This window comes from Ruditapes philippinarum, unplaced genomic scaffold (genome assembly GCF_026571515.1).
Source record: "Ruditapes philippinarum isolate M1 unplaced genomic scaffold, ASM2657151v2 ctg7351_1_1_1_1, whole genome shotgun sequence".
Taxonomy (NCBI): Eukaryota; Metazoa; Mollusca; class Bivalvia; order Venerida; family Veneridae; genus Ruditapes; species Ruditapes philippinarum.
This window is the reverse complement of record NW_026862055.1, coordinates 5,705-67,686: the sequence shown is the minus strand read 5'-3', so window position 1 is coordinate 67,686 and position 61,982 is coordinate 5,705. Positions and strand designations below refer to the sequence as shown.

Below are 61,982 nucleotides of genomic sequence, written 5' to 3'. Positions count from 1 at the left end.
TTTTCTTGTTTATTGTTAAATTGACTATTTACCACATATTTGATATGCTGTATAGGGAAATAACCATAAATTTTTTAATAAACCACAAAAATTAATGAAAATTCTTTTAATTAGACCTTTAATGGTGTTAGTTAATTATTATTAATTAATAGTATGGATATTTCAATTGTATTTGGGTTTTATTTTTGGTTTTACTGGGCCATATTATGTCAATAAATAGAAATTTCACTAATTTTCATAAGTATCTATATTATGATTTGTATACTATCATAAATTTGGACAATTGTTTACTATATTGGTATTGTCAAAACTATAAATCTATAAAGTGGAATCGGTATCAGGGGACTGAGTATGCAAACTGGGTCCCATTAACACCTTTTGATAAATTAAAGTGAAGTATACAAATAATGCAGTCTTTATATTATTGTCAGAGGGGGGGAAAAGTAGGATTTTACATTAAAGGCCAATCATGACTTCATATGTTAATATGACTGCTGGGATCAAGGTCACAGTTGTATTTGGACAAAAAAATTAATATTAAAGCCCCATCACTCAATTAATTAGTGATATGGGTTATTATTTGTTTAAATTTTATCTGTTAGACAACAGTTTAGAATAAATAACTCTAAAGCTTTAAAAATGTGTACTGAGTATTTCTTTGGTGGACTCAGTATATTTTGTGTGTTATATCCCAAACCTACAGCACCAAGTGCCGACCGCAGTTCATTTCTATGGTCCCTGAACTGGTCACACTCATGCAATAGGTGGGATATATTGTATCTCACTCCACATTGGGCACAATTGGGGCTCATTTTCTTGATATATTGGCCAGAATCCCCTGGTAATAGGGTTGTGCCCAACTTCAGTCTTGTTATGGCCCTATCTATTTTTATTTTTTTTTAATATTGAGCTGGGCGAAATGTGTCCAAACCACTGTGCTAGTTTTATACTCAACTATGGGCTGTTATGAAATGTGAAGGCTGTTTTGATTGGCTAAAATATGTACGAAAAACAAAAATGAAATATGTGTGAAAAACTAAAATAAAATATGTATACAAAACTAAAAAACAATATGTATACAAAACTGAAAAAAAAATGTATGCAAAACTACAATGAAATATGTATGCAAAACTAAAAACAAACAAAAAATGCAAATATCTTTATTATGCCAACGAAATTTTGTTATATTTTGGTATAGGCACGTGATTTCGTATTCATAAGCAAGACAGTATATATGTAATCATTTTATTTTAAGAAAACGCTGATTATTGGATAGGGATAAATGATAACGTCATTGAAGGTGTGTGGAAATTTACCGATGATGGTACAAATGCACCATATCTTGGTTGGGGTGGAACCGAGCCACAGGACGCAGGTACAAATGGCGAGGATTGTGCTGCGTTTGGCCACCTTCTGAAATACAAGTGGATAGATGTGCCTTGCACGTCCCCCAGAAGGCCGTTGTGCGAGAAAAAGTAGGCATTATGATCACTTTTTTGCTGCCAATGTGTGTTGAATTAGTAATACATTTCAAAACTAGAAATGTGTCATCATGCCACGGATGCCCCCGCATGCAGCCAAAATTTCAAATGTTATAATATTTAGTTCCAAATTTGTTTGCATAAATTATTTTTTCATTCTAAGTTCAAAGCCCTTAAAACTTTTCAATGTTAACACAAACCATTTTTATACAATGTTCAAGGCACTGAAATTATTCAGTCTTAACCATTTTTATACAATGTTCAAGGCACTGAAATTATTCAGTCTTAACCTTTTAAAAATAGCATATTGCATATTTGTAGCCAACATAATGGCTATATACATTTCCACAAAAGTATGAGTGCTGAAACTGAAAGTTCAAATTTTTTCCAACATTCAGGAAAGATAAGTTTGTCTAAAATCATTGAACCACGACCGAATTCAAACTTAAACTGCTTATTCCTAAGATGTATCTATATTATTTTCAAAGTGAAAGGGACATAACTCTGCCAAAAAATCATCGAACCATGACCAAATTCCAACTTGACCTGCGCATTCCTTTGACATATCCATATGTCAATTTTGAGTTGAATATGTAACACTGTTGGGTTGATAATGAACAGAAACTGTAAATTTCATATCATTTTCAAAGTGAAAGGGGCATAACTCTGCCAAAAATCATTGAACCATGACCAGATTCGAACTTGGTCTGCGCATTCCAAAAACATATCCATATGTCAAATTTGAGTTGAATGTGTAATATTGTTGGGGAGATAATAAACGGAAACTGAAAATTTCATATTATTTTTAAAGTGAAAGGGGCATAACTCTGCCAAAAATCATCGAACCATGACCAAATTTGAAATTGACCTGCGCATTCCTTTGACGTATCAATATGTCAAATTTGAGTTGAATGTTTAATACTGTTGGGGAGATAATAAACAGAAACTGAAAATTTCATATTATTTTCAAAGTAAAAGGGGCATAACTCTGCCAAAAATCATCGAACCATGACCAAATTTGAACTTGACCTGCGCATTCCTTTGCATATCGATATGTCAAGTTTGAGCTAAATGTGTTGTACGATTGGGGAGATAATGAACGGAAACTGAAAATTTCATATTATTTTCAAAGTAAAAGGGGCATAACTCTGCCAAAAATCATTGAACCATAACCAAATTTGAACTTGACCTGCGCATTCCTTTGACGTATCCATATGTCAAGTTTGAGTTGAATGTGTTGTACCATTGGGGAGTTAATGAACGGAAACTGAAAATTTCATATTATTTTCAAAGTAAAAGGGGCATAACTCTGCCAAAAATCATCGAACCATGACCAAATTTGAACTTGACCTGTATTTTCTCATGACATATCAATATGTCAAGTTTGAGTTGAATGTGTTGTACCGTTGGGGAGATAATGAACGGAAACTGAAAATTTCTGTTATTTTCAAAGTAAAAGGGGCATAACTCTGCCAAAAATCATCGAACCATGACCAATTTCGAACTTGACCTGTATTTTCTCATGACATATCCATATGTCAATTTTGAATTGAATGTTTTGAACCGTTTGGGAGATAATGAACGGAAACTGAAAATTTCATATTATTTTCAATGTAAAAGGGGCATAACTCTGCCAAAAATCATCGAACCATGACCAATTTCGAACTTGACCTGTATTTTCTCATGACATATCCATATGTCAAATTTGAGTTCAATATGTGCAAGAGTTATTAAGATAATGAACGGAAACTGATGATGACGGAAGGACGGAAGGACGGAATGACGGAATGACGGAACAGGGTAACACTATATGCCCCTGCCATTATATGGCGGGGGCATAAAAATGCCTATTATAATTTTAATTGTTGTTTATCTACTCGCTATTTAATGTGTGCACGTTCAATCAGGGATCATCACATGCAATCACAGTGAAATGAGTGGGAAATACCAAAGAATAATCATTATATATCTGCATTTGTATATAAATTTAATAGAACATGTGTTTTTACATTTTCTTACTTTAATTCAATCGGTATACTAAATATCATAATTTATTATGCAGTTTAATATTGTCATCAAAACCCGTGCATTTCGTGTGAAATCCTACAGTGAGTTGACAATGTCATTTGCGTACAAAATTAATCGAATTAAATATACCGTTATTAATAAATATGAGCCGCGTCACGACAAAACCAACATATATAATGGGTTTGCGACCAGCATGGATCCAGACCAGCCTGCACATCCGCGCAGTCTGGTCAGGATCCATGCTGTTCGCTTACAAACCCTATAGCAAGTAGAGAAATTGATAGTTTTGATGGTTTTGTCATGGCGTGGCTCATATGTACACTTAAAAATGGGTATGTTACATCAATACATATGTACACTTTAAAATTAAAACATATGTAAAGTTTTATAATGAATATGATGTACATGTATTAATAATGTATTAATAATGTATAAATGATGCATCATTGCCGCTAAATATCGCAACCGCCGCTAAATATCACAAAATCGTCTGCCGTTTAATGTCGCAATGGTAACTTTATATGTCGCACGATTTCCTTCCGCCGTTAAATGTCGCAACACTACCGTTTGTTTTAGAGTTCAGACTGCGCCGCATGCGCATTACTATTTATGAGTGTTAAATTGTTGTGATTCTTGTTTCCTTGAAAAGAGGATATATGACTCATAAAATAATGTTTGTTATAAGAACATTTGATATATATTATTCAATTTATGACTTATTTCCCGGTATTTCTGTGTCATACATTTGGTTGAATCATACATTTTTATATATTATGTAACTCTAGCATATGCCTTTAAACTTTAATTCAAGATGGAAAGGTTATCAATGCGATAGATACTTTTTAAGGGCATACAGTCAGCGGTTAGTGAAAATGGTGCGACATTTAACGTCATCATTGCGACATTTAACGGCAACATATTTTGAGACATATAGCGGCGGTTGCGACATCTAGCAGCAATAGTGCGACATCTAGCGGCAAGTGCGACATTTAAGAAGGTTATACATTAAGAACATACAATAGCAATCATATATTTCTTATTTCCAATGTGGCCTTCTGAAATAGAAAAAACAACAACAAAAAAAAAAAAAAAAAAAAAAAAAAACAAAAAAAAAAAAAAACAGGACATGCATAGGTGTTATATGTAATTTTTAGAATAAGACATCTCGTATACTTTCGACAGACACTCAACAATTTGTTTAAACATATACGTATATTGCATCATTCGTTCATTTATTCATTCATTCACTCTTTCATTCATTCATTTATTCATATTAACATCAATATATGTTTTGTATTTTTCTTTAAAACATTTAAGGTTACATAAAGGTCGTTGCGACATAATTAGGCGTTATTCATATGTACACTATAAAATGTAAATAATAAAAAAAATTAAAAAATGTCTAAATATTTCTTATTTGTAGGCCAATGAAGCCGACGGCTATTTCATTCCAAAGACATGATAGCGACTAGTAATATGCCATGAAATCGAAGAAGAGATTAATTGCTGAAACAAGTGAACCGGAGTGATTTCACACACACACACGCACGCACGCACGCACACACGCGCGCACACACACTAATGCACACACATATTCTTACATACATAAATACATACGTACATACATACATGCTTGCATGCATGTATCCACCCATCCATACACGCACACGCACACACACACATGTGCACACATGCGCACGCGCGCACGCACACACGCACACATACACACATACACACACATACATACATACATACATACATACATACATACATACATACATACATACATACATACATACATACATACTGCTTGTTTTCAGATTTACACATTGACTGCATCAATTTTTATATTAATTGTCAGACATTAATATTCTTAGAAAGTAATTAAATTTATTTCTATGATAAATATACTGAAAAGCTATTAAAATTGACTTAATTTCTTTATTTCTATAGAGTGAACATGTACGTGATACCATGTTAGAATAGGGCATTGCAGATAAGCAACGTGTTTCACGATGTTATTTCGAATATTTGTTTACATGATAATGCACCTTTTTTTGATGGTCCCTGGTCATATAGATTGTCTTGAGGTAAACCAGAAAAAAACTCACAGATTGTCTTAGAGTTATAGACCCGGAAAAAACCATGAAAGTATAAAACTTATTTATATTCGGCAGCATTTTGTATGTGTATGTTATAATCCTGAAATGTTTTGGTTTTAAACTCCCAGAGTTATACTTAGTATATATGTATAGGTAAAGGCCGGAATATTTTTTTTTAAAATTCACATACTTTATAATACAGTACGGAAATTATTCACACCAAATAAGGTATGATATCTCTTCCGGTATTTCATAATAATGATTTTCATCTCTTCTGTACATATGAGGGAAATAGATATTAATAATATTTACAAAATATACAAAAAATGCGAATTTTAACTATAGCGATCCGAAGTTTGACAGAAAGTAACGAAAATCTATGATTGCATTTACCATAACGTGAGATTAAAACATGGCGAAAACGTTATCACCTTAATATTTGTAATATCATGTTTATTTTTGTATAACGTTATTTCGCAATCATGTTAAGATAAATTAAGATTTTAGATTTATCATCAGAAGAACAAAATTATTACCAAATTTGGTATTATTTACTGCAAGATAATATCTAAAAATACAATACATGTATATTATGATAATTTTAAGTGCAAGTAGCGCAACTACCTAATTATATCTATGGTGGCGTATTTTTGCCACCAGATTAAACATTTAAATTTAAATTATCTCATATAATTACATGTACATTTATGTGGTTAAGGCAATAATTTTGTAATTAACTAGTTACCTAAAGGCGTATCTTACAGTGACATTTAACAGAATGAAAGCTTTGTTATAGTGTTTAAACTTTGTATACACTATGGTAACATCAAAATTTAAAGCAAAGTCATCGGCCTAGTTTTCGTTATTTGAAGTCATTTTCGGGATAACTTAGACCAGGCCTGATTTAGACATAGGTCTAAGAAAAATCAAGTTTACTCCTGAGTTATGAGTTTCATTTTATCCTTGGTTTCATAGAATTCTGTAAATAAAAACAACAGCAACATATTTGTTCTCTATATTCAGTGCAAATACAGCGAGTGAATTATTTTACAAATAGGCCTTCTAAAAAAAGAAAAGAAAATGAAAGAAGAAAAAATAAACAAATAATTTATGACCAAAACTGAAATTTTGCTCAGTCACTCGAAAGTAAGTCAGCTACAGGAAAAGCAAAATAAATAGGCACTTGCTTACCTTGATATTGAATAATATGACATTAAAAATAAGCACACTATGTCAAATTCAAGGACGAGTTATAAAACTCGAAGACGAGGTCTTTGAGAAGCTTGTCATTTTAAATGTGTTTTTTTTCTCTGAAATGTGGCACTTGATTATTAATACCCATGTCAAATGATTTTTTTTGTAAATATTCGTGCTTATTAAATACGATCCTTAAATATTTTTAAACAGCTTTAAACTTCAATTTTCCTTGAGGCACGCGACTGTTTGTAAAGGCTTATGACTGTGACAGTACTGCAGTTAAAATGATATCTTTATTACTTGAAGGTAAGACTGGAGACTTAATTTTATATGTGGCCTTCGTAACACAAAAACATCATCTTGACAAAACATGTTCGCCAAGCGAAGTTGGCAGGCTAATAACCTGAAGTTGACAGCCTAGTGGCCTAAAGAAAACGAAGAATATTACAAACTCCAAAATGGCCGAAAATGCATTATAAGCACTTTTTTAGATTATTACAAGCTTATTTTCAATATCATGATCTTAATATTTCAAGGTGTTGAACTTTAAAGTTTTCATTCTGATCATATCCATTTAGTTATTGTCCGCGCCGGCATGTGTCCGAGACCTATGACGTCATTGCCGGTGCGCATCAGTTACGTCATCGGAGACGTCTTTGTCATGTTGGTCTTTCCTTTGTACACGACATATTCATCCACGACGTGTTCTTATATAAAATGGTTTCTTTGAGGTCCACATTCCCAAATTTATCCTGACCTGTCAATTAATTATCTCTGGTACTTAAAATGACTTGTCCTTGAACTGTCGTGCAATGCACGCCTCAAGAGGTATTTGTAGAAGATTGATGACAAGGACGAAAGGTTGCGATTTTAAAGATGTGTGGCCCGTAGTATAAACGTATGTAAACATAGGTCAAATACTGTCTTGTTCAGCGGTGTCAAAAAACCTACCTAACAACGTAGTTTGCATTTATAAATATAAAAGTAAACATTCGTGTATGTTTTAAAAAGGTCATCGTGCTAAAATATAACATTTAATGTTATATTTTAGCACGTTGACCTTGTTAAAGTATACACGAATGTTTACACTTTAAACGACATATTGATTGAAAAACTAGCCTGTTTTAATTTATTTTATTTAAGATTAGCCAGGAATATGCAAGTAACGCAGGTTTTGTGCAAAAGTAAGGCATAGATGTGCCATTTAAGTAAGTGAGATCTTCTGAAAATTACAAGGTAAAGCCGAATTCGTGAATGGTGCACCAAAGCAACACTGGTACCTCGTGAAAGGTACATGAATAATGTTTTATCTACTTCTAGTATTAGATTGGCAAATGTCTAAGGTACACCGAGTAAAAAGTAAATAAAGTTTAAACTTACTAATACCGATGAAACACAAACGTCCCCTTCAAAAACAATAGTCAGATCGTCATTCTTACGAGTGATCTTAAATCCTGAAAATATTTGTAATGTTGGTTAAAATATTATGTCAGAAACATATTAATTTCTTTTACTTTAATATACGTTAAAATATTTTGATACGTGTACTTAATTATCATGTTACTCGTTTTGTAGAGAATCAGCGTTATTTTCCGTTAACGTCACTTGTCATGCACGTTAAAACGAGAAATTATTCATATGAGCTTTGTAGGAGCACATTTGTCTCGGAGCACATTTGTCTTACGTAAGACCAATGCTTTCCAAATGTTTACCCCAAAAACTCATTTGTGTGACAATTGTGCTCCGATCAAGTTTTTTAAGCACATTTGTCTCATGTGTTTTTAAGGGACAAGAAAGCACATTTGTCTCATGTCATTTTTTATGAATTATTTGTCACATTATTCCCACGGCAGAAATTCTTTTTTAGAATCGAGGTTCGCCGTTTTACCTTATGTCAAGTGTAATAATCAATAGGTTTGATTATGCTTTCTTTATGAAAACCTATAATGTGAACTATTAATCATAATATCTCTAATTCAAGTAATTGATTGGCTTAATCTGAAGGTGTACACTGAAACATACTATATCCCGTTCACGATGGTACAATGGTGACAGCGCGATGGCACGATGGTACGTTGATGAAAACGCGATGGTGCGATGGTGAAAACATAATGGTACAAACGTGAAAACAACGACTGTACGATGGTGAAACAACGATTGTTCGATAATGAAACAACGAAGGTTCGATGGTGAAAACGTGATGGTACTATGGTAAAAGACGATGTTACGATGGTGAAAATACGATGGTTCGATATGATGAAACTGCGATGGCATGATGATGAAAACGCGATATTATTTTCTCTATCGTGTCATCGTATCATCGTGATTTCACCATCGTGACATCGTGTTTATTCATCGTACCGTCGTACCATATCAGTTTCACCTTTGTACCATTGTGCATAGCTGTTCAGGGACAAAAATGTTACTTATGTGTAATCGGTTGATATTGAATGAAACAATATCGTGACTCGTTTCGCATCTCGCCGAAAACTCGCGTCTTGCTTCGCATCTCGTTCGTCGACGCGAGACATGAAATTGATTCCAGGTCATATACCGCTAAGTAGTATTCCCTTTATAGTCTACATAAAATCACTTAAAGGCCCATTATGCCTGAGAAATGCTTTTATTTGTATTCCTCAAAAGCTTTGTATTGTTTGTATACTTTTATAGCTCCAAAAAGTTACTCATAGGCTAATTACCTAAAGCATTTTTTCATCTGCTGCTTTTTTGCAGTTTGTACAGTTGAGGTGATTAAGAATTTTGTATTGAAGTCAAAATACCACTTTGTTTACATTTTGCTACTTTCATGACGCATTATTTCACATTTATCGCGAATTTCTTTAGGTTGCAAGCATCTAACTTCCTCAGAAATCATTATTTGAATATTAATAAATTCATACTTGCTCTATCTAAAGAAGTAAAAATTTATTCATTTCTGAAATCTCGTGGTACGGGATACTTCGACATTGCGTGATCATGTGTTACAATATCGTGCCTCGCTTCGTGTCTCTTCAGAATGTCGCGTCTCGCCCGATTCTGAGTGGCCCGATGTTCCATAATTATGGCATTACCCGGATTATTTTAGGAACTCATGCACGTTGTAAGTGCTTTTTCAATGCCGCAATTCTTGGAAAATAACGATTTTTACATACATACATTTCTGATGAAAATAATATACGTGTGTAATGGTATTCTTATTTTCTTCCATAGGTCATTTAAGGGCCTCCGTGGCCAAGTGATTACAAAAAACCACTTGTCCCTAACCGTTGTAGGTTCGGCATTTACACGGGGCGTCGGACTATTCATGCGAGGATCCCGGTCAGGGTCCAAATGCGGAATACATATCCGCGTGTACACGTCATAGCTATCGCGTGCGCACGTAATAGTGTCGCGAGGCCACGTAAAAGCTATCGTGTACGCACGTAATAAATAAGAAAATTCTATGCCCCCTTTATGCCACCGTAGATACTACCTTGCTTTTTCTAAGAATATTTCTAGTGCCATAAATCATTTATAAAACTTTAAGCATTGAAGATAAACGCATGATAAGAATAGACTTGCTGCATATGTGTTTAGGTTCTGGATGCTGAACTTGTAGAAATTTTCATTGTGTCATGCAGAACAGTGATATTCTTTAATTTAATATATATGACTCCTATGCAGAGGCAGGAAGTTTCTGACTGACTGGAAGTGACCTAAAAACGTTATTATAAATACAGAAAACACAGAACAATGGCTGGTAGCCTGTAAACGGACGGGCAAAATTATTACCTTTTAAGAATTTTATGGAAAAATGTGAGACAAATGTGCTTCGAGTGTCCTTTCTATTGTATGTCGAACACATCTGTCTCATTTCCAATTTGTCGCAAATATGAATTTTTACGAACACATTGGTCACACTTCGTGAGACAAATGTGCTCCGAGACAAATGTGCTCCTACAGTGCTTCTTTTCGTAGGCAGGAGAAACGCTGAAATAAATGCTTTGTTGTGAAATAAATTCTAGGGGTTCACATCGTCTGAAAAAGTATGGTAAAGACTTAATGGTTTTTAACACAAACATTTTATACACCAGAAAATTTATACAAGAAAACAACATTTACCTTTGATGGTGATTGAAAGCTTCTCTTATAATAAAAAGTTCTCTATAGGATTTGTATTACTATAAAATGAGTGAACAACACAATTTAAAACGAATCAATGAAATCAACGATAGTCGGTGAAACAAAATCAATGGGGATATCGATAAGCGATCGTTCAATATTTAAATCTTTAACACATATACCAATGTCATAAAATACATTCTTAACTGTGTGAGAATTTACATGACAGATTGATGAACAAACTGCACTATTTGCAGAAGAGCTAATATTTGTTTTCATTCTGGAAACTGTAAATCATATGTAAGGTTCTGTTGTCGAAATTTAAAAAAAATGTTATAGGGTCATTCATCGCCAAGTGGTTCCGATCGCTTTAAGCCACTTACCCTAGCTGATTTGGGTTCGAATCCCACCATGGACTTAATAATCATGTGAATTAGCTATCGAGCTAGCTTTCGGAACGTCAGTGGTTCTGCTCAGTTGCCATTCGTGCCTGAAATAAATCCTTCCCAAGTCATGCTGGAAACGTTAACATTGACAGTGTTAATGCGTTACAGAGTAATAAGCCCCTGGTACTATTATTGTAGTTTCTGTTCGAGAAGATCTTATGATAAGAATGACATAACAATTGGTTCATAGTTTTCTTTAAACACAGTCAACATGTTTGTTATTTATTTAATTCTATTTGTTTTTTTCTAATTATGAATTCGTTAACAAGCGATGGTAAAAAATGTGCGTGCATGTCACTTTAGAGGCTCCGTACATTGTATTTCTATAATCAAAATTAGCAATGACAAATTGAGGCGGCTATGACATTTTTAGAAGTTACTCACGTTTGTCTGTATGTCCTGGTCGTTATGTGCTACTTCATGAACTATTCATTACGCTGTTTATCAACATGTATTATCTATATGACGCATCAATGTGAAGGTTATTTACATACGAATATCTTGTTTGATTTGCTATTTGGTAAATTTTGTGTTAGCAAGAGCGATATAGATTTCATCAGTCAGCATAATCCGGCTATAAAACGATTTGACCGTCTTTGTGTAAGCTTGTTATATTGGAAATAACATTGAGTGAGGAAAGAACGCACTTAAAGGCAAGTTTCATAATTATGTAGCCTAATTTCATGTATTATACTAAGTCTACTTTGTAATTACTTGAAGAGAATGTACCGGTTTTTGAAATTTATTTAGATATTTTATATATTTAAGTTTGTGACTGTTGAAATTACATGCTTGTTTTTTTACATTAAAAATTATGCTGCATTTTGTCTGCTGCATTTTGACTATGATTTCTGAAGTTTTATTGTGCACTATCCCCTGCTAACAGCAGTTAAATGAATAAAAACTACGATTCATTTTAATTGCAGAATAATTAAATTGATATTATTCAGTAACATACATAACAACAAACTATGAAACATTTATATATAAATGTTGGTAAGTCTATACACAGCAGATTTATTATACTATAGAACAAACTGATATTTTTCATCTATAAATGATCATTCTAAATCACTTTCAACTCTTTCAACAATTTTATATAGCAATATCTTAAAGGAATATCCGAATGGTAAATTTTTATTTTTATCAATTAATATTTGAAATTCTTCTTGTAGACCAATGCAATTTAATTGATGAATAATGTGAGTCCTTGGCAACTATGCATTTCGGTTGAAATAGTTTCAATATCGTATGCATATAGTTTAAGAACATATCCGAAGTTTGTTTGTTTACACTCTCCACCGGTGAATTATAAGTCGAACACGATAACGTTAGAGCGGTTAGACCATCATGATAATTATAATAGGTTTTGCAAGATATTCATTTTTTGTGGTATTTCATTGCAAAGTTCATAAATACGTAATCGCGAGCAGCGAGGTGACATGAGCGTTCAGGTTATGGAGCGCTCAGGTTAATATGAACATGGGTTTTTCGAGTTCAAATCTGCAATTGTGCATATTTTTTAGTTTGTTTTATAACTTTCAGAATATATCAAGTAAGTTTTGATTTCCTCTTTTATGAACATTTAGTGAAACTTATGATTTAAAAATATAACGATTAAGCAAAATTAAAAAAAAATAATATGAAAGTATTAATTTTGCTTTTTAACAGTCATTGGACACATTGAATATTATTATTATTTCATTCTATTTGAAATTCTGAATTATATTCGCCACATTTTTAACAATTCTGGCTCATTTGTTTATATCTTTTTTTTTCTTCCAATGCTAACATAAAAATGAAACAAAAAATAATCAAGGATTCGAGCCAGGGTTTCTACGTGTACGGAGCGAACGCTCTACCACTACGCTAGTACGCTGAACGGATGAAATATGAGTTATTGTTCAGGTGTTAAAAGATTTAGACAATAAATAGTATGCTTTTATAATAATGACAATTATTGATGTAAACAGATAATGAAAGGAATAACGAATTTTAACGTTTTGTACCATATGAGTGAGCATATACCTCACTTAATTATAACGTTTATATTTAAAAGGTTGCTGATGTTGTTAATTAACTTTAAGTTAGTTATATCAGCTATATGTCACATACCAAGGTCACTGATATGAGAATTATAGGACGAGATTATGCGTTTGTTTTGGTTTTGATTCCTTTATATACCATGGATAAACTGATGATATTAAATACTGGGTCAACCATGCTTATCACTAAAGTTATAACTTTATTTAAGAACGGTAAGCTTAACCTTTAAAAATAGGAGACCGTAATTTAGTTTATCTTTTTGGATACAGACAAATATGTGTAGCATATTATCGCTTTTAGCAATTGTTAAAACATAGAAACCACCAATTTTGTGGTATCTTTGTGTTTTTCTCAAGGCGAAAGAACGACATCATGCAAGCGTAAGAATGATAAATAAAAATGTGTGGTGTTTTTGCATTACATCCGTGGTGTCTTTGCATTTCCGTGGAATACGACATTGCGAAAATTAGCCACTGAAGACACTTGAATTACGCCATTCTTAAAGAACCAAATTGCAATACATTTACATGACCTCAGTTTTAAAATTCCCCCCGACAGATTTGTTGTTATTCTTAGTAGGTATGAACTTTGGAATATGCAGTAGCATAAGGAATTTACTAGGGAACTAAAAATCAAAAGTTTTTTTTGTTAAACTGGAGATTCATATATGCCATAATACAAACTGCTGTATACCTAAACAACTATTTTGCAAACCGAATGACAATTCATTTTCTTCTAGATCGACATTGTCTACTGATAAAAGATGGAAATACTTGGAGTGGTGGAGTTGCCGGGTTGGCTCGTTGGTATTACAGTGTTCATACTGACGGTTTGCCTGTAAGATTATTTTACAACATTTCTGTATTTACTTCATAGATGATTACATTTATACAATGTAGTTAAAACTGAATGTAATTAAACAAAATATTACCCATTGTAATGATTAGTTTAACAAATAAGAAAACAGAATTTATGACGTCATATAACCACATTGTTAAATAAGCGAGCCACACAGTATAATTATATATTTCCGGTATTTTTTGTTGAAAGTTGAAAAACAATTGAAGTTAAAGATTGATAAAATATTGATAGTAAGGATAAAGTTTAGAGTCTATATACATCGTATTTACTTTGCTGTTTTACTTTTCTTAAGTTTTACGAACAATACATTTTCCGTTAATTGAATTGATATCAATTTTGAGTGTGCTGCTGTGCTCGAGATTAAATGGGCAGGAATAAAATCTCAGAGGCAGATAGGCATTTTTGATCAATTTCATTGAAGTTAAACCGCAAAAGTTTATTAACGTGTAAGTACTTCTCACACGCCCTCGGTGAGAAGGGACAGGGCGTCGGCAGATGTTTTTACAACTCAGGGTAACGTTCAAGGCGACACGACTTAGTCTCTGCATGAAGTTAACTGCCGGTGTCCTGACAAAAACCGATGAAAATGGCCCTTCAAAATAGGCACTAGCACATAGAGTGTCTTAATTACTGTACATTTAGGTTCTCGTTGTCCGCCGTACAGTGACCTATTTTTGGCTCAAAATTCATATGTTTATCTAATTCTCGGTGGACATTGCATGAAGGTAAATTATCACCAGCTTTGTGCTCCAAGAGTAACCCTTTAAAGGTATGACTGTAGAGACGTCCGTGGTCTGTACTCGGCAGCGAAAGCTTCATTTAGTGCCTTTGCTAACAGCGGGTGGACCCTCATCAAGCATAGAAAAATCATACAACTCGACTGTCCTATATGCTTCATGGGTTAATGTGACGCGTGATAGAATGTGTAGTATTGTTTTGTTTTAGACTTCAGTTTCATGACAATGTTCAGAAAAAGGCATGAAAACAACCATGTAACACAAATATTTATACATCAACAATACATTGATACATTGTTTTTATTCTTTAGGTACACATGGTACAAACAATCTTATTTTAAGCGTCTTGGAATACCAACAAAACCAACCGTCTTTTTCTTTGGGGACTTCTTTATACTTACAAAAAAGGTATTTATTAATATGCAAATTTATCTTTTTATCTTTACAAAAAATGTATTTAGAAAAAAAAGTTCTCCGTTACAACATATCATGGGAAATTTATCACTTGACACTTGTATATTATACTATCATGAGCAATGTTATCTACATCATTAAATTTATAGAAAAGCTTTATGATTATGATCAACTACAAACACTGTGGAGGTAGGAATCAGTTGTCCTGTCTTGGTTGTTAGGGTATTGCTTTCCAGGGCATGACCAAATAGAAACTGTAGGATATATCAACTTGTAACTTCATCGGCAGATATTTGTTATCAATATTATCAAGAAAGAGTGCAGTGCCTAAGAACCATAACTCTCGTTTACATGATGTAAGAGTTATTGCCCTTGGTATTTTTTATTCTTAGCTTAAATTAGTCCAGGGCATAACTCAACATGTTTTAGAGATATCATCTTAAAAATTCATAGGTGAATGGATCTCAGCAAGGAAAGAACAATTAATGATCATTTTCAGTAATTTATAATGTTTATATTGTACGGATAATAACTGATACAGTATTTGAGGTTTCAATTTAATATATAGGTAGACAAATCCAATTAAGAAAAAATGCAGTGCTTATGAATTTTAACAATTCTATGACACATTTTTGAGCTTTTGCCCTTTGTATTTTTTCATATTCTTATTTTTTTGCCAAGTAGACTTCTACATAATTTAAAATTATTTTCGATATCTTTTCAAATCTTAATTGCATGGACGCGGAGTTGTTAGTGTTTGTGTTTAAGTCCCTCGTATTTCATAGGGGCATAACATAGTTTTCAAAGCTTCTCGGCAAATGACTGACCATGTCACAATCAAAAACTTACACTCATACATGTCATACACACACACGCAAGCACGCGCACACTTGAAATAAATGCATGTGATATTCAACAAACAATCAGTTCAGTAGATAGCCCTGTGATTTCCATTTTTATTCGTGTAAATGAACGACACAATCAGTGAATCATATTTGTAAATTAATAATATATACAATGTATATTAATTATGGTGGCATAAAAGTGACATTTGCAAATTTATTTTTTGTTTAGTTTTTGATACTCATTTTTTATTTTTTTGTTTTTCGTACATATTTTATTTTAGTTTTGATTACTTGGGTTTCATGCCCGCTCCTTATCTCCTGAACCCCATGAAGGATTTTCATGCACATTGAGTCAAACGTTAACCACATCGAAACAATATGCAGACCTTTTTTTGCGTCACCGCGGACTATATATATATAAGTTTTGGTATTTGCAAATGGCGTTTGCAAATGGGGTACTGTAATTTACTGATGGCGAAGTGTTTGAAAATGGTGTTTTACAAATGGTGTAACTATCCAAACCTGTACTTTGCAAATGTTATAATAAACATTTAGAAGTTCAAATATTCACTAAAATTTCAATGCTGTCATTAATTACAGGGTTTTGGGTATATAGATTATCAAATGGTGAAGGAAAATGGAAAGATATTTGGGTAAGTCCTATTGGTTATTATACTTCAAACTGAAGCCATTTTTTTTATAATCAAAGCACAGAAGACGCTGAATTTGTTTGGGTCTCAGAGTGTCAGAAAGGTGAAGGTTGTGAGATTATTAACCAATTTGTTTTTGTATAGTGCCACTAATGCTTTTCAGCGTTTTAATTGTAGTAAATTGGCTATAAGACTAATTGCAACACTGATATTCAATTCAATGTTTATTTGGCTTAAACAATTTTTAAAAAAATGAGTTGCCTTAACTGGGATTTGAACGATTTTTATTGATTATTATTTACTTGTTTTTCTACTGACAAAACGAAATCATTCTTTCTGTCTGAGATGCACGATGCCAGTACCATGGGTAAAGTATTTGTGGCGCCGTTATATGTCGCAACGCCGCTCAATGTCGCACTTGCCGCTAAATGTCGCAACATTGACGCTAAATGTCGCAACCGCCGCTAAATGTCGCAAAATCATTTGCCGTTAAATGTCGCAATGTTAACGTTGAATGTCGCACGAATTTCCCCTACCGTTAAATGTCGCAACACTACCGTTAAATGTCTCAAGATATAAATTCATGTTAAAATCATGATTAAAAGTAGTAGTATTTTACTTTTTAACGCTCTCATACTTACTTTTACTGTACTTGCCATTTAAAGGGACTCCACCTAAAAACATAACATTAGAATTTCTTACATAAATGACTGGGGCGCTTTAAAACAGAAATATATGCAAAGATAGTTTAAGAAAAACTTAAAGATAATCAAAAATCGTAGTTTTGCTTTTCCCTACCTTTTTTGAGGAAACGTTTAAACGCTTTTTCATTTTGGTCTATTTTTACAATTTTAATAATTTTTTTTGGAAAACGAAGTCGCGAATGACTGAAAGGCACAAAGGTTCGGGTCTACACCAAAAAGGGACTTTTTTGTGGAAAAAATTTTTTTAGTCCCATCGGCCAAAAAAGCTCATCGGTCCCTTTTAAAAAAAGGTACTTTTATTTAATTTTTTTTTTAAAAACCTTTAAAATCGAGGTTTTGAGCTCTATATAATGAATAGACCCAGAAAGCGTATTTTAGAAAGGGACAATTGAAATTTTAAGTCCAAAACGTATTTTTCTTTTGCCCCTTTTTTCTTTTATAACCCTGACGAAAACATCTAAAAGGTATTATGATTTTGTCGCGATCAGAATTCGGTTTAAGTACTTTCATTGATTTAAAGACCTTCTTTTCTTGCTAGTACTAATAGTAATACAGTCATACACGGGCAGTTTAAGCCCCATTTACACAGTCCAGGTTTGGTGTCCCGGTTTGACACGATTTAGTTGATCCACCGGGATCAACCGTGGTAAACCGGCGTTGGGCCGTTGCAATTCCGTAAAGTAAAGGGACAAACCATGGTGAACCGGAACGAACTGAGAGATCGCCACGTTGTATTTAAATGTTTAATACAACCGGGGCTCACGGGCAGGAAGCCCGAAACCGTGTTCTATTGTCTTTGAAGAGAGAATTGCCGGGAAACCACCGTATCTATACCGCACCCATACCGTGACAAATCGTAGTAAACTGGGATGCGTGTTAATCAATGTCCAAACGACAAAGCCCCGGTGATGACACGATGTTGCCTTGGTAAAACAGGCAGAGCTACGGTAGAGCCAGGGTACATTTAAGTCGGAGCCGGTAATGTTCCGGATATTGCCAACGAGTACGGTTATATAACGGTGATAAACGGTGGTGTAACGACCTGATGCCGATAACAGGACATTTAAAGAACAGTAATATATAAACTTGAAGTGTTTCTTTGGATCATTTTGTTTAGAGGAGAAACACGAGCATGGACAATTTGTTAAATGAGAGTAGGAAAAATCTTCAGCTGGTACATTTTCAGCTTAAGGTACCTCAACCTATGAAGGTATTGTAGGCACAGTTTTTTTCTAACTTCCATCCCCTTTACTTCGAATAGCAGCTCTGCTGTCGTTTACCGAATGACTGATGTCAACGTGGTCAGGCAGTTTTAATCTCATAAACTTGAACCGGAAGCATCGGCGCATTACCGGGGCGTCACCGGCACAGTACCGGCATCACCAGTAGCGTTACCGTGGCGAAATCGGCGATGGTCGGGATGGACCGTGATGAAACCGTGTCTAGTCGGATCTCCACCGGAATCAAGCGGAAATACACCGATTTAGCATCGTATATTGCATCAAATTAACTCAAACGTTTATTGCAATTAAGTAAATACATACTTATATATTCGGTGCTATATCGGGTTCTGAACCGGGAATACACCTGGGCTCTGTAAAAAGTTCAAATCTTACTTGTAGCGTATCGTTAGTTAGGAGCTGATTTTATTAATCAGGTTGCTGTAAAGTCTTACCATAATTAATATTCATGCGGTTGTTATCTATCTTGCGATAATGTCAAACGCCTCGCGGGGACATAGACATGTAAATATGTTATAAGAACACCATAAAAATGATTAACTTGGGTTTTAACATTGCCTTGACGTTGTTATGAAATGGGTTTCCAAATGCAATCACTTATGACTTGTTAAAATGTTGGCACAATTTAGGGAATTACGCGGCGGAAACTGATATGTGTTTGATGTTTGATATGATTGCATATCATTTGGCATTACTTTCAGCTATTGTTAAACACAATATTTGCATTTATATCAAAAGGTATGAGGGGCCTCCATGACCAAATGATTGCTAACTTTATTTACTCCCGATTGAACGATTTTGAGAATTTTTTTTCATTAATGAAAAGCTAAACTTTTCAGCGTTGGTTAAGTTTTTCGATTATGTTTTCGCCTTGATTAACATTTTGGTTACGGCTTATTGCTCAAAAAAGTTCAAACATATTCACTTAAAACATAAAATACTTATTTCATATAAAAAGTAAAATGCATTTCTAAAGGAATTAAGATGATCTTGAAAAGCATTTTTGCTTAATTATCTCCCTTTTATATATTCATTTCAAACTTGAAATATTGATTGAATATCAAGGCAAAAATTTCATTTTAAGGTAGACCATGGGTAATGGGCACCATAAGGAACTGTAAAATTGACAACATAGGACAGTTATATGTCTTCAAGGTCACCTGTATGCAAAATTTAAATAAAATTTACCGTGTGGTTTATGAGTTATGGATATATTTCTAAACTAAGACTTTGTCATTAGAAGGGCTTATTTTCAGAAATGAGGAAACTTTAAATAATCTGTAATATCATCATTATAAATAATGTTTTTCTATTGCTCATTGTTAAGATACAAATAATTACATTCAGGTAACAAATTACACAAGCAAAATGTTTGTTTCTAAACGAAATGTTCTTAATATGTATAAAAATGTTACCCTACTCCACCCACTTTTAACACTAATTTTACCATTTCCCTATCTAAAATGCCTTATTCAAAATATTCCTAAAATTTACCATAATGAGGGGCTGTTTTCAAAGTTTGCCTAAATTTACTTAAAGGTAAATTGATTAATCATGCGAAATATAAAATACTTTTACCGTGTAGTTTTTATTTTATTTAACTTTGAAAGTATCTGGTATCATATTTACTATAAATTTTGGCATTATTTAGCAAATAAATACCTACAATAATTATATAATTTAAATCAAACCTTTTTTCTTCCATAAGGGATCAGAGAGATACATAAATAATGTTAAAAAGAAAAAAAGAAAGATAAAAAAGTTGCCCCTTCTGGGGTTTGAACCCACGCCTCTCAATTTCAATGTAGTTTGCAAGCGATTCTAGCCTATTTGAATACTCTTCAAAGTGGAGGTAATGCATTACCCGTGGTTTACCTTAACAGAAACGGCAAATACGTGAAAAACATGCACAGTATGAAATGCACGGTCAACACAAGCTGCGTTAACTTCTGTACCAATTTCTATCTAACAAATACCAGGATGCTAGGCTGCCGACGTTAGGCTTCTAGGGCGTTATACAAACTCCTTAAGCTGGCCTAGGTCGTCAGCAGTTAAGGCTTCCTCTTCGGACTGCGAGACGATTTGCCTCCTCAGCCTACTAGGACATCATTCTGCTTACTTAAGCATCCAGGCCGTTAGGCTGTCTCTTTTGCCAATTTCACAGACATGTTTGCACAGTTTCATACAAATGGTAGACAATTGTATAATTATCAATATGTACTTGTATAAGATCAGTTAAAAATCAAACGCAAAACAATATACATTTATTTATGAAATGAGTATTATCGTTGTATAATTTGCAGAGCATTTTCATATATAATAAAATCACTCGCTTTTCAAACGGATTTATTCGTCTTGAGTAGGCAGATTTAATTGATATAATACAACAATAAACTCGAGTTCAACATAGAATTACATATTGCGACATTTAACGGTAGTGTTGCGACATTTAACGGTAGGGGAAATTCGTGCGACATTTAACGTTAACATTGCGACATCAAACGGCAAATGATTTTGCGACATTTAGCGGCGGTTGCGACATTTAGCGGCAACGGTGCGACATTTAGCGGGTAGTGCGACATTTAGCGGCGTTGCGACATATAACGGCGCCACGGTATTCCTTATATACAAGCATATGGCATGATTTATCGTGGTTTTATTGCATGTGATTATTTTATGCGTATTCATTCTCCCGTCGTATTTCAACGGAGTACATTCTTTTCCCATACGTGCTACAAAAGACCATTTGGGATATTTTAACGAATTCAAGATTTCAACGAATTCACTCGAAGTTGAAATCGTGAATTCGTGAAGTTAAAATCGTTAGTTCGTGAAGTCGAAATTGTGAATTCGTGAAGTCGAAATCGTGAATTCATGAAGTTGAAATCATGAATTCATGAAGTTCCATTCGTGAATTGGTGTTTTCCGTATGTTGAAAAAGTCACGGATTAATGTAAATCCGTGAAAAAGTGAATTACGAAGATAACTTTTGACTTCACGTACGGAGATGAAATCGGAAATTCGTGAAGTTTAAATGTCCCCGCCGATCCTTCTTACCTCACAGTATACACCCACCTTGTGTTTAGTCTTGCCTGATTTCTTGTGTTCTCTTGTAACCATTGATTTCAAAAAATGTTTTTTCACCATTTTGTCGACAGGTTGTTTCTTGGCAATATTCCAACACTTGTCATAAGTGACGCAGATATAATTAAGCAAATTATGGTGAAGGAGTTTTCCAAATTCACTGACCGCGTGGTAAGTAAAATAAAACATGCGCATTCTAAACAAAAATATAGAATTTGAGAGTAATTTTTACATTTTTTATGGATGTACACTATTTTGTATGGCGGTCAATGACCTAGAAATAAATAATAATTGTATTGGGATAGACCGTATCACCCCCGGTAACTTTTTTTTTTTTTTTTTTTGGGGGGGGGGGGGGGGTAGGCTTGGGGTGTCGTGGGGGAGGTAGTCTGGTTCCCAGCCTACAGTTACTACGGACAGTATAGTAATTAAGGGGAATAAACTCTAGACTACGGTGAGGAGACTACGGAAGGTGGTTATGGTATTGCATATTCAGAAGAAGTTTAAATATTGCCTCGTCCGTCGATTTATAATGCTTAGAAGTTGTTTATTTTGTCATACTTGTTGTGTCATATATAAGAAGCTGGTTGAACTCTATACTATCAACTGGAATTGCTGGTTGAATTCATGTTTGTTGATTTTAAAATACGTCAGAGTGACTTTGTCTGATTTGACAATTGTGGAATTTCAGTCTGTTGTTAAAGTGACAAAGATTTGGAGGTCAGCAGTGTCTGTTGCAAGTGGTGACCACTGGAGGTTCTTGCGATCTACTCTAAGTCCAACATTTACTACAGGAAAAATACGAGAGGTATATCTAACAAAAAGTTGTTAATACTGTTTTACTAAATGCGCTAGTAGTACTTAAATATATTTAGCTAAATATATATTAACTTATTTAATGTAATGTTCTGTAATAAGTTTCTTATGTTATTTTGTTCTTAATCTTTGCTGCTTGTTATTCAAATCATGTTGTTTAACAGATGAACCCGTATATACATAAATGCATGGATACATTACAAGAGTTGTTAGATGATAAGATCGAGAAAAGTCCCGAAGGTTTTGACGTTATGCCGTACGTATAGCCTCATTTCTAATTACATTTATATGTTCACGTAATTAAAACCACAAAGCAGGGCGTCCGTTGCCGAGTGGTTAAGGTCGTTGACTTTTAAACACACTTGCCCCTCACTGCTGTGAATTCATATCCCACTGGATGTCCAGCTAGCTTGCTATCCTACTCACGTGCGCTCGTGCCTGAAATAATGTACGGAGGGGCACCTCAGGATATTCTCCGCCAGTAAAGCTTGGAAGTTGCCATATGACCTTCAAAGTGTCGGTGTGACTTAATATTCATGTCTTAATGCATTAAATTTATAAGAAGGATGTCATAGAGATGTTTGCAACAGACGCTAAAGTAGTCTCATTTATAGTTTATGTTTGTGTTAAGCTAAGATCTAAATACGTTAAACTTATAACTAACCTTATGATAATTACATGTAATTGTAAAACTAAAATTACCTAACGCATTAATCACGTACACATTTTTAAATAGTCACCATGTGACAGAGCTTTGCAGCCATAACAAGTTATTCATTTTTGTCGTGTTCTTCTATAGGACTTCTATATTTTCTCGTAATATATTTTCTCACTTTTTTGTAGAAATATAAAAGGTTATACGTTGGATGTCATATGCAGTACGGGTTTCGGACTTGATGTTGACGCACAAAAGGACCCAGATAATCTAATCATCAAATATGCACGAGAGTTCCTAGAGTTCAAAGGATCTAGAAATCCATTTTTTCTTATCAATGGTAAATAGTTATTTTCCTGTTTAACATGTGTGTAATACAACAAAGTTTTTTTCTTAATAAGTCATGTATTTATATATACTTTAATTATAAAACACTATAATTCTACAACACTATAATTATACATCACTATAATTATACAATACTTTATTTATACAGCACTATAAATATACAGTACCTTAATAATACAGCAGTATACTTATAAAACACTTTATTAGCCTTATGAGTTTTGTGGAATAATCATGAACTTGTGGTTGTATTTGATATTGATATTGATATTTTATATTGATATGGACACGCGGGAGCAATGAATGTATATACATCAGATTTTCACATTCATTCTCGCAAACGCACTGTGAATTTGATACACACTACCTGTTAACGAAAAGTTGCAAATATATTGTATTTCGATTTCCTATTGGAACGTTAAGACCGTGGCCGTGTGGTTAATGTTGTTGACTGCAAACTACTTGCCCCACACCGCTGTGGGTTCGAGTTCCGCCAAGGACTTTTGATTCTTTCATTTTAGAAAGCTATCTAGCTAACTTACGGAACGTCGGTTGTTCTACTCAGGTGCCCGCTTGTGTCTCGTATCACGGTTAGCACGGGAAGACGGTGTAAGATTCTTATAGCCTAATTAGTAACACTATATTGCTAATTTATGCGATCGTGTGTGTTCATGTTTAATTTTTCTACGTCTTTTCAGTGTTTTTCCCAGATGTAAGCAATTTGTTCGGCAAATATTTAGAAACAAGTATTGTATCGAAGGAGGCCATGGATTTTTACAAAAGCACGCTAACACAGGCTTTCAATGATAGAAAAAAGGCTCAATCGGTAAGTAGTATTTTAATGTCAATTTGGCTCAGACCTTGCTTTACCTTCATACGGCATATGCCTATTTATCTGCCCATTTTCTCGCTTTAATCAAAATTGTTTACAAAAGATTTCATTGCTCGAATTTGTACTTGTTTTTTATTTTGTTTTATTGCCTTCAGAAACACCGAGATCTCCTACAGTTGTTAATCAATACACATAAAGGAGGCGATATTGATGACAAAGAAACTGACGACGCTGAAGAGGCAGTCACATATGAAGGCTTCAAACAAAGAGGTGACGATTTGTTTACTTTTTTATCAATTGCTTTAGGCAAATAGTAATTGAACTTTCCACGAGGTTAAAAGTCTTTCTTGCGATCTCGTGTAAAGAAAATAACGTTTTCTGCACGTTTGCCCATACAGCCTTTATTTGTAAACTAATGTCTTTCATGTTAAACTTTGGATAGAGTTAAGGGATATTTGGATCAAGATCACCATTGCCAAAAATATTTTTTACACTTGCGTACGTACAACCTTTAATAATTATTCTAAGATATGTCTTTTATTTTTAGAAGAAACATAACTTGGGTTCTACCTTTAAACCAGTGGGGTAAAGGTCACCACTGCTAAAAATAGTTTTTACACTTTTGCTAATACAACATTTATTTACTGATGTCTTTTATTTCTTGGTTGGTCCAGAGTTGGAAGTCAAAAGGTTAAGGTCACCTGTGTTAACAATAGATTTTTACTCTTTTTCATTGGTATGTTTGGGGTCACTGGGTTTAAGGTCAAGGTCATGCACCACGTGATGTTTTTATAGAAATCGTTATTTGATCCAATCTTATCAATTTAACCTTGGTTTCATTTACCTAGTTCAAAAATATATATCAAATACATATTGCTCTCCGTCCTGCCTCAGTTTCATTTTTGTGAGTACAAAACATCTATATAAAATCTATGAACTCGGAGAAACAATATTCTATTAAAATTAGTAGTATGAAATAAAGAAGTCATTATGCATTGTTTAATACAATACTGTTTCAATTGAACTCGTATACAGCTGCAAAACCTATATTGGACGAGGCGCTAGATTTGACAGCCGTGTACTGGTCCGATGGAACTTAGTTTGGTACATAATAATGTATAATAAAAACCTTATATATTATCATAGTATCACCTGTATTTTCCTTGTTGATTTCAGGTTTGAATGATACTGAGGTTCTGATTAATTCTATAATATTTATGGTTGCTGGTTATGATACAACAGCGACTACTCTGTCATGGATAATTTATGATCTTGCTATAAACACTGACTGTCAGGATAAACTTGTACAGGAGATAGATACAGAAATTGGGGATGTAAGTATAACAACCATTGAGCTCATTGTAAACATTAATTAAATGAGCCGCGTCATGACAAAACCAACATCATGGGTTTACGACCAGCATGGATCCAGACCAGCCTGCGCATCCGCGCAGTCTGATCAGGATCCATGCTGTTCGCTTACAAACCCTGTAACAACTTGAGAAACTGATAGCGAACAGCATGGATCCTGATCAGACTGCGCGGATGCGCAGGCTGGTCTCGATCCATGCTGGTCGCAAACCCATTATGCTGGTTTTGTCATGACGCAGCTCAAATGCTCATTTAACATGCAAATGAAAGCAATGACTTATTAAATTTGTAAGAAAAAGGATTTCTATATTTCACTTTTATGACTATTTAAAACATTAGACAAATTCATAACAATTTGTAATTCTGCACGTTAATTAATTTATCTTTTTCAAGTTTTCTCACTTTCACTTTTAACTTTTCTCGAGGTTTGCAGATTTAAACATGACTCACTCGAATCATATTTAAAGCAAAATTTTGGAATGAGATATAAAAAATATGGGATATAGATAACAACAGAATATATATTTCAATTTAGGCGGACACTACTTATGACAATGTATTCAAGCTGGGATACCTCGACATGATTGTGAACGAATCACTGCGGATGCACCCGCCAGCTCAAAGGTTTGTTCTTTTACGGATTTCGAGTTAAAGGAACCCCACTGCACATCAAGGTCCAAAACCCTAAAATAAATGAAATTTAAAAATCTTAAATAAACTGGAGCGCTAAAATGTAAATATATAAACATATATAGAAATAATGGTGAAAAAGAAGATGATGAAGAATATATCGAGAATTAAATTGAAAATCTAAATTCAATATGATTAATAGTCCGATTTGAGTTTAAACCGTTAAAATGCTTTAACTATTGAAAATGATAATTCTTAAAATTTTGCACACACATTTCCGGACCTACACCAAGTAGTATAAAAATCTCGACAAATAAATACTTACAGTCCCCTCATTTCACAAAATTCAGTGAAGTCCCTTTAAAGTTTTGATTAAATACTGGTACATATTTTAGCGGTTTTGTGTATAAGTTCGTGACACTGTCGTGAAATACAAAAGAAACGTTTAATGCGAGTGTTATAATTATTTTTCGTCCAATAGGATTGTAGGATTTCAAATAAATCGTGACACATTTACTTCAGTAAATCAGCAAGTTGACAATTGTCTAGCAAAGCGACTGTTTATAAAATAATATCAATCACTAAATTGGTTAATGTATGTTTCATTAAATGGTCGAGACCAATTTAATTTTGTAAATGCTTACAAATAAACACTACCGTATGTATACGAAAAGGATAATTACCCGAAAAGGATAATTGACCGAAAATAATTTTTAAAAGTAACATCATTTTGAGTTGTGCCTAGGATATTTATTTTTTGGTCCTACCTTTCCTAGTGACCATGCTGCAGTGAATTTGAATCCAATATAATTATGAAGTGTTTCAAAGATAAAGCTGAACTCGGTGCTAGGTGCCGGAAGTGTGTTGTACGTAGCATTATCTCTCGTCAATAGACTCGATCAATCGAATCTGTAATTTTCACCTTAGAGCGCGTGTAAATGGTTTCAGTTGATCTGTTATTTGTCCTTATAGTTTGTATGTAGCTTAGGAATGAACTAGTTTGTAATGAATTTACTAATTTTATTAATAAACACAGGAGAGCGGTGACCTAATGGTTAGGGTGTCTGCCTCTCAACCCAGGTGTAATGAGTTGGAGCTCTAATCGATACACGACCATGTTTCTTCATATGACACCAGTACTGGTTGGTTTCAGGGAGCGGACTCGAAAGCGATTAATAGGTTGCAAGGACTTGTTTCCCAATCGAGCTTAAATAAATATGCTTAAACCAGTTTTTGTATTTATATTGAAATCCTGTTTCTTATACTCTCAGATTGAACCGCCTGGCTTTAGAGGATGTTGAGATAAATGGGCTACAGATCAAGAAAGGCATGGACTGTACAATGTCCGTATTGGCACTTCATTATATGCCGGAATACTGGGAGAATCCCAATAAATATGATCCAGAGAGGTAACTTTATTTCCATCCAACATGCTTGCAAAAATTGTCGTCTGCTTAATTTCTTATATTTACCAATTTGCTGTAAAAAATGATAGAAAATGGAAAAAATGAATAAATAAATAAAAAAAATAAAATAAAATCACCCCCCCCCCCCAAACACATCAAAACTTAAAAAAACATCAAGAATTAAATGAAAGGGCGGGTGTCACACAACTGGGTATGATTTATTTAGTTTGGCCTAGAAATCGGGGGTGGTGTGCGCGCACATTAATGTTCGTCCTGAAGTCGATGTCTGGTCTGATAAAAAGATGTTTGCAAAGTCTACTTTTGTTGCTTTCATCAGATTGAGATTTAATTTATGACGTTTTCTAATACTTATTTAAGTTTTTATAAAAAATTAAGTAAAGAAATTCACGTTAATTTTAAACCATATCTTAGACTCTTTTATATAGTAAAAATAAATAAAACGGCCTCCAGCTTTTATTTTCGATTGGAAAAACAACTTTGTGTTGTTTTCATTAATTCTATCTTTGAAAAGTGCATCCCCAAAAAGCCCGTCCCGAGAGCTATTTATAACTCGTTCGTTTCTAAAAATAGAAGATCGGGAAACAAATCGTCCGCTTTACTAATCTAAAATATAGAGAGCGGACAGGTAGATCGAAGGGTGTCCTTATTGTTTGTGTATTTTATCGTCGGCAATTTTTATTTTCCACCTTACTTATTTTGATTTGACAATTGTATAAAGCGATTTATTTAAAAATAATATATCTTTTAAGGTTTGCACCGGAAAATAAAGACAAAATAAACCAGTATGCATACATGCCGTTTGGTCAAGGTCCGAGGAACTGCATAGGAAAGCGTTTGGCTCTTCTGGAGGTCAAGGCCACCATTGTGACATTGTTAAAACGTTACAGAATACACAAGACAGATCAGCTTGAAGTAAGTAGAAATAATGTGAAATTTTTAGTAAACTCCGTTTATGACAATATTCAGAGGACCGCCAAATTAATATCTAATATATATAATTCGATGGGCAACCAATCTGAAAACAATAGTCGGAACGACGGCAACAGCATTGTTATAAACGGTATATCGTTATATCCGAGGGGCAACCAATCTAGTCCGAACAACGGCAACAGCATTGTTATAAACGGTATATCGTTATATTCGAGGGGCAACCAATCTGAAAACAATAGTCGGAACAACGGCAACAGCATTGTTATAAACGGTATATCGTTATAAGCGATATTGTTATAAGTGGAGTTTACTGTATATTCTTGGGGAAAAATCATTAGATCTTAATGTTTAAAGGCTATGGATTAAAAAGAATTATTTTGTAAATTTTGTTGGGTCCCCTGGAATCTTATGGTCGATTCTCGAAAGAGTTATTTAACAAACATGCATATCGTATGTAAATATTATGTTTCTATTTTAAGTAGGGCTTTTATCGTTTAACAATGATTTATTGCATACACCACTCGCTCTTAAGAATACATCTACAAACATATTTCTCTCATATAGTTTTTTAATCACTTTGATTTTCCTTCAAAATCAAACAATACCTTTCAGTAATACTGGCAGCAGATATATAGTTTTATAGATTTAAAAGGAATGTCGATTTAGCGAACAATTCGTTTTATTCTATAGGGCCTTCAATGCATTTGCATCAAAAAGCGATTTCTAATTTTCACTACCTGGCTGTTAAATATATTCTCGTTTATTGTAACATTATGTATGTACTATATATGATTCCATATTTTACAACATTTTATTTCATTTAAAAATGGTGAATTTTGAACTTTTTATTATAATATCAGTTCTTTAAGAATATGTGATATCGTGTTATAAAGAGCAATAAAAAATAAATGAGCCGCGTCACGACAAAACCAACATAATGGGTTTGCGACCAGCCTGGCTCCAGACCAGCCTGGGCATCCGCGCAGTCTGATTAGGATCCATGCTGTTCGCTATCAGTTTCTCTACTTGTAATAGAGTTTGTAAGCGAACAGCATGGATCCTGATCAGACTGCGCGGATGCGCAGGCTGGTCTGGATCCATGCTGGTCGCAAACGCACTATGTTAGTTTTGTCGTGACGCGGCTCAAATGATGTTGTGAGACCAATCATTGAATCAAATCAAAGTGTCAAATCCCCAATACATTTGTATTTGTAATATAATTAAATAGCGTTTCTGTGAAACATTCATATGTTATGTGTCATAATTCTTTTAAAAAAAATGAATAAGTATATTAAAAGATAAAAAATATGAATGAATGAATGAATTAATTAAAATTTAGCCATTTTTTTTCTCTCTTCTTAAAGCATTATGACATATTTTTACGAATTCTTTTAACAATATCCGTTTAAATCTTTGAATTTTTTTTACTGAATTTTACATTATTGTAAAATTGTGTAAAGGTAAAAGAATACTTGTCTTGTTATCACAGGTACCGATGCCTACATCACCTCTTGGACTAGGTAAACCTGCGAAACCTGTTGTTGTGAGATTGGAAAAGAGGACGAAAAAGTCGTAAATAGATCTTCCCAGAGTTTGAACACTTCGATGGGAAGTCATCCGTTCTTTTATATACATGTGTCTATATATATAACAGTAATAATTATACATGTTTTATAAAAAGTTTGACTATGAACTTATTTTTGTATGTAATGCGCTTGATTTTCTATGACTCTATAAAAAATATTTACTGCTGATAGTTTGAATAGAAAGAAACATCATCTGCTAACTTTTGAATTGAATGGAACATCATCTGTTTGTTTTTGAATTGAATAGAACATTATCTGTTTGTTTTTGACTTGAATAGAACATCATCTGTTTGTTTTTGAATTGAATAGAACATCATCTGTTTGTTTTTGAATTGAATAGAACATCATCTGTTTGTTTTTGAATTGAATAGAACATCATCTGTTTGTTTTTGAATTGAATGTAACACCGTCTGTTTGTTTTTGAATTGAATGTAACACCGTCTGTTTGCTTTAAATTGTACGGAACATCATCTTTTTGTTTTAAAATTGACTTGAACATCGTTTGGTTTTAAATATCTAAACCTTCAGATATTATAAGCATACCATTTCAAAAATATATGTTTATGTATATAAACCGTATAAATTAGATAGATATTGACATTATTTAAATGTATTTCGAGTCGGAGGCTTTTTAACACATGTAAATTTGAAATAAACTGAATGGAATATTAAAATCGGTTACAAAATTTGAAATACTTGAACGACGGTACAATATCTAGGATGTGTATGATGAGTATTAATAAACAGTTTTCAATTTAATATGCAGTTTATTGATCAATTTTATATATAGGTATGGAAAAATAGATGCATTTGATTAGTTTTAGCATAAAAATGAAAATATAATTGTTGACTTTTCGAGATGGATATATTATAGTCAGTCAAGTGCAGTCATGTATATACAAAGAGAAATAATTGAACGAATAGTGAAAGTACGGAACACCCCTTTGAGCCATGATTTTTTTCCATAACCAAGAGCAATATTAAAACGCAAACACTTTATGACAAACAGCAAAAACGAGTTTATTTAGTAAAATGATACATATACGTATAACTCTTACCATGATACCATGATAAATATGTTCCATGGACTTGTTCATCTATCAATTTGAACACAACTATTCATCATTTTTACCTAAAATGTGTACTGAATAAATAGCGATTAGTGCAAACTGTGATCAGACGACACGGTTGTAACGGGGAAATCTTGATCTGCACTGGTTGCACGGATAGAATCAGTTGTCAGAGTTGAATTAAGTTAAGCATGTTATGAGGTGATGGTATCTTTAAAACAGTATATGGAATATTCATAAAATGTTCATTAAGCTATACAATAAAACATAAGATCAAGTTACAACCTTTACGTAACAATATGTAATTCACTCATGTGATTTCGAACTGTTTAAACACGAAGTAAATAGATGATTAGATAATCGTGATGTTTTTTGATGTCGCAAAAATGTCTAGTTAAATAAATGAGTTAACAGATCAAAAATGAATGTATTAAACGAATGAACTTTTCTGGCAGCTTTACACAAAACAAATGTGTAAATGTGTAAACTATTCAAGCCTTGTACACAAAACGGATGTATAAAAAAGCATAAGCAAACTATTCAAAGGCTTTACACAAAACAGATGTATAAATAAATAAACTTTTAGCTGGTTTTATACAAAAAAGATGTAAATACTTAATCTATCGAAGCGTTTCACACAAAACTGATGTATAAATGAGTTAACAATTCAAGCGTTGTACACAAAACGGGTGTATAAATAAGCAAACTTTTCATGAACTTTACACAAAACAGTTGTATAAGTGACTAAAGTGTTCAAGTGTTTTACTTGAAAAACAGATGTAATTTAGAACCATCACTAAAGGTGATTCATAACTGTAACAATTAGATATTCTTAACTGATGTAATAAATATATATGGAATCGATAAATACTAGGTATGGACACCACAAAGCATTTTCCAAAGAGGTGTAAAGGTTTCTATTAAATTAATGATATTTTTACTTTACATACGCTTTATAAAAATATGAGAACATAGTTAAACACCAGTGTCTATTCTAGAAGGGGGGTGAGGGGATTCACTCACTTTTTTTAGAATTCCCCCCTATTTTCTCAGAGGTAGGGGGAAAATTTTACATAGAGAAAGAAGGAAAAAGGCCATTCTCACTTTTCGATAAAAATCCCCCTGTTTTTCGAATCCAAGAATAGACACTGAAACACTTTGTCCAAATTGCATGTATGTAGCAATATATATAAACAGTTCAGATTATGTATTTGAAAAAAAAAACAACATATATCTAATTATAGTATGATAAAACATGCATATCCGTAAAATGTACCACTTTCAAACACCCTTTGAATCACAATTTATTTACATTTAATAGAAACAGCATCGAAACACGAGACAATCTGATTTGTACGTTAGGGCATCATAAGCAAAAATAAAAACACTTTTACTTTCGTCACAATATGAAACCCCAGAAAAAATGAACCAATTTAAGAGTATCGAAACCATTTTCCCTTTCCTTGTCGCCATCATAAGTAAGCCACAGAAAAAATGTAGCCGATCAATGTTTATCCCAGACAGACAGTTCGGTAACTGGAGTGCGGGTAACTAATACCAGCAATCCAGTTTACCCACTGTACATGTGTGGGTTTACGATTTAACTCTTACATATTTTTAATAGAAGGTCTGCAAACTATGATGCAAGTACCTATAAGGCATGTTGAAAAAATGTTTTGTTGTAGTTGTTTTGTTAGGTTCTAGCGAGTCAAAGATTTAAGAAATATTGTCGTATGCTCTGGAAGTGTTCTCGTCTGTTCTAGAAGTGTTATCGTCTGCGATATCATCGTCTAGACTTTGCCTGCGCATCAGACCCTCGCTTCTACACACTACATAGTCGTCCCCACTTTTATAGAAATGGACATTTCCAGTTACTTGTAAAAGTTGTTTACGTAGCCGTGCGACAGCAATCGCTTCCTGAAGTAGAGAATATTGATATAAGTATGCTCTTGTCAAAATGGTTATTTTTCCTACTTTTCGGGAAATCCAAAGGTTAAAAAATTTGCATGGTGCAAATATTGCATATTTTTGATATCTTGCTATGAGTTCGAATCCCTCCATAAATGTGGACAACTTAAGATATTTACCAACCAAATATGAAAAACATCAGTCTAAAGGATGAATGAGCAAAAGTGTTTAAAATCTATTCTTATATTTTCTGATAGCAGATAAGGAAATACAATGCTGACATTCAATCTCAGGAACAGCGCCTCCAAACAATCTTAACAACAAAAAGTAGTTCTCAAAACAGCTTAAACTAGCGATGTAAAAGAAAGAAATACTTTTATTATGTTACAAGTATATAGCGAATTATAACACATTCAAAGTTTAAAAGTAGCTTTGGCTTATAGAATTGTCAATAAAGCACAATCACAAATTACGCAGATTCAATGAAAATTGCTCGGCTATTTTTGTAAAGCTCCGGATTATTGTGATCGCCTAAATTAAAATTTGTTTTTTTTAGACTTTCTGTAAAATAAAAGTAAGACTTTAGGTCAGGGACGAATTTAGGCAGTCGTCGAACGATAAACAATTTCTACCTTAAGTAATGGTCTTATAAGTTAAGCATCCGATAATTTAAACCACGTAAACAAATTGCTGTTTTTAGCCACACTTCAGCGCGTATTACACAAAGAGTAATGAAATACTATATACATGTCGGACTGTTTGGGCGCGAAGATTTTTGCTAAATTATTTATATCGGTGTTAAACAACAGGTTAACCGTGAATATCTCGAAGTTAATCCTAAATTAATGTGGTTTGCTTCAGACTGTTTTCTAATAATTTCCCCGTGGTCCAGGGTTACATGCTCGTTTAGGAAGCGAAAGTTCTGAAGTTCAAATCCCAATCAAGGCATCTTATATTCTTGTTGTTTTTTATTGTTTTTTTTTTTAAAGTATTTTTAGCGATTTTAACATTCTCTCTTAAGGAATTAGCCACGATATGCAAGGATACAGTATGACTGTTATAAAATGTGTGTTCTGCTAATTGGATCATATTTCAATTGCTCTCTCTTTTTTAGTTGACCTGAGCAGATTAGGACAATTTGCTCAGGTGAGCAACACCTTGTGCCTGTCATAAGTTGTGCATCGTATATAGACGTCAAACATCTTTTAAAACAATATATTTCCTTACACAACTGACTCAGTTGTGACCAAAATATGCAGGAATAATCGGCAGATTGTCTTCTTTCAAAGTTTTTAAAACATGGACGTCCATATCAAATTCTGTTCGCCAAATCAGCCTAGACATGTTATGTGCAGCATTATCTTAATAATTTGTATCTTACTAATAAATGTACGGAAGAGCATTCGTGCCAGGTGTATGTTTTTTTATTAACTCGAAATTTCGAGTTACTTACTCGAAATTTCGAGTTACTTATCTCGAAATTTCAAGTTACTAACTCGAAATTTCGAGTTACTAACTCGAAATTTCGAGTTACTTATCTCAAGATTTCTACTTAGTAACTCGAAATTTCGACTTATTAACATTACAAGAATGGCCAAAGTTATTAGTTAGATGGTATAAGATATAGTAGGGAGTGCCTTATGATGGTTGTATGTGTTTAAGAAAAAGAAACACCCGGTTAACATGGAAATGTGGAAAGTGTGATTTTACACCCCCCCCACCTCCACAAAAAAGCGAAGGATATGTTCAGTATGTATGGACAATTTGACACTAAAAATTGTTCTGTTAAATAAATGTTAAAGGTGCTTTGTCAATGTGCAACAGCTACACACGAAAGAAAGTATCTTGAATACAATCCTTGCTTTCACCGTCAACCAATGAAAGTCGTGCAATGTAAGTGGAAATTTCGAGTCAGTAAGTCGAAATTTCGAGTCACTAAGTCGAAATTTCGAGAAAAGTAACTCGAAATTTCGAGTTAGTATGTCGAAATTTCGAGATATATGGTCGAAATTTCGGGTTAGTAAGTCCAAATTTCGAGGTACTAAGTCAAAATTTCGAGTTAGTATGTCGAAATGTCGAGTTAATAAGTCGAAATTTCGGGTTAGTAAGTCGAAATTTCGAGTTACTAAGTCGAATTTTCGAGTTAGTAAGTCGAAATTTCGACTTACTAACTCGAAATTTCGAGATACTAACTTGAAATTTCGAGTTAATAAAAACATACACCTGGCACTAATGCTCTTCCGTATAAATGTCTTGAAAGCAATTGAAATATTATACAATTAGCAGAACAATCAAATTTACGGAAGAGCATTAGTGCCAGGTGTATGTTTTTTATTAACTCGAAATTTGGACTTACTAACTCGAAATTTCGACTTACTAACTCGAATTTTCGAGTTACTTATTTCGAAATTTCGTGTTACTTACTCGAAATTTCGACTTACTAACTCGAAATTTCGACTTAGTAACTCGAAATTTCGACTTATTAACATTACAAGAATGGCCAAAGTTATTAGTTAGATGGTATAAGATATAGTAGGCAGTGCCTTTGAACGATGGAGATGGAGAACCGGGTACATGGACAAAAACTATTGAAATTTAACTTAAACTTAGTAATGGCATGTACACACCCGACATTAAAATTACAAGGCTTCCTTTAATTTGTACGTTCAGGCGTTCTTCAGACGTTGTATTGTATCCCATCTGTTCGAGCATATCTTTTCACTAATCATATTATTCTCATCCCTGTAAAAAAACCGATCCTATACTTTCACGTGTGGGACATCTGAGGAAAGTATCGCGGCGTGGCCAAAATAGGGCGTGCTGAGGCCTTTGTCAAAATTGTTGGGACTGACAATATTTCTTGTAAAATCGGATGCTTTTATATTATTCCCAACATATATATAACAACAAGTATCACTTTTTTATCAACTTTTATCAACACAATATGAATCAAAGTATGGTTAGTAAATAATGAATAATGTTACAAAACATTATTAGTAAAAGAAACGTGACAGACTAACTGGCGTATACACGCCATTTAAAACTTATTTAACACATGATATTGCACAGTTTACAATAGGGTTGGTTTTGGACTTGTTGTTTCTCCACATGATGGTTGTATGTGTGCTTAAGAAAAAAGAAACACCGGTTAACACTGAAATGGTGAAAGTGTGATTTTACACCCCCCCCCCCCCCCTCCACAAAAAAGCGAAGGATATGTTCAGTATGTGTGGACAATTTGCCCTATAAAATTGTTCTGTTAAATAAATGTTAAAGTGCTCTGTCAATGTGTAACAGCTACAACACGAAAGAAAGTATCTTGAATTCAATCCTTGCTTTCACCGGCAACCAATGAAAGTCGTGCAGTGTAAGTCGAAATTTCGAGTCAGTAAGTCGAAATTTCGAGTTACTAACTCGAAATTTCGAGATAAGTAAGTCGAAATTTCGAGTTAGTTAGTCGAAATTTCGAGTTAGTAAGTCGAAATTTCGAGATAAGTAACTCGAAATTTCGAGATAATAAGTCGAAATTTCGAGTTAGTAACTCGAAATTTCGAGATAAGTTAGTCGAAATTTCGAGTTAGTAACTCGAAATTTCGAGTTAATAAAAACATACACCTGGCACTAATGCTCTTCCGTACAAATTGCCACCAAGGTTCAACATTTGGCTTTTGTGCAGGCATTGTGTTGGACGTTGTCAATAATTTTTGAAACGGTATTTCCTAAACCACATGTTGGATTTTAATCAAATATCACAGGAATGATCTAAGGTGACCCTCTACAACAATTTCATAAATGGTGTCAGTCTAATGAATAAGTTTAGAAAAAGCTTAAATTAGACTAAAATAAGAGTCTACTCCTCTGAAACTATTTTGGCAAGAGCTTAGATATTTTGCATGTAGTATTGCCTAGTGATCTTCAAAAACTTTTTTAAAAATTATGCCGGGGAACCCAAAAGGGACCCTCGGGGGTCCTTTTTTTTTTTTTGCTTACCTATGTGAAAAAAATTTTTAAAGTTTAAAATGATCAAACTAAAGTAAATGAGCAAAAATTGTAATGGACCCTGTTTAAACCCTAAAATTTATTACTGTCAGCAAACTTTCTTTAAATGGGTTTTAATTAATTTCATTTATCATAAAGCTACGGTAAAAAGGACTCTTCAAAGTTTTGACCTTTTAATTTCTTCTGCATTGAATAATGACTTCACTATCTACTGGCATGCGAGCAGTTCCCGTACAGAAGCAGTACCCGTATTTTTCATTTAAACGCTCGATTTTTACTTGCATTCTTCAAAAATTCATTTCAAATCAAGCAGATACATAAACGAGACAAAATCTAAGTGTCAGTTCGGCAGTACGTATAAAAAGTCTCATTTTAAATCACTTTCACCTGTGCGTCGTCAAAACGTGACCTTGTTTTCTCTGGGGGATTCCGTCCTTGCGCGCATGCGCAAAAATACTTACTCGTGAGGCTTGTTAAAGGGTTTTCCACTTAATCCACCTGTTTACAGATAAGTAGGCAATGTGATAAAAACTTGTTTAATTATCAGAATTTTGACCAATATTACTATATAAAATAATTTTATGGCTTTGATGCGTAAAATGTCATGCATACAAGCATGCTACTGCATGTGAATGCGTTGGGGTAACGGTACCGGGTAACAGATACCCGCGTTTAGTCTACGCTCTATTTCCTGAATTACATCTATTTATCTCTTAGATAATGGTCTGTTCAACAATTGTAAATGAAAAATAGGTCCGATTGTATAATGTAAAATTGTATAATTTTAATGGGTTAGATTTTATGTACGGGAACTACTTCTCTTCATACAAAATAATCGATAATTTCGGTACCCCATATGAGGCCTCATAAGTAAGGGTTATTGTATGTTAAGAACATGATGGAATGTCCATGATTTGTGTGACGAGCCGAATATTGATGTGTAAAATTCAAACTTTGGTGTAATAAAAAATAATGTTTAAGTAACTATGATTTTTGTACGGGAACTGCTCGCATGCCAGTATAGATCTCAGTTGGACGATATAAGGCCATCGTGCCTCCCACCTCCTTGTTATTAAAAGATAAAAGCAAGAAGTCACTGATTAATTCGTGAACAACAATTTTACATACATTAGCTACGATCATCCGTAATCTTGTATTTTCCTTTTTCAGACCGACATCTTGTGAATTGTCATCATGATCTGGTGCCTTCATTTCTGTATTCACCACTGTCCATAATGAATATTGAAATGGTCATAGTTAAATATCACATTTATTTATGTATCAAAATTAAATATCACATATATTCATGTATCATAGTTAAATATCACATAATATTGTAGTGATCTGAAATTTGCAACTATAACTATAACATAACTGAACAGCATGAACTCAACTCCTTACCTTAATTGACTTGAACTTGAGAAATTACTTTTCTTCTAATCTTTAATAGTAAGGATATGTTGACATTTTCTAGCCATAAAACTTATAATGAGCTGTGTTTTACTAGAAATCAAAACACCAACCCATGTATACGGGTTATGAGCCAGATTTTATCTATTCTATTTTATCCAATGTTTTCCTTGTTTATCCTCCATTTTCACGATGTGCAGTTCAATCTAACTTCTGAGGGGAATTGTCACTCTCACTCGTTACCTGTGATTATAAATCCTATTGTTATTGTTTGTAAATTATTTAAGTCACTGTTTTGCCAAGTAACAATGTTTATTTCCATGTATTTTTGTAGTTATGATCCGTTTTCTTAGAAAAACGTGCTCCCACTTTCGCTTCATGATGCCATTTTGAACTGTTTCCGGTACGTTACTGAGGACGACCGGCTACAGCTAATTTATTGACGAAATTCTGCGATCGGATTTTTGTGTATTTTCTAGATAGTATAATGTTTCTTATAAGTTGTATAGTGATGATAACAATGTAAAACTACCTTGGATCAATTATGTACACAATTTATTGGACTCTCTGGGCATGTCAAATTACTGGATGTATAATATACCTTCTTCACAGCAATTGTTCAAGAACATTGTTAAAACTAGATTGAGAGATCAATATTTACAACAATGGCATAGTTTTGTGGCTGAGTCCAGTAAAAGCCTTAATTACAGAATGTACAAAGATTCCTTTGTTTTTGAAAATTATCTAGATACTTTGCCTTACCATTTGTCTAATGCTATTTTAAAGTTCAGATGTACGAACCATAGATTACCTATAGAAAAGGGGAGATTCTTTGGTATCCCGAGAGATGAAAGAACATGTCATTTATGTAATACAAACTCTTTAGGGGATGAATTTCATTACCTGTTTGTGTGTGACTTTTTTAAGCAGGAGCGTCGTAAATATATTTCAGTAAGATATACTAGTAATCCTAATACTTTGAAATATTCATTGCTAATGAATATTACAGACAAAAACGAGCTTGTTAACTTGCTGTTTTATTGCAGGAAAGTAATGTATGTTTTCAAATGATAAACGAGGTTGTGTAATATATGTATACATTTTGATAGTAAATAGTATTGTGTAGTATAATATTATGTTTCTTAAGGCTAACATGTATTTTTATCACCTATGTGTTAGAAATGGCTCAGTGTCTGATATTGCTCAAATTTTGTCTGATATTTCTCAAATTTAGTCTGATATGATAATTTTCTGTTTATCTAGTCATAGCAAATTTGTATCATGTCATTTGTTCATGTTATATAGCAAATTTGTATTACGTCATTTGTTCATGTTTAATATGTTGTGTTCTGATGCCTCTCAGAGGCCTAGAATTTGAAAATAAAAGTTCAAAGTTCAAAGTTCAAAGTAGAATTTGAAATAAAAGTTCAAAGTTCAAAGTTCTTCATTGAAAAGGTATAACTTGTTTAAGATAATGCCGTAATATTTGTAACAAAATGTCTATGTCCATTTTTATTATTCCATAGGTCTAAGAGTCTATGTTTAAATTTCTAACCGTTTTGGTAAATCAACCAATATTTCTTGGTCGGACCAACCACTTTTTGGCTCCAACCACAACCACTTTAGTAAACCAACCACTTCACCCACTTTATTTTGGTTGGGATTTGTCTGGGTATAAAAGGGCCCGGATTTTTGGCTGAACGGCTCAGTCTTGACCAGAACTTCAGAGGCAAAACCCCGTTTTGTTGAGATACAAATTTGAGCGGAAAAATTTATAAGTGCCGTCTGCAATTTTACGTACTAAAGTAATTAAACTATTCTTGATAAATAACGATTTATTTATTCAGATTAAACAGTTCTGAGCTATTTTCTAGATATTTAATCTTTATTACACGTTTTTTATTAACACTTTACTGTTTGAAATAGATTAATTAACTGCTTGTTAAATTTGGTCACGGTTCACTGGTACGCTATTTTTCCGTGTTGACTATTAAAGAAGGTACACGCGTTAGACATTAAGATACATTAAATTAAGGGAGATATAACTTAGAAAACGGTTTTAACATTAATAGGACTTGAAACTCTGATGATTTCTACTACAAACTTTTACTTATTAATACATTATCGTATAGAATCTGTTGCTGAATGATAAAAATACAATTGTGCTCATTTGTTGACAATTTATTATTATGTTATTGTAACTTTGTTTTATAAACAAAATAAACTTGCAATATACTACTGGAATAAACAGTGTTTAAATGGTTATAGAGAATTTATTTATCTATGTAGAGCTAGGTTTCCGTTAAAATTATAGGTGAGCAAAGTAGATATAAAATAGTAATTAATATAGAAGTAAACTTTGGGAACCAATCAACTCCCTTTACAGACTACGCAATTAAACCTCTACTGAGAGACCACACTACCAAAGGTTTTACCTCACGGCCTAGACCGTGACAATATTATATTCATGTATCATAGTTAAATATCACATATATTAATGTATCATACTTAAATATCACATATATTCATGTATCATACTTAAATATCACGTATATTAATGTATCATAGTTAAATATCACATATATTCATGTATCATAGTTAAATATCTCATATATTCATGTATCATAGTTAAATATCACATATATTCATTCATCATAGTTAAATATCACACATATTCATGTATCATAGTTAAATATCACATATATTCATGTATCATAGTTAAATATCTCATATATTCATGTATCATAGTTAAATATCACATATATTCATGTATCATAGTTAAATATCACATATATTCATTCATCATAGTTAAATATCACATATATTCATTGCATGAATTGTCTTCACAAATTACGACGTGAAAATGAGATTCCACACAACTTAAAAAACCTTTAAAAATGAAGAATATTTGTTTGTAATTGGTAAGATAGATAAAATGATAGTCAATCAAGATTACAATAGTTACGTTGTATAAATGATAGACCCTGACGTCATTGGACGTCAATTTTGAATGCATTATTAATGACATACATTTACAGATAGTTTTTGAAGCTAATGAAATTAAAAAATAACTAATTGATATTTTATGCTAGGACAAACAGAAATTTGTCAATGTAAAAACTAGTGGGGAAAAAAATAACACATATAATAAGAAATATAATCTTTAACAAACAAAATCAAATCGTTGTGTATTTACCATTTGTTTTAGAGGTTGAACACGTAGCCGTATTTAACGTCTGCTGTTGGCGAACAAAGTTCCCGTGAACTTGGTTTCTTACTTTAATCTACAATGATCATGTAAGTTTTGTACCATGTTTGAATAATATGATAAAATTAATGACGTAGTAAATGACGTCCATAATGACGTTTCTGAATGCTACTATATTAAAGGCACATTAAATCTTAGAAACGAATAAATTTTCACTTCTTTAGAAAAGGCAAGTCTAAATTTTATCACGTTTAAGATATGATTTTAGAGCATGTTAGATGCTTTTGATTAGAAGAAACCAGCAATAATGTCGAATAATTTGTCATTAAACATGCAAAATGTTGCACTCTAAATTATACAGAATATTGAGGAGCAACAGAATACAAAACTGACTCAGGAAAGTGGCCATTGAGAAACAGTTTTTTTTAATCTATTAAAGTACACCAAAAATTAAAAAAAAAGCTCTTAAGAAATACAAATAAAGTAATTTTGGGACGTTATATATGTGACTTTTAATCTATCATTCATACTTAAATGCTTAAATATTTTACCTTTGGTAAAAATATGATGCATTGTGTACTTGTCGTACAAAAGAAAAGTAGACACGATTCCAATGTAAATGCCAGTGTCATCTGTTCTATCGGTAACATGTGTGCCAGAGGGACACCGAATATACACGCAACGACAACATTGTAGATGCACGCGCCTATATTCTTGGAGTCGTTGAGCATAGGAATGGTCACGTGACGCGTCTCCCATGCAATGAATACACCGAAAGCAAGTAGAAGACCTTTGTAAATATACATGACCATAAGCCAGTACATACTGTTGTCATGGTAACATTGTAGGTATGTCTCCGAATATATCATGTTGCTGCTGAAATCATTCTTGTTCTGTAGTTAAGAAATATTTTAACAATTTTAAATTATTTTGCATTATGCCATTTTAAATACGATACTACTTATATATATTTAACAGTTAATTATGAATTGATTTAACTTTTGAACAATACAATTTATTATTTAATACAATGGCTAATATTGTTCAGCTAACCTTAAAGAAACTTCTCTGTGGTCAAAAGGCCATATTTTTTTTTAATTTAACACAGATCAATTTGTAAACTTAAAATAGAAATATATGAAACATATATAACAAGAAATATATATATATATCCATAATTCAATTTAAAATCGATATTTACGTCATTTTGCACGATAAAAAATGACTATTTTGGAAGATCTGAACTTGTGCATACAAGATATTTGTATACCCCTTCATCAAAGTAAGAAATTCTTAGTCTTAAAAGTATAATTATTTTATTAATCACAGTGGGTATTTTTTGCTGTCAAATAGATCTTAATTAGCCATATATTTTTACGAAATAAGGCTATCATAATGGTGATTGGTCAATAATTGAAGATTGCCTGACTCAATTTTTATCAAATGAACATGATCAATAATTTCCGAACGCTATTTATTGAAATTTCTATTGGTCATGTGGGTGATTTAGATAGCGCGATTATAAAAGAATCGCTAAAGGGAGACACAGGCAAAATTTTGATTTCTTCGTTTTTGTCATTAATTTGCCTGAATATCCCTTTAAGATATATTTACATACCATTGTCAGTCGAGTAACCTTGATTAACTGTAGGGGGAAGAATATTGTCCATGGTACAAGGATGATAACATCAATCACTAACATTATTCCAATCATTCCGAACACATGATAGTCCTTAATTGGCTGTATACAAATAAAGCAAGAGAAAAATTATGCACACAATTTTTCATAAATTATATATTTCTTCAGATAGTTCATACGTATATTAAAACAAAAATTCCAAGCCATCTGACAATCTTGCTGATTGAAAGTAAAGTGTAACTCAACGAAGTTTCAAATAGTTAATTGTAAACAATGCAATTTATTATGTACTTTTAACAGTTTTAAACATTTCTTTTGCACGACATGATATGAACTTTGTTATATACAAAAGAAGTTAGAAATACCATATATTGTAACCATCGACTTCCAGTTAAATATCATAAACAGGAGAGCGAAAACATCTAAGATAAAATATTCATTCATTTAACTTAACTTTTAGTATCGTTGTCAATCTGAACTTGATATAATATAAGCCTCTTTACGCTTACAATTCATGTTAAAAACAGATCGTTATTTCAAACTTTTGTGAAACTTTATGCTTGGATGTGATGCAGCTCTATAGCATTACTAGGATTCTGAAAATATTTCTCAATGAAATATGCTCCAGGCTTTGAACCTTATGCTACGGCGTGTGGGCGGTAGCTATAAATTACCACAGCCGTCAATATAACTAAGCCTGCGAAAGTTTTTCTTTTTTCCGTATTAAATGTCCTTAGGGTTACGAATACTCATTACTCTTACAAATGAAAAACAAAACAACAAAAAACAAACAAACACAAACACCAAGTACCTTCATATTATGATCCCGAAACACGACATACACACGATATGTCTTTGAGAAAATAGCTCCAAACAATAAAGTGAAACCTATCGAGAGAAGCCATATTTGAATCTGAAAATGAATGGATATATTTACAAATATCTTCAACAACCAAAATACAGTAATGCAATATTCTTTTTTTATTTTGTTGTTAAGATCAAAATTAAGAAATATGTCAAGAATGGGGTATGTTTTGGGTTTGATACTTAAACTTAACACCTATCATAAATTTAAAGCACATTTAGAACTAGTGTTAACATTCATTCTCAGCAAAAAATCATCTAAAGCATTTCTGTGAAGATTGTTATTAAAACCTGGTAATGAAATTATTTACATACACCATGTGTATAAAAGACAAAATAAGACAAGAAGACAAACCGTGCAAAAGCTATTTCCGATGCCGTCAATCTGGTTCCTATAGAAAGCAATCCCCTTTACCAGTATTTCAAGATATATCAGCAAGCAGCCAACAATAATTACGTTGTTAACCATAGGGCTTGACATTTTAATGGCTCTGAGGAAGAAGAAAAAATGAGAATACACACAAAACTTCATTCTAATTTAATCCATCGTTTGTTAACGTGAAGTGAAAACAGACAGGTCAAAAGCTGTTACACCAAACACATAAAATGAAGCATTACCTGTTTCTTCTGTAGTAGATATTGAAAATCAAGAAAATGAAGGATAAAATAAAGCCGAGACAATTCAGTGCCACAACGAAACCAAACGACGTCAAGCATGGTTTAACAAGAACATCTTGGTATGTGAATCTGTCCAAAGGAATTTCGCTTCCTGTAATTAAAAATTTAAAACAATTTAAATGAAAAGGACAACACCAGAAAAAAAAATGTTTCAGTCAAACAATTGTAAATATTTGATAGGTCATGAATAAAGTTTAAGGTTATTTCATCATTAATTTTTAAGTGTTTTTCACAAACAAATCTGTCATTTTTAAATGTAATAAAGAATTGCAATGACAAATTTAAAGACCGGTTTGCTTGTTAAAATCTTTATTTCACCTCGACTTAAATTATTCCCTTACTAAAAGAAACGTATAAAAGCACATGAATATAATTATAAAGTTGAAAATATGGGGTTTTCCTCTACTTTGTCTGAGCAGATTACATTATACCTAAAATAAAATTTTATACAATGTTAATAGAGTATACCATTAAATAAATGAAATATCATAAATTATATCTTATGTTCTGACAGATGACTGGTCTAGAAGTCCTTTTTTATATACTAAAAGAAACTTTACCTTCCCAAAGCGAATTACTGTCCATAAGCCAAGTTAAAACATCACTGCTGGGGTCATACCATGCCACTCTACGTTCACCTTCATCTATATCACATTAAAAAGTTATAGAATATGTAAACCATTATTTTTTTGTCTTGATAGATATTTGTCGGCGTCAACTTCTATAATATATTATACTATTTAGATCATTGAAACTTATTGTCTTGATAATACATATCGCCGAAAGCTTTTATAAGTTATTCGAACGAGTGTTCATATATTTTAATTTATAAGACAGGAATCAGATATTTCTCCCTTAATTGTTAACACCAATGATATTAAAATGATAAATGCTCAGAGGATATAAAACCTTCTGATATTGACTTACTAAGTTCTTGATCACAGAATATCCTACTTCAAGAAAAATGTTATAAAGCATAACATTGTATGTGCTGCCAGTACATTTTTGCACAATTTGATACCAAATATGCCTTGAGTTTACATTTCGAAATATGTTTTTCCAGAACTAAGTGGAAATTTTATTGTGTGAGTTTATATTTAAGCACGTGTGTAAGACACAAAATGAATTTCTGATTTTTCAATCCTTTTTGTGTTGATAAATATCGTGCACAGAAATACGGATTTGAGGTCCAAAGTTTGCAACTATGTTTTTTAGCTTAAAATAAATCGGGTCTTAGTAGTGTTGTTTTCTTAAGTCATCTTACATAAAAGAATTCTAAAAACAATATGACGCTCGGTTGCTTGATTGCTTTCATGATATTTTTTGATCAGTTTATTTTATGTTTACATATTATGAAATGACTACGCTTGTTAAACTTTCTTAACATAAAGCCTCTTAATCCACACTAAGGAAGCTAAAATCATCATTTAATATGTCAAATTATAAAAGGTATAGATTATCGTTTAAATGCTGTGAATCTTCCAGGTTTTTGAATTGTTTTAATGATATCCCGTCCGTTTTTGCTCGTGTGCTCCGTCCTGTTTGCTTATTGCCGGTGGACCTGTGATTGGGGATGCGTTCATTGCCGCCCCTCTTTGCTTATCTTGTTTTTCATATTTTTCGTAACTGAATTATTGCGCAATTGAACTAAATCATAGCATTATTCTATAACAAGGCGCTCAAAGATGATATAATTTTCCGATAACAATTACCAATTAACAATAACAATAAAGCACAGAAAATGACAATGAAAATTTATCAAGCAAGGCAGTTGACAACTATAATTAATCAACCTCAGGAAGTGTCAATCAAAACCAATCAGGCAATTGAGCAGATCAATGATTAACACAATTAAATAACACGTATTTACTAAGATCCTTGAATTTTAAGATAATACTAATTGATAAATTTTATGTAAAGATACAATACACACTTTAAACTTACAGAAATGCTGCTTTAAGGAGGTCACTCCTATACGACCTCCCGTCTTATCAAATGCGACTGGGCCCTAAAATCATAAAATATAATTTCATTTTTTTTAATTTTAAGCCCTTTGAATCTGAATTATTTTCTGCCAACCAGTCTTTATAACTACAGATTGATAAACTTATCACGTTTAAGTGACGTGATCAAATATCATCATTTCGTCATTTTTATTTATCAGGGGCATCATTTATTAAGACTTCTAAGTTGCATTTGAGAAATACGCTCTAGAAGACGCCATCTCTACTTGCGCGTGAGCAAATGAGTTTTACACCTTTTGGCAATAAGCTTACATTGCATCATAAATAAACTTAAGGAAAGGCCATTTAGGTTACAAAGCATAAATACATAATGTCTGAAAATCTTACATTGATAAACTTAAGCACTTAAAAATCACAAAGAAATGAAAATTCAATAACAAATCGATATTTAGTGCAAATATCGGCCCAATTTGAGTCGAAAGATTTGGGCTGAACACGTTCAACCGCTCCATCCGTTCCATTTTAAGGTCATTTTGCACTATTAAATGATTATACTGGAAAACAGTAGAGAGCAGTTATCTGAAATTTGGCGTATTGACCTCAATCAAATCGCATAAAAATCTCAAATATTTATTTAAGTCTGGTCTTGCTTAACATCCTCAATGCGGTATCAAACTATACAGATCGGTAGTTTGATATCTTTGTGATGGGGAAACAATAGTTATTAACCTTTTAATCGTTATGCACATTATATGTGTGGTTTGTTTAAATAACACTAATAAGGAAAAAAAAGAAGAAAAATGAGGTATGAACGTAAATGAAAGATTTACCGAAATTCCTTGAAATTTCACCTCTTTCATTCCTCTAACCACGGCCTGCAAGTATTTGTCGCTATAGTTATAGTTGTGTAACTCTAGTCCAGACGCCTCTAAATACTTTATACTGTTGTTGAGGCCTTCAAGAAAAGATAAACAGACCATTACGGCAATAATAAGTGTATTCATTCATCAAACGTGAATATAAATATTGAATAAAAAACCAAGTTATTTAATTGATTTATGTAAATACAGCATACAAACATTTGAAAAATATAAATAAGCACATGATTACGAAAGACCGGTCTCATGACTTCCCTGTTTCATCTTCGTGAATTCGCAATTTTAACTTCATGTATTACGTTTTCAACATATGGAGTTCACAAACTCACAATTTCATCTTCATGAATTCACGATTGCCAAACAAATACGTTGTTTGTTGTTTATTCAAATTGTTCATACGTACCTACGCATAATAAATACAAGGGATGAAAGGAATGTTTTACGTTGGTGATATTAACTGTATGTTTGCAGTTTAGCAGTTTTATAAGGAATAAAAAATAACACTATCTCCATGCATATATGTTTCCTATTCAAAAGTGGTTTGTCCATCATTAGCAAGAATTCATCATGTAGACAAGCGTTGTAATAGTTTCAAAACAACTGTAACCATGTTATATAATAAACATGTACGAACTATGTTCGCTTATTTTTCATGTTTTGTTTTCAACGCCTATTTTAACACATTTTTGGTCTGGTTTGAATTAGCGGTGAGAGACAAATGACCATTAGACTAAATTTCCAAGATCAATTGTCATGTCATCCAAAGATCAAACCGGCGTCCGTAGATTACCAACTCGATGCTCTTCTTATTCGGCTAAAATGGCGGAAAAGGGAAATGTAAAACAGAAAGTCTTTAATATCAGATCATACTTGTGTTATTTAATATTCATGTCAATAAATCAAAGCTTGCTTAAAATTTATTTACAATTATTACTTCACCTTTGTCATTTTGGATGAAGATTGTCTTATATTTGTGTTGCCTACAGAAAAAAAATATTTTAGAAAAAATCTAAGGATGTAAGAAAAGTAGTGTGACCCATTCATAAAGGATACAAAGGTGATAATATACAAACCTAAAGCAAGTGCCCATGGCGTGTCATAAATCCAGGTTAATGACGACGACAAAGAAAAATTTGTGCTGCTTGCTAGTACTTTAATATCATTTACGGCTTGTTCCCAAGTCTTGAAATTAAAACAAATATGCAACAGGTCATTCTACCTTCAACAACTGTTACGATTTTTTAAATGTCTAAATAACAAATAAGATTTCTAACCAATAAACAATTTGTCAAATTATTAACATGATTTTACTATACTGTATTTCGATGTTCGTTCAAAACATTACAATTTAGACTAAACGTCCTAGACCTTTAACAATACTATTCACAATGATAATTGTATGCGGATTATTCTTTATTCATTGAATATTCATTAAAAATGTAGAGCCCTGCTAAAACCGGCTACGAGGTGCAAGGGTGGTTGCATTCATAACCTTAAAATAAAAATAGTTCAATCCAATCTTGTAACAAAATATTTTAAAAATATCTTCTTTTTTCTTATTCAACTTTATGGGTCCATTATACCCCAGAAATGCTTTTATGTTTGTTTCTTTTTTTTTTCAGAAAAAAATAATATTTTCTGTTATTGTTTCCAGATACATGTATAAAATAACATATTAACATTATAACATTATAACATAAACAATCTTATTTACTTCTGATGCATTTTGGCAGTTAGTACAAATTTTAGTGATTAAGCATTTTGTATGGAAATCAAATACTACTTTGTTTTCATTTTGCTATTTTTGTGACAAATAATTTCACATTCAGCGCTCCTTTCGTCAGGTGATAACAAACTAACACGCTCTAAGATAAAGTAATAAAACTCATATTTGTCCTTTCTAAAACAAATGTTTCTAAGGAATAATGTGTCCTTAACTTAACATCTTAAATTATAGTCATGCATGTTTCAACGGATTAACTTTCAAAAGCTGGGGTACCTGTCCAGATACTGTTGTTTTGGTAGAGTCACCGTCTCGCTGGTAGTCAGTTGTGAAATACCCTTGAGTTGCCTTGATCAATTGTTCTTTTGTGCATCCTATCTTATCGAAATTTGCATTGTCTATCCATCCTTTGAACATGGTCGGTCCGGTAAGTATCCATACGTGACTGTGACCGTACATTTTCTGATGGTACGCCTGAATGCATGACATGAATACAGTTTGCTATATTAAATGTTACTTTTTTCAAGTCAGCAACAAATTAAGAAAGACATCAGAGAAAATAATTATATTGTAATTGGATTGAAACTATATTTTTCGTAAATTCTATACAGATAAGAAATGTCTGAAACTGATGCATAATCTTTGGATACAAATAAATTGTAATGTTACAAGTTTTATAAAATACTATGTTATAATACAGATATTCGAGAAGCTTGTGATCATTCTTCATCTATCCTATAAAAAGAAATCATTATACCACGAGAAAGATCAGCCTGATCAGAGTTACCATATAATTTTCAAAATTTACCTCACAGAATATGTACGGTGCTACCTCAGTTCTAAATGCGCCGATAATGATTCTCACCCCAAATTGCTGAAACATGAAAGGGACAAGGTCTGTTTTCCATTTGATAATTTATTCATTATTGTTTTCGTTTAACGTGACATTATGATCATTTTTTCTTTGTGAAGTTTAGCTGAATTCACTAGATTGACTGTTATAACGGTGATAGACCAACAATTGAAATTGAAAAATGTTTTGAATAAAATATTAATCTGCCTATATATAAAAACATGCCAAACTATTTTTTATAAATTGAACCTTATAGGTAAATTCCGATGAACTTTTTAGAAATTTCATTTTGTCAGGTGATTTTTTTATCGTTCATACGATAATTTAAATGAATTATTGCAAATGTAAATATATTTTGACTTTCATCCGTTCGCGCACTATATACTCTTGGATTGGTATAATGTCACTAACCGTTTGAAAACAAAGTAATTAGAATTCATTTTCACTTTTTGGAACCACATTTAAGATAAATAAAAGGAGTGGTAAATCTGTTCGAGCTTTCTCACCAAATTATTAAGCATCATTAATTAACATAATCTGTAAAACGATGCTGCCATTATTCACAAACTTTATCTTATAAAATATGAAAATGAAATACAAGTTTTGAAAAAGCAAAACAGTATGAAAATACAATAGAAGAGGTAAGAATACAAATATCTAACAAAATGCAATACAAGTTGTAAAATGTTATACAATAAATGAAACTGTTATGCAAAATATGTAAAAAGCAACATAATTTGTCAAACATCTTACAAAAATATTAGTTGTGAAAATGCAAATAAAGATGTTTAAGTACAAACAGAAGTGGAACAAAAAATATCAAAGAAAAACAAGAAAACAGACAACGTGTAAAAAGGCAAAACAAGATGTAAAAATTGAAGAAATGCAAAACAAAGTGTTGACATACAATACAAGATGTAAAAATTGAAAAAAATGCAAGCAAAGTGTTGACATGCAAAACAAGATGTAAAAATTCGCATTAAGATGTGAAAATGCAAAACCACGTGAGTGTGTAAATTTATACAAAAAAAATCCAATACAAGATATGAAAATAATTTTAGCAATACAAAGTGGATTACAGGTTCAATGATTCCTATATATTATAAAAGTTTATCTGTGCCGGTCATATTTTTTGCTACTTTTCTTGAACCATGCTGTTGCTGCTGCTCATAGTGACCATACATATGTTATTGTTATTCTTGTTGCTATTGCTGTAGCTGCAGAAGTCGATTATGAATGGTATTAATGTTAATGATATCTTGAAATCAAAACTAGTTCAACTAGACAAAAGTAAAAAAAAAAAGACCGTTACTTACAGAAGAGTCTTTAGTTGTTTTACACAACAGTATTCTTGAAAATTATCTAATATTTCGTTTATGTTAAGCCTTAAATCTAAATTTATACCATCATTTATTTTCTCAAGAGAACATTTCTTCTCCAGGAAAATTGAAAATTGTCCTTAATTATGTCCTTAATTATGTCTTTAGTTATTTTTATGTTTATTTCGCCAGATTTCCTGGAGGAAAACAAACAGAAACATGATATTCTCATGAAAAATATCTTGAATCTTAAATTTCACCTAATGATGTTTACTAATGATCTGTCACTGAAAAAACAACAACAACAGCAAAAGAGCATCTTCTATACCATTTTGTAAACTTTTACTGTAGAAACTTTTCATCTTACTAGACCGTATTTTTACGGGTATGGCGTTAGTTCAGAAAATGTAAAAGACGTTGTTTTTTTTTTCAAAAGTACAGTGGTTAATATAATTTGCAAAATTTCTGATTATGTAAAGTTATCTTAGGGCACTTGCTACGTGATTCAGTAAGTAACACCTTGGGAATTTAGAAGTTCGAGATTGTGCATCCGCAATAATTTAGGTAAAATCAAGGAATTGCCACAGTTGTAGCCTTCATTGTACGGAGATTGGTTGATAAATACATTATAAAAATGACTATAATTATATACCAATCTTGGTATATTAAACCGTGATTCTTATTTCACTGTTATACATTTAATTTGATATAAGTTATTGTTTTGAAGATTTTTTACACATTTGTTTAGACAATTTTGAAGATTTTTCTCACTTGTACAAAGGTAGAGTCACTTAGTATTTATATGAAATAAAGTAAGCTTATTACATCGAAATACATTATATTAGTTTGTATAACTCTCGAATGCCATTTCTATCTCAGATGATATGATGTTTTTAAAATTCAATGGTGAAGGTAAATAAAAGTAATGCGCTAGAATTGATTACACAGAAAAATTGTAAATCATAAAAGATATTTATTGAGATAACATTTTGACTATAAATGTTGTAGTAATTGTTATTGTATTTTAGTGATATTTCGTACATTATTACAAAGGCTATAATTTCTAACTTATAGTTGTGGAAAAATCAAAGAAAAGCACCAAACAACAACAATACATACATACTATTACATACACAAACAGCAGTATAAATTATGATGGAAGAAGGAAAACTATGCTAATGATCCTTTTTACAAAATAATTGCTGAAAAAATTGGCGTGAGATAAAACAGATAAAAAAAACACACTTTTTTCACTAATTGCACAATCAAAATTTACAACAACATTAAATTTACATGTATTTAGGACAATCCAAGTTTATGAGTAATTATAATATAACTATGCAAAGTTACCTTGAAACTTTTAAGAATATCTTTGAAATTGCTGGTGTATGACATTACAGCTGACGTCACCAAAGTCATGTTGTTGTCACGGAGAAGATTATGGAAATTCGCAATTTGCTGAAAGAGAGTCTTTTTAAAAATGCTATCCTTCCTTATATTTGTTATAAAGCATGATAAAACATGCTTACTGTCGTTGAATAACATTGAAACAAAGTAACAATAGTACTTCTACACAATAACCTTACATAATTGTTTTACTTTTGATGCTCTTTATCTCTGTTGTAGAATAAATAATACTTTTACCAAAATATTAAGAAGTAATTATTCATTCAATCTTCTCTTATCGTTATAATTCAATCAGATAAATTGCATTGATGTAGATATATAGTTATATTTAGTGCAGTGTAAAACTTAAAGATAATATACACGTTAATATAATATACATAAGTTGCATAATGTTTACCGAAAATGATACTTCTTCCTGATATACCATGGTACCCACTCTTGTCCATCCGAAATATTTCATCACTTTTATTCGTAACGGGTTAAATGCATCTGTGACTTGATTTACTTTAAACAACGTGGAGAATAAGTCGCGGTCTACAGTAGTGGCTGTTATAGCTATATACGACAGCTGGAATTAAATAATCATTTGCATCGAAACTAAGCAATTAATATTTTATAAATTCTTTATCCAGCAATTATAGATATAGAGAATACACGGTTGATGTCGGGATAAAGAAGGTTTATCCAATGAGCGAGATCGTGTATCATGGCGAGCTTTAGCGAGAAATGTTGGTAAGCATGTTTAGTCGTGCATCTGGGATTTTGCTTGTTTTTATTTTCTTTTAAGCACAGTTAAGGATATAAAATTGAAATGAGCCGCGTCACGACAAAACCAACATAATGGGTTTGCGACCAGCATGGATCCAGACCAGCCTGCGCGTCCGCGCAGTCTGATCAGGATCTATGCTGTTCGCTATCAGTTTCCTTACTTGTTATAGGGTCTGTAAGCGTATGTTGGTTTTGTCATAACGCGGCTCAAATTTGGATTTCTTGCAGCTCAATATTGAGAAAAATAAAGATGCCAACATTTGAAAAAATGGTTGTCATTTTTTATGCCCCAACCACTTAGGGTTAGGGGGAGTCATGTAGAATTTACTTTGCTGTCAGTCTGTCTGCCATACTGTTCTACTGTACGTCAGTCAACTGACAAAACAGTGGAATGTGAAATTTTGTGTTTAGTTCATATTCTAAGATCATGCAAACTGGTAATTAATTATATCATACAACTTTCATTCTGTATGTTTATATGAAACTTATACATATAAAGATTATTATACCTCTATGATGTTATAGAATGGTGCTATTTGACCGGTTACTGTGAGAGAATACGACAGTGTTGGTCCAATGATTGCAACTTTTGGTGGGTCCTCCTCAATCATTTCAGTAAGTCGTCTTGCTGCTAGGCCTGCTTTACCCTGTCACGTCGATAATAAAGAATTATTCAATATCCATTCTTAACTTAACATTTAAATGGATATTTATTTCAGAATTTGACAAACGCATGTGACATCGATTGATGGTAGCTTTCTTTAAGCAAGGTATATATTATATATCTGACGTGTAAGCATTCATTTTTATGCTGTGGATATTATATTGAAATAATGCACTTGATTGTGCTATCTGTTTGATATTGGAATATTTTAAAACCGTGCTAGAATTCGATTAGGTATGCACCATTTGCACGTCATTGAAGAACTGTGAACAGTTATTATTATATTCATCTAGCATCATTACTAAATCTGTGAAATTTGTTGAATAAAATGATATAATATTCAACTCGTGTAATAAAGTCAATATTTGACCTACACTCATTTAATTTCTTCTATGAAGCACATTCAGCGAAGTTTTTTTTGTCGACGTCATTTTCATATATTGACGTCACATCTTATGCCATTTACCGTGAAAAACATTCTTTTGTATGGCACGGATATACCCAATAATAATGCACTGATTTGTCCTTTTCTGTTTAATTAATATGGGAAAAATATGATGTGCGATAGAATAATGAATTAAAATCACATGATTTCTATGTTTTGTTTTTCATGTCGCACTACAGGAAGTCGTACCAACGAGAAGCTTTCAAGAACTTTTGCAAGCATCACAAAAATAGTTTCATGAGTTTTGTATTTGAGAAAACTACTCAGCAATTAAAAACCTCAGGAAACCACAGCCCTTGAACATCTTAATGTTTATTATCAATAGGGGATCTCTTGTTGTTTTTTTTAGCTCACATAGCATTGCACTACCAATAACTTAAATTAGACACTACATGTATAACGATTGTTGAACTTTTGACCGATTCATGCCATTTTTCTTGAAAATCTTGTCAAAGTATTTAAAGGTAAACAATTAAAATAATTTAATCTTGCAATTCACGTTAATAACCAATATTGGTCGAAATATGCAAAAATAGACCTAACTACGTCAGTCATGCAGTAAAAATATGTTGATAAAGTCTGCTATAAATCAGTCATAAGTCGCACATAACATGTAAATTATTACTTAAACCTTATATCGCATAACTCTTATTAAGACCTAAATACATTTATTTTTAAGCCTGATTTTTCATTGAATAATCTGGATTAACTGATGGCATACACCTTGAAGAACATACTGAGATCAAACAATTTGTAAACTTGAAACATTTCTTAAATATACACGTAAAGATGCACCCCATGTTAAACGTATGTAAAACACTTGGTAAGAAACATATATTATCTCCAAGAAAAGCACAAATACTAATGTTTTACATATGGTGCAGACTAATTTTTTTTCATATGTTTTACATATAGGTACCATGAATAACACATGTTTTTCATATGGTTAGAAACATATGGTGTCTCCAAGAAATGCGCACCGTATGTTTTACATATAGTGCACATAAATAATATAATATTATGTTTTACATAAGGAAAACATATGGTGTGCCAAACATATGTTAAACACATGGTTTACTTCAGTAAAATACGGTTAAATGTCATTTATTTTGATTTCAAGTTAATCTAACTAGTACCATAGTATAGGTAAAATCATATTACATTATTTCATTTACGTTGATTTTTACGCTTTTTTTTCTGCTGAAAGTACTGCCATTAAATGAATAATCAATGACTGAATAATTATGATATTGATGCTTTATAATGAATTAGTTGCATATGTGTTGTCTTAGTGTCGTAAAAGTATTGTTTTAATTTTGATTAAAATGAACAGAATGAAAGAAATTTGTCAGTATTTTTTATTGAAAGCGAGTAAGGCATGCATGAAATCATCACAAAAACCTGCTTAAATAGCATCATAATATTTTTTATTCTGTTTACGTAAAATATATGTTATATTAAATGTAATATAGATATTCTATGTTACAAAGTTTTTAAGAATTATTAAAGATACCACCATATGGTTAATTTTAATGTTTTTTTTTTCATTTTCATGGAATATTTCATCCGATATAGCTTTATATACTTTAAGTCTTTTCACCTTAAACAATGTTAAAATGCATCTTATTCATCAATAAAAGTTAAGATTTTTGTTTCTCAGTCATATGCATTTACCCATTAACTAACGATTGTACAAACGAACGAACGGACGACCCGACGAACGAACGCACCAAATAATAACCAAAGTCTTACCTTTGTATCCCTTATTATCATTTTGAATTCATATCCTTCAAGAATATCTGACCTATTATAAATTCTTTTAAATGCATCGTCAAACATAATTGGGAAAAAGTTGGTGTATTTTGCGTACCAACTTTCGGATAGCTCTAGTAAAACTCCAATGTACAGTGGCTTCTTTTTGCCTAAACTGATACTGATTAAGAAAAACATTAATACTATCAAAATAATCTTTGATTTCATGGCGAGATATTTTACATGACACTTGCAACTGAAGATTTAAAAGTAAATTTCATCAATCCGAAATGCATTTAATTATTTCATAAGAAATAGATTATTTCAATCCAGAAATAAAATTGAATGAATGAGCGAGTCAGTCTCTTCTGTTAATATTGGAAGAATCTCAATAGCAATTTCTTATATATATTTGAAATCAAAGGAACCGCACATGCGTTCGCTAAACGATTGGTTAATTCTTATTTCAATTAATATCTAGTCACATTAATAGCCATTGCTAAGCATATGATGTTTATTGAAATACTTCTTTTCTTTATTTCACTAGAACATGCAAAATATCAAAAATGATTGTATTATTCATGAATATGCTGTATAATTTCACAGCAATACCTTATTGTGACAGAAGTAAGCTACAATACATGAATGATATTAGAAATGGAGCACATCTGTAGATTTTTTCTAATGCTCGTCCATATTATGGTCTCTTTCCGGTGGCGGGTGAAAACAAACCCAAATTGTAGTTTTTCTTAAAACTGTAAAAATGGAGAGTTTAATTCAGCAATCCAATCTATGAAGTTGTCGTGGCCGAGTGGTTAAGGCGATGGACTAGAAATCCATTGGGATCTTCCTGCGCAGGTTCGAATCCTGCCCACAACGATTAAATTTTACACTGTTACACTATTTTACACACATACGTTAGCATATTCCTTTTGTTATCATTTTAATAAATGAAATGTGCATTGTTTTATATCAACACAAACAAACTTTGATATACGTGAACTAATTGCAGGCCCCCAAATGATATATTGCAATAACGATAAGCATTGCTCATTTTAAACATTTGTTAATTGTTTCTGTTTGTGTATCAGTCACACTCAAAAACATTCGTGTTTTAGTAGGTAATAGTAATTTAATTTTATTCCTACATTGTAGCTCCAATAATTTTGTTTTAAATACAGCATACCTAAACAGCTAAACCAGTTGGCATCTATTACCATTCAAGTTAATATTAAAGAAAATCCCTCTTGGATTTGTCAAAATGTATTAACGGAGTCATGCAAACATTTAAGATTTGTAAATAAGTAACCTTTTTCTTCATAGTTCTTGGGATTATATATACACACAAATTACAATTCTTCGAAATATCAGAATATGTGCATGATTTTAACTGATTTTAACTTAACAGTTGAGAGGATGCCTTTACCCTTTGAATGTATTGCCAAATTATAATGCCACCAACATAGTGCAAGACCAAGTGGGACACATTTGCGGTTTGACTAATCTCTCTACTGGGTATACCTTTGAAATCCAAAACCATATTCACATCCTTGGACAATTCTAATCACGTGATAGCACAGAGGAACTGTAAATCTCACGCCTGGTAAGTGCTGATAGTGGCACAGATCTATGTCTTTACACAGTTTTACTAGTGACATTCTGGTTAAGATTATTTTGTCATTTACTACAGGTAGTTGTCGTGGCCGAGTGGTTAAGGCGATGGACTAGAAATCCATTGGGATCTTCCCGCGCAGGTTCGAATCCTGCCGACAACGTTTAAATTTTCAAAAGAGTCACCATTTTATGCATATATTTTTAGATACGATTCATAATCCGAGATTTGAATTAAAAGCGTTTATTTGTTTCAGATGACATAGACCTGCAGAATTCAAGTTTTTGTCTAGTTATCAGTATCGTTTGCGTCCATCTCGTCGACGGAACAACGGTGTTTGAGATTGCATGGACTTGACGTAAAGTTTGATTTAATTATGTTTAAATGATATTCCATCAAAATTAAAAGGCAAAACACGTTTACAAAAAGCACGATATGCAACTTTTACATTTACTCCGCTGATGTTTGTACATATAAAAAAGCTTGATAATAATCAAATTTCAATTCAATGTTATCACTCAAAAGATGTAAACGAGTCAATAAAATTCTACAAACTTTGATTACAAATGGCAATATTTTGCTTTAAAAAAAGTGTTAAAAATCCCTATAGCTAGTTTAAGTATAGAGCCAGGTCATGCTGCATGGTTGTGTAAGTTTGCTTAGTTTAATATTAAGTGAATGATCTCCAGTTATGGAAGAAATAAAGATAATGAATAAATATAATATACTGATAGCAAAGGGTAAAATAAATTCACCTTACCAGTTTAATCATTTTGCATGAAAAGGGCAAGTGTTATAAATTGATATTGTAACATCTTGTAAGATCAAACATGTTAACGTCACGTCAACGAGCCCAAAATTGAAATGTTCTTACAATGTTACAAAAAAGCAATCACTATTGTTAATTGTGTGTACACTAACATACGTTAAAAGGCGTAACTTTGAAGAACGGATTATCAATGAAAATGACAAATGGTTATTTCAAATCCTATTGTACAATTGATGTTTAGTGTACACTAAATTGTTCATGGAGAAAGAAAAAATATGTGTTTTGGATTGCTTGTTTTTGTTGATATTGTTATGTATGTTTTGATGTACCTTAATTTACATGTAATAAAAAGTTTTTTTTTTAAGAACGGGGACGAAGTTTACGTATTAAATAATCAACAACTACTTCACGCTTTATTTTGGTGTATAAACTACAGGTTACGAATAATTGTATTAAACAAGATTTAATCAACAGAGTCCCGTAGATTATATTAGAAATATTACGTTGTAGATTTGATTTTGAAAAAAAAGAACCAAAATTAAGAGAAAACAATTTCATTTATATAAGGACATAAGGTTAACAAACATGTCTTCACTAGAGTCTGGTTCTCTAATTCTAACCATATTAATCGTACCTAAAATATTTGTCACGTAGATTTTAGAATTTCGAGACAGGAAATTCAAGCCGCAAAAATAAACCAACCCTTAAGTGTTTCCTTTTTATTATTTTGATTTTTTTAGCTAACGGTACAATGATTATTTAAAAGCCTAACACCGTGACGTCGCGCATACACGAGCTTATTACCGCAGCGTACACTCCAGTGTCCACTTTAACTTCCGCTTGCGAGCGAGTTATACACGACAAAACGCGGATTTAGACTGAAATATAGGTAAAACAGTTCAGTTAAGTTGATCATTGAAGATTTTTTTATTTTCATGAGTGGGTCTTACATGATTTTCCCGGTCTACTTTTTGTGGCATACCTGTATTTTTTAAAACAATCCGATTTCTCATTTCGATTTCTCAAAAATGTCTTTTTTTGTCGACTTCAAGCAACAATTTCGAAGCTTTACATCAAATACACAGCGTACACTCAATCATCCACAGTGACTTCCGCTTGCGAGCTAAATATACACCGTAAAACGCAGAACAATGCTGAAAAACAGGTAAAACATGTCAAAATAAATAAATCATTGGTTTATTTTACTTACATGTGTGGTACTGACATAAACTAAATTATTCATAATCAATATTCTAATGTGTAAACATATATTTTCAGACAAAATTCGGTTTCTCACTCAGATTACCCGAAAAAAAATCAAAATTGTTTGCATCAAACTACGATTTCAAAGCTTTAAACCTTATATTTGAACAAATCTTTTTGACAAATCTTTTTGATGCTATCGAGAATTATGTTCTAAGCACCAGAAAATTAAAAAAATGTTATTTGTAAACGTCTTGGCTGCGAAGATATTGACAATGAATTAGCAACTGTTGATGTTCCCTCACTGTACGGTTGCTTGCTACCTCTCTGTACGGTTGCTTATGAGGACTTGGAAAAAAAACTGTACGGTTGCCTGGGTGCAAGCTACAAATTTTGTTACAATTAAAAACACAATTCTTGAACAGTTGGCCCATTTTAAAGGTAACAATGGCATTGGCCATACATTTAAACCAAAATAAAAATAAATCAGGGTTTAATAACTAATGTATGTCAAACTTTGTGATAGTAAATTGCGACACTAATATATACTTTAAGTGATTTAATTTAACTGCAGTTAACATATTTACATGACATGATGTTCAACGTATATTTAATGTTATTGTAACTTCTTTTTTTTGTAGGTTAATACTAATCATGGAGACATACATATGTACATGTGCATCTATGTGATTTAGAGTGTAAACAGTTCTGTGAATTAATAGATCATGTGATTATAAGACATCCTGACGAGAACCTGAATATAAGAATTATTATCAAAGAGGGGCAAAGTGTCAAGTCATACTCAAAGATTTCAATATCATTCCCAAAAGAATTGAAATCTAAAAAAGAGTTTATATTTCCTGTGGAAGTCTGTTTTTATCAGACATGTTATATGACATCAGGGTACGTTTCCAGAATTTGCCCACGGTATGTATCACAGTACAATAATACTTCTAATTATTTTTTGATGGAAAAAATATTTAAACAATTATATAGAGGATATTTGTTTGTTTGTGTGTAAGATGAAATTCTATTTCATCGAGTGGGCTTTAAAAACAGTATTCTAACGAGTGGCGTAGCCACGAGTGAGATTACTGTTTTTAAAGTTCACGAGATGAAATAAAATTACATCTTACACAACAAACAGACAAATTTTCTTTTTATTTTATGCTTTAAAACAAGTTAAAACGAAATTTCCATAATTTTAACGTTAATATTAAAATCTGTTTCCCCCATTGAGAGCCCCATTTAGAGGGAATTTCTCATTAAAAACAAGAAGTCTTGAGCTGAAAAATAAGTCCGCCAATGAAGGTTAAATGA

The 61,982-nt window shown here is 32.4% G+C and overlaps 3 protein-coding genes and 2 non-coding genes across 7 annotated transcripts; 4 read left to right on the top strand and 1 right to left on the bottom strand.

Moving 5' to 3' along the window:
* Nucleotides 1-1,255: 1,255 nt before the first annotated feature.
* LOC132717784 (echinoidin-like) lies at nt 1,256-5,022 on the top strand (the record flags this gene model as incomplete). The annotated part of the gene is made up of 2 exons (XM_060701341.1): nt 1,256-1,475; nt 4,933-5,022. Coding segments are annotated over 2 exons (269 nt in total), but the record flags the coding sequence as incomplete, so codon positions are not given.
* A 6,819-nt stretch (nt 5,023-11,841) lies between these two features.
* Nucleotides 11,842-31,288, top strand: LOC132717786 (cytochrome P450 3A6-like). 3 transcript variants are annotated; one of them, XM_060701344.1, is made up of 15 exons: nt 11,842-12,008; nt 14,141-14,238; nt 15,311-15,407; nt 16,859-16,911; nt 22,012-22,108; nt 22,629-22,745; nt 22,918-23,009; nt 23,597-23,748; nt 24,452-24,579; nt 24,741-24,855; nt 25,762-25,919; nt 26,492-26,580; nt 27,858-27,995; nt 28,763-28,925; nt 30,433-31,288. In XM_060701344.1, the coding sequence occupies exons 2-15, from the start codon at nt 14,165-14,167 to the stop codon at nt 30,517-30,519; spliced, it is 1,560 nt and encodes a 519-aa protein (XP_060557327.1). In that variant the 5' UTR covers nt 11,842-12,008; nt 14,141-14,164; the 3' UTR covers nt 30,520-31,288. The 3 variants fall into 3 exon arrangements, with proteins under 3 accessions (XP_060557327.1, XP_060557328.1, XP_060557329.1); XM_060701345.1 differs by lacking the exon at nt 11,842-12,008 and adding an exon at nt 12,774-12,910; XM_060701346.1 differs by lacking the exons at nt 11,842-12,008; nt 14,141-14,238 and having other exon boundaries at nt 15,311-15,406; nt 16,857-16,911.
* A 1,976-nt stretch (nt 31,289-33,264) lies between these two features.
* On the bottom strand, nt 33,265-58,736 carry LOC132717785 (gamma-aminobutyric acid type B receptor subunit 2-like). Its single transcript, XM_060701343.1, has 19 exons — nt 58,600-58,736; nt 57,079-57,259; nt 54,727-54,864; nt 53,847-54,017; nt 53,393-53,500; nt 50,679-50,744; nt 50,147-50,344; nt 49,221-49,329; nt 48,100-48,224; nt 47,250-47,313; nt 45,866-45,949; nt 45,246-45,396; nt 44,983-45,160; nt 44,575-44,676; nt 43,743-43,865; nt 42,676-43,017; nt 42,113-42,200; nt 38,635-38,732; nt 33,265-33,516 (listed from the first exon to the last, which is right to left on the bottom strand). The coding sequence occupies exons 1-19, from the start codon at nt 58,734-58,736 to the stop codon at nt 33,316-33,318; spliced, it is 2,664 nt and encodes an 887-aa protein (XP_060557326.1). The 3' UTR covers nt 33,265-33,315.
* Nucleotides 57,876-57,957, top strand: Trnas-aga (transfer RNA serine (anticodon AGA)). The gene has a single exon. It is a non-coding gene; the product is annotated as a tRNA-Ser (tRNA).
* A 35-nt stretch (nt 58,737-58,771) lies between the features above and the next one.
* On the top strand, nt 58,772-58,853 carry Trnas-aga (transfer RNA serine (anticodon AGA)). The gene has a single exon. It is a non-coding gene; the product is annotated as a tRNA-Ser (tRNA).
* Nucleotides 58,854-61,982: the final 3,129 nt, after the last annotated feature.

Bases quoted from the DNA above. Each gene is read 5' to 3' on its own strand.
- LOC132717785 (XM_060701343.1), bottom strand. From the start codon at position 58,736: ATGTCACTAGTAAAACTGTGTAAAGACATAGATCTGTGCCACTATCAG. The intron at 54,018-54,726 runs GTATAATAATCT...ATTTAATTCCAG, and splicing joins CATTCTATAACATCATAGAG to CTGTCGTATATAGCTATAAC. The intron at 45,397-45,865 runs GTAAAGTTTCTT...TTTTAATTACAG, and splicing joins CAGTAATTCGCTTTGGGAAG to GAAGCGAAATTCCTTTGGAC.
- LOC132717786 (XM_060701344.1), top strand. From the start codon at position 14,165: ATGGAAATACTTGGAGTGGTGGAGTTGCCGGGTTGGCTCGTTGGTATT. The intron at 16,912-22,011 runs GTAAGTCCTATT...TTTTGTCGACAG, and splicing joins GAAAATGGAAAGATATTTGG to GTTGTTTCTTGGCAATATTC. The intron at 24,580-24,740 runs GTAAGTAGTATT...TATTGCCTTCAG, and splicing joins ATAGAAAAAAGGCTCAATCG to AAACACCGAGATCTCCTACA.